Source organism: Mauremys reevesii, linkage group 10, assembly GCF_016161935.1.
Source record: "Mauremys reevesii isolate NIE-2019 linkage group 10, ASM1616193v1, whole genome shotgun sequence".
Classification (NCBI taxonomy): Eukaryota; Metazoa; Chordata; order Testudines; family Geoemydidae; genus Mauremys; species Mauremys reevesii.
In genome coordinates, this window is record NC_052632.1 from 12,008,609 (window position 1) to 12,080,008 (window position 71,400).

Below are 71,400 nucleotides of genomic sequence, written 5' to 3' on the forward strand. Positions count from 1 at the left end.
AGTTTTTGTAGCCTCTGCATTAAAGGTAAGGGTGGCTGCAAACTGGTCCACTGTTTTGAAAACTGGGCATAACGGTAAGGCTCCTGGCCCCAGGGTCCTTGGTTGAACAAAATTCGTCTGCTCTCGAGTTATGTGCATGTCCAGAAACAGAGGAGCTTCAAGACTGCCTTGCTCAACTCTCCTCTCGAATTTGCAATTGAAGCCTTCCAGACTGGTGCTTAACAGCCTCTGTAATGCTGATCACAGATGGAGCGTACATGCCACATTATTGAAGTTGAAGGGCACAGCTTAGTTTCTGGGGAATAATAGAATGAAATAATTTGAGAGAGACCAGCTAGATTTTTTTTTAAAATGTTCTGTTCCTTCAAGGGTGCTGTTGAACATATAACACCCAACCACCCCCGTAACTAATTCATTATTATGAGCCAAGCGGGTGCCTCTAAAATCAAATGGGGGTAGAAATGATGGATGTTTAGTGCCATTACTTTCAATAGTTTTATACAATATTTGGATCATTGGTATTCCTCCAAACCAAGAGGAGAGAGCCAAAGCTAGATGAATGTATTAGCATTAAAAGCCATTCATGGGGCCTGGCCAGGCCTGCCTAGCAGATGGCGGCCCTTATGTTTTGGCATCGCACCCATATGGAAGACTAATATGCAGTCCAGGAATAGAATGGGTTATTTCTTCTCTTCCTAGCAATCTCCAATCCAAAGGCTCTTTCAAGTCAAGCAAGTTCATCTGGAACTTGTACAGCAGGGTGCTATAAGACTGAGGGTCCAGGCAAAAATATATTTATTTTTTGTAGTTAAACTGGAAGCCTAAATTGCAACACTTCCTTGAAAGCAGCATGTCAGGTTTTTGACTGTGCCATTTAAAAGGCCATATAAACACACTCAAAGCCTGTCAGGGGTTCAAATCAGCCAGAGGCCACATAGGAACATGGAGTTTTACTTCAGCCTCATCTCGAGTGGGGCCTTCTCCAAACAACCCTGCAGCTGGATACAGCCCACCGTGACCAGCAAGCTTTAGTCACTGGAGACTCAGAACTGGCATAGCAGGGGGTGTTGCACTTCTGTCCATTCACTGTCTGTACCTAGCTCCAGGGCCAGCTCCAGGGGTTTTGCTGCCCCAAGCAGCGCCCCCCACCCCCCAAAAAAAGCCACGATCGCGATCTGCAGCAATTCAGCGGGAAGTCCTTCGCTACGACCGGGAGTGAGGGACCCTCCGCCGAATTGCTGCCGAATAGCTGGACCTGCCGCCCCTCTCCTGGAGTGGCCGCCCCAAGCACCTGCTTGCTAAGCTGGTGCCTGGCGCCGGCCCTGCCTAGCTCCAGCAGGCCTTCTTATTCATGACCACTTCAAATGATAGGGCCAGATCCTGAGCTGGTATAAATTCACTGGTGCTAGGTCTGGTTGCACCAGCTGAGGATCTGGTCCACACCCTGTTCTTTTTTGGTGAATGCAGTGACAATCGTGTTAGTTACTGTACGGTTCCTGGAAGAGGTGACGGTTTCTGCAGCTGAGTGCTAACCAAGGTGTACAATATTTTAATTTCAGGGCATCAAACCCCTTATGACTGTATTCAGTCAGCCAAACCCCTGCTCCCACTGACACCAAGTAAGGATTGCTGCATGTGGCCCATTAACCAGTATGCTGCACTGTACATTAGGGTCCAGGAAATGTTACTCCAAAGATGTGCCTAATAGTGAAATTGCTCCTTCATGAAACAAGGACCTAGAAACACACTGGTCTATCCAGCCCCCAGGAACCACGGTGGTGGTAAACTCCTTCCATGCTGGCTGGGTGTGTGGGCTTCGAGGGGGCGGCAGGCAGGGTTAGGGTTGGGACTGGGTAGCTCACACTCCCTGGGAGTTTCCATTCCCGGCAGGCTCACTCCCAGGGAGCACGCTCTGGATGATGTCGCCCTGTTTCCCTCCTAGAGCGCAGGTTGGTATCTCCCCGTTGCCATGGGAACCTGCTGTTTTGGAATCCTGCTTCCAGAGGTGCAGCAGCAGGAGCTGAGCAGGTAACGGCTCAGGCTGTGCCCCCGATCTGCAGCACCCTGCTGCTCCGCGCTAGGGTAGGGAGGGGGCGGCCTGCGGGTCAGGGTCACTGTAGCCCGTCTGTGGAGCAGGGTATTGTTTAGGGACGGGAGGATTTCTTGCCGTATTGTCCTTTGTTCTGTACTGCTGGGGTTACCACTAGCTGGGAAGGTGGGGGCAGTTTGGGGGTCTGGAGGGTGCTGCTGCTGTTTCCTGGCTGTCTGTGTGCTCGGGCAGGAGCTCAGTCAAAGCTCACCCTTATCTTCCACAGGGTGAGCTTTATTATGGTCACCCTTGAGAAGCACCAAGGTGGAGATGATTCGCTCAATAGAAAAAAAAAAAGATAGAAGATTAGGGTTGGAAGGGACCTCAGGAGATCATCTAGTCCAACCCCCTGCTTAAAGCAGGACCAATCCCCAAATCCCTAAATGGCCCCCTCAAGGACTGAACTCACAACCCTGGGTTCAGCAGGCCAATGCTCAAACCACTGAGCTATCCCACCCCTCCAAAATATGGAACGCTTCACGAATGTGTGTGTCATCCTTGCGCAGGGGCCATGCTAATCTTCTCTGTATCGTTCCAATTTTAGTATCTGTGCTGCCGAAGCTGTGCAGCGGCCTATGGGAAGCTGAGCGACAGGAAGGCTGTTTGGGAACGTCTCAGTGGCTACCTTCCCCTAGGTGATAAAACAAGGTTGAAAACCAACAAGATCTAATGGGGCGGGGGAAAAAATGGGGAATGAGATTACTGGGGAATCCTGCATGTTTGGCCAGAGACAAGTGCAGATGATTTACCCTTGTGCTGAACCTTCTTTGACCCTACATGGTACAAGATACTGGTACTGTGTTCTATGAGTAACAAAGCTTTGGAGCGCTGCAGTTACTAGATGGGAAAACAAACCATGGAGAAAACCCTCACTCAAAGCTGTGGCAATGCTGGAGTGAGTTTCATGAACGGTTGGGGTGGCCTGTACAGAACCTAGACTTCAGAAGCAAGATGTTCAACGTCAGCTGTAAGGATAAGCTCACTTCTGTCAGTCACACATTTATCACCACCTAGAGAAGCTCGTTGGGAATGAATGCAACCTGGCTGCTTGCTATCAGGACCTGCTGGGGACACAGTCACACAAACAGCTTTGTCACCTAACAGCAGATCAGGCAGCCAAGAACAGCCAGGAACCAAGTCCCATAGAAAATGGTTTCAAGCACTGGAGGCCACAGGATCACAGAGTATTATTGGAGCAGAATATGTGGTCACTTGGCCAAAGCCTATGAGGGTCGACAGGCAAGAAACAGGGTCAGCAACCAAATGGACCTAGAGGCTTGGTATAGCTTCCAGTGAACTGCAGCGAATATTTGGTGGAGGAAGTGAGGCTGTGCCAGGAGCACAGGGCAAATGCTGTAAGGAGCTGGTTTTGCCTTCCTTCCATGAACCCAGGGCTGTGTGCAGGCTTCCTGGGTACAGGGTCAAATCCTTGGAATGACTGAACCGTGGTGTCTTCATTGGTGGCCTGTATTATGTTGCTTCCGGCCTGAAACCTGCCATGTACAGCGCCAGTAGTGGCTGCTTTGTAGAACTGCGTGGGACACATGATTAAAGCCTACGGGAGCTGCCAGGAAGCAGGATAAATACAAGTGACTGCAAATTCAGAGAATCCTCCACAGTCCTATACTGGCTTCAAAGGGGAAGGTTTCCTCCAACGATCAACATTTCCTTCAGGCTGCTGCATCTTATTTTAGTCATTGCCCAATGGCATAAGGTTTTACACTATCAAATATTAAGGGAGGGTACCAAGGAGCAGTGCTCCAGTTCCCCCTGGCACCTTAATAAAGCTAAAGTGTTTTTGTCCCTGATAAATTACGCTAGTTTTACACTCAATCAATGCTCCAGCTGCAGCCCATGTGAGAATCATCATGGAAAGGGGCTTTCCTGGGAGCAAGCTGCTGCAGACAGCACTAGTAGCCAGTTAAGCAGCTAAAGACTAACGACAGTCTTCACCTCTTATAGCCCTGGATTTACAGTTATATTGGCATCTTATGGCTCAGCTGTTGGGTCAGGGACTGAAATAACTCTTAAAATGGGACTGATTTGACCAGGGGTTATTCTCAGGTGGAAAAGGAGCTTATTTTTGGAATCATTAAATGTCATGATTGGCGCTAGGGGAGAAAGTTCATTCTGGTCAGGGATCACATCAGTTTTTTTGGTTAAAATTTGGGGGCTCCTGAAAAAGAAGAGCTGCTTCTGACCACAGCCTGCCCCCATTGTTGGGCACTGTTGCTGGTAGCGTAGGGGTGTGACATGTGCTATAAGTTAGGAGGAGGCAGATGCAAATGGGGTTATTTGGGCTCCCCCAGCGGAATAACCCCACTCTGTGGGTGGCCCTCAGGATACACCTGTAACAGTTGTAGAGATTTCCTAAGCCCGAATCTCAAGATGTGGTGAGATCCACAGTGAAAAACTGATTGGGGACAGCTGGATACATGAGACTCTCTTGTGACCCTACTGGAATTGTGGAAGCCCAGCTCTGTTTGCTGTAAGTAAGAGATCTTCAGTGTGGTTTGGAGATGGGAACTGGAGGCCATGTAGTGACCCCTGGGCTGTACCTGAGGTAAGGGTGGCTGTAGCCTGCTCCATTATGTGTGGCAAATTGCCTATGTAGCCTGCAGCTGGGCAAAATTTAGATGCCCTTGGTGTATTGCCTGGAAAGCTAATAATTGTCATGTCCTTTTGCTTTTCCTTCAGGGGAGGTGGATCCAGTATCCTCGAGCCCCACGACCATGGACAGAATGACTAGGGAACAGCCCCTGTCCAGACAAGAGAAGGTGAAGATTGTGAGCAGTCTCTTGAAGCAGGCCCCGCCTGAAGAATTCTGCGAGGCCTTCAGCGATCTGCGCCTGCTGGTGGGTGATGACAGCCTGATGTGCCAGGAAGCTGCCTCCCTCTGTGCCCTGCACAACAAGCTCCACTTCACTCCAGTCAAGAGGAAGGAGTGTGAGGTGCTGCTGACCCGCCACAACGAGCTGGAGGAAAAACACTTCCTTGACTCCCAGAGACAGGTCTCTTTCAAATTTGACCACCTGAGGAAAGAGGCAAGTGAGTTTCAGGCTCACCCACAGGAAGATGAGAAAGGTGAGGCATGGAGAAGGGCCCTCTATGAGAGCCTGAAAGCATACGTCAGCAGCCACTATCCTGGGGGAATTTGCAGTGTCTTCATCAAGGATACAGCAATCCGGAAAATCCTCATCGCCTGCATTGCGGGTCGTCTGCACCGGCCCTCAGCCTTCTGGAATGGCCTGTGGAAATCAGAGTGGACTTTCACCTTGACTCCCACTTCCACTTCCACCCAGGTGACCGGGACCATCATGGTGCAGGCTCACTACTTTGAGGACGGCAACATACACTTGACAGTGTGCAAGGATGTGGCAGAGAGTCTGCCTGTCACCACGGAGACCCAGACCTCCCAGGACTTTGTGAAACTGCTGGAGGATGCAGACAACCAGTTCCAGGATGGGCTGATGGAAGAATACCGGAGGATGAGCGATACCCACTTGAAGGCTTTCCGAAGACAGCTGCCCATCACCCACAGCATGATCAACTGGGAGAAAATAGTGACAGCTAAGATAGTGAAGGCACCTGCTGTCCAATGAAAGGCCAGTTTGTATGGGATATCTGAATAAAGTGTTCAGGGAAGGGAGAAAGTACTAAATATCCTATAAAATAAATAGAGAAAAGAAAAATTGAAAAAAAATCAGAGAAAACGAAGGCCAGAAGAGTTCTGTGGTGTCAAGAGCCAGGGCGCTCTCCCGGGGGGTTGGGAGATCCAAGTGGAGGTGTTCTGCTGACCACAGGATAAGTGCTCACACAGATCTATAAGCAGTCACATTGTGTGTCAGCTTGTTGATAAGGTGGAGGGAGTTCTAAGAAGAGCAACCAAATTGATGAGTGGGCTTCAGAGAGAGAGTGTGATTTAATGATAGAGCACTGGACAGCACATGCCCTCTGTCTCCCCACCTCTCAGGCTCTTCAGTACACAAGACCCTAGTTACATAGTACCACCCGTTCTCAGGGACTAGTTTATTAGCATATCCTAACTTAAACAGTCTCTCTTCCCAATCCCTCAGTGAGACATGGTTCTTCCTTTCTGTGGCCTGGCTGCTTTGCCCTTTCAAGCCATCTTTCTCTCCTCAGCCTCCTACCAGACAAATACAGTTTCTCAGTCTCCCACTAGATAAACACAATTCCTCCTTCCCAAAGTCTGGTCTTCAGTCGTCTGCAGCCAAACATACAACCTCAGCCTCTCCAGCTTGTTCCCCGAATCATAGAATATCAGGGTTGGAAGGGACCTCAAGAGGTCATCTAGTCCAACCCTCTGCTTAAAGCAGGGCCAAACCCTAACTAAATAATCCCAGCCAGGGCTCTGTCAAGCCTGACCGTAAAACCTCTAAGGAAGGAGATGCCACCACCTCCCTAGGTAACCCATTCGAATGTCGAATAGAGGGGAATAATCACGTCCCTCGATCTGCTGGCAATGCCCCTACTTATACAGCCCAAAATGCTGTTAGCCTTCTTGGCAACCAGGGCACACTGTTGACTCATATCCAGCTTCTCGTCCACTGTAACCCCTAGGTCCTTTTCTGAAGAACTGCTGCCTAGTCACTCGGTCCCCAGCCAGTAACGGTGCATGGGATTCTTCTGTCCTAAGTGTAGGACTCTGCACTTGTCCTTGTTGAACCTCATCAGATTTCTTTTGGCCCAATCCTCTAATTTGTCTAGGTCCCTCATATCCTATACCTATCCTCCAGCGTATCTACCACTCCTCCCATTTAGTGTCATCTGCAAACTTGCTGAGGGTGCAGTCCACCTCATCCTCCAGATCATTAATGAAGATATTGAACAAAACCGGCTGCAGGACTGACCCTTGGGGCACTCTGCTTAATATCAGCTGCCAACTAGACATGGAGCCATTGATCACTACCCGTTGAGCCCAACGCTCTAGCCAGCTTTCTATCCATCTTATAGTCCATTCATCCAGCCCATACCTCTTTAACTTGCTAGCAAGAATACTATGGGAGACTGTATCAAAAGCTTTGCTAAAGTCAAGGAATAACACATTCACTGCTGTCCTCTCATCCACAGAACCAGTTATCACAACACAGAAGGCAATTAGGTTAGTCAGGCATGACTTGCCCTTGGTGAATCCATGCTGACTGTTCCTGATCACTTTCCTCTCCTCTAAGTGCTTCAGAATTGATTCCTTGAGGACCTGCTCCATGATTTTTCCAGGGATTGAGGTGAGGCTGACTGGCCTGTAGTTCCCCGGATCCTCCTCCTTCCGTTTTTTTAAAGATGGGCACTACATTAGCTTTTTTCCAGTCATCTGGGTCCTCCCCTGATAGCCATGAGTTTTCAAAGATAATGGCCAATGACATCTGCAATCACATCCGCCAACTCCTTTAGCACCCTCGGCTGCAGTGCATCCGGCCCCATGGACTTGTGCTCATCCAGCTTTTCTAAATAGTCCTGAACCACTTCTTTCTCCACAGAGGGCTGGTCACCTCCTCCCCATGCTGTGCTGCCCAGTGCAGTAGTCTGGGAGCTGACCTTGTTCGTGAAGACAGAGGCAAAAAAAGCATTGAGTACATTAGCTTTTTCCACATCCTCTGTCACTAGGTTGCCTCCCTCATTCAGTAAGGGGCCCACATTTTCCTTGACTTTCTTCTTGTTGCTAACATACCTGAAGAAACCCTTCTTGTTACTCTTAACATCTCTTGATATCTGCAACTCCAAGTGTGATTTGGCCTTCCTGATTTCACTCCTGCATGCCTGAGCAATATTTTTATACTCCTCCCTGGTCATTTGTCCAATCTTCCACTCTTGTAAGTTTTTGTGTGTGTGTTTAAAATCAGCAAGGATTTCACTGTTAAGCCAAGCTGGTCGCCTGCCATATTTACTATTCTTTCTGCACATCGGGATGGTTTGTTCCTACAACCTCAATAAGGTTTCTTTAAAATACAGCCAGTTCTCCTGGACTCCTTTTCCCCTCATGCTATTCTCCCAAGGGATCCTGCCCATCAGTTCCCTGAGGGAGTCAAAAAGTCTGCTTTTCTGAAGTCCAGGGTCCATATTCTGCTGCTCTCCTTTCTTCCTTGTGTCGGTTGAGTTCAGGATCCTATCTCACGATCACTGCCTCCCAGGTTCCCATCCATTTGATTCCCCTACTAATTCTTCCTGGTTTGTGAACAACAGGTCAGGAAGAGCTCTGCCCCTAGTTGGTTTCTTTAGCACTTGCACCAGGAAATTGTCCCCTACACTTCCCAAAAACTTCCTGGATTGTCTGTGAATCACTGTATCGCTCTCCCAGCAGATATCAGAGTGATTGAAGTCTCCCATGAGAACCAGGGCCTGTGATCTAGTAACTTCTGTTAGTTGCTGGAAAAAAGCCTTGTCCACCTCATCCCCCTGGTCTGGTGGTCTATAGCAGACTCCCACTACGACATCACCCTTGTTGCTCACACTTCTAAACTTAATCCGGAGACACTCAGGTTTTCCTGCAGTTTCATACCAGAGCTCTGAGCAGTCATACTGCTCTCTTACATACAATGCAACTCCCCCACCTTTTCTGCCCTGCCTGTCCCTCCTGAACAGTTTATATCCATCCATGACAATACTCCAGTCATGTGAGTTATCCCACCAAGTCTCTGTTATTCCAATCACATCATAATTCCTTGACTGTGCCAGGACTTCCAGTTCTCCCTGCTTGTTTCCCAGGCTTCTTGCATTTGTGTATAGGCACTTAGAGATAACTCGCTGATCATCCTGCTTTCTCAGTATGAGGCAGGAGTCCTCCCCTCTTGCGGTCTCCTGCTCGGGCTCTCTCCTGGTATCCCACTTCCCCACTTATCTCAGGGCTTTGGTCTCCTTCCCCTGGTGAACCTAGTTTAAAGCCCTCCTCATTAGGTTAGCCAGCCTGCTTGCCAAAATGCTCTTCCCTCTCTGTTAGGTGGAGCCCGTCTCTGCCTAGCACTCCTTCTTGGAACACCATCCCACCATCTTGTCCCTTTAGAGCAGTGTTTCTCAAACTTGGGACACTGCTTGTGTAGGGAAAGCCCCTGGCGGGCCAGTTTGTTTACCTGCCGCGTCTGCAGGTCTGGCTGATCGCGGCTCCCACTGGCCACGGTTCGCTGCTCCATAGTCCAATCCCCTGCTCAAAGCAGGACCAACCCCAACTAAATCATCCCAACCAGGGCTTTGTCAAGCTGGCCTTAAAAACCTCTAAGGATGGAGATTCCACTCAGGGCTGGCTTTACCATTTTTCCTGCCCCAAGCCAAAAGAAAAAGAAAAGAAAAGAAAAAGCCCAAACTGCTGAAGCAAAAAAAGGCACCCGGACTGTGCCACCCCAAGAATGGATGGAATGCCGCCCCTTAGCATGTGCCACTCCAGGCATGTGCTTCCTACGCTGGTGCCTGGAGCCGACCCTGATTCCACCACCTCCCTAGCTAATCCATTCCAGTGCTTCACCACCCTCCTAGTGAAAGTGTTTTCTAATATCCAGGGTCCTTTTTGGAACCCCCCCTTCAGGAATGGGAAGGCTGCTATCAAATCCCCCCTCACTCTTCTCTTCTGCAGACTAAATAACCCCAGTTCCCTCAGCCTCTCCTCATAAGTCATGTGCCCCAGCCCCCTAATCATTTTCGTTGCCCTCCGCTGGACTCTCTCCAATCCCTTCTGTAGTGGGGGGACCAAAACTGGACACAGTACTCCAGGTGTGGCCTCACCAGTGCCAAATAGAGGGGAATAATCACTTCCCTCAATCTGCTGGCAATGCTCCTACTAATACAGCCCAATATGCCGTTGGCCTTTTTCCTGGTATGATTTACTGTCGAATAACTATCGATTTTAATCTCTTCTAGCCCTTCCTTTTCACTTAACTCTTCTACCCACATTTTAACCCTAAAAGTGTAAGGGAGTTTATTGTGTCAGGCTACATTTTGTCCAATTAAATCCCAACATTCAATTGCCCAGTTACCTTGTGTGTGCTGTTTCCCTTGACTTTAGCCCAAAATGTCAGATCTAACATTTCATTCTTAAATTGATATGTGTTTCTCCGTGAGCAACATAGAGGTATCATAAGAGATATGCACTGCATGCAATTCATAGTGCTTGAGCTTGAACTAATTCTAACTTTTTAAGCTTCAACCCGGATGCAGAGCTAAAGGCTTGACAGCCACAATCTATAACTCATCTTATTATCACTCTATACAGCATCATCAGCACTGCCTTATCTGCTCCCCAATTAATCCCAGCAATACATTAAAGTAGATTAATCCTATCTTTTGTTTGTTTGTAATATTTTCTATATGGCCCTCCCAAGTTTGATGATAAACTAACAGTATATCCATAAACTTGAATGGATGTGCCTTCATAAAATATAAGTTACACTAATTTTTAATTTTTTTCCCTAGAGATGATCATTCCCTTTGTTTTAATGCTTGGGGATTTAAATTTACAATCATCTCTCCACCCTGAGACCTCCCTGAGGGCTTCATTGGTTTCTTTCTCCAGTCACTTTAATTCTCATGCGTTTAACCATATAGCACAATCATCTACAAATAAGATAACTCCCATTCCTGTCCTTACACTTTTTGGGAGATCATTTATGATAATGTTAAACAAGGTAGGATTGACAACACTCCACTGAGGAATGCCATTGACAATATTGTAGATACCTGATAAGACTTTCCTTATTCTAACCTGTATGGTCCTCTCACTCAAAAAAACCCCCAACTAACCAAAAAACAAAACAAACAAACAGCCTTATTCACCAGAACATTCTTCCTTTTATCCTTACCTTGACCAACTTATACAAACCCTCCCTTCATGACATATCACATGCTTTTTCAATGTCCACAAAACCCACACAGTTATATACTCTTTGTTCCTCATACTTTTTTGTATTTCTGTTTCTAATTTTACAATACGATCAATCATGGATCTCCTTCCCCTAAAACCACTTTGCACATTATTTAAGATGTCATTTTTTCCAACTATGCAACTAGCCTCTCATTTATCATTCTCATCTCATAACTTTACCCACACAAGATATGATAACAATTGGTCTATAAGCATCAATTCTCATAAGTAACTTGGCTGGCTTCCTTATTGGTACTATCACCAGATGCTTCCATGCTACAGGTATTACTTCTTTTCTCATACATTATTATATAATTTTAATAAAATCCTGAAACTCCCTGCAGGTCAGCATTCAAGAAAGCATTATATTACATATACTATCTTTACCTGGGGCTGTGTTTTTATTTTTGTCTAACTTTTCCGAGTTCCTGCATACTGAAGTTTTTATTCAGTATCTCATCATCATTTCCCCAACCATTTAAGATCTCAGTTTTCTTGATCAAATTTTCTCCTCCCCATCCCCTGAAAATCTGTACTTTGATTCTTCTCCATACTAACTTTCCAGAACATTTCTGCTAGGAGTTCTGCTTTTCTTTTGTTAGAATTTATAACTCCATCCTCTTCAATAAGATCAGAGCCAAAATTACCTGTTATTGCCCCGTGTTCTATTCATTTTCCTTACTTGCTTGTAAATCTCTGAAACCTTGGTATCTGTTTTTAATTTTCCCATAATACTCCTTTCAACTCTTGTTTAGTCCTCTTATTAATTTTGTGCCACTACCTCTCTTCTTTCATATTTTGTCTAGTCCTTACTGTTCACTCTGGTTTAGCTTTTCTATATGCCTTATTTCTTCTTCAATTACAATCTCGTATTCCACCACAGAACTGGGTTCCTGATTTTAGGGCAATTTGTTACCTTATGAAAAGCTACTTTGGCTGCTGCCACAATTCCCTTTATTGTGTTATCACTAAATTCCTCTATATTAATCACTTACATACTTATTACTCAGGCATTCACCACACATGCGTCTGAAGAACTCCCAATCAGCCCTTTTAAAATTCCAAGTAAGAGTACCTCCAGTGTCTTCAACATTACCCTCGCCTGGGTACATAAATGTAGGGAAATGATCACTACTCATTCCCTCTTCCTGGTAAATTTACCAGTTACATTTACCAGCTATATTGCTTGTTGCAATTCCCAGTGCCAAATAGGAAAAGGAACCCAGTAACTCAACTAAACCTTGTTGGTTTGCTGTTATTTAGTATTCCCAGATTGTGTTCATCAATAAACTTTTCCATTTGCTATCTAATTTCCCATAACTCGTTATGGCTATTCAAATCTCCACATATAATATATGGACTTTTTACTTCTCTAGTGAGCTCTCTTAATTCTGAGCACTCCAAATCTTTATAGGTCCTTAAAGTAGTGTTTTTATTCTGCATTGGAATCTCTATAGTAGTGTACTCAAAACTGAGTTTCTTTACATTTATTTCAACATTAATTTATAAAGGAAAATAAGTTCTTTCTCTATCAGAGCTGACTGTACCATATCCTGGGACTTTTAAAAGACAAACTTTTCCATTAATCACGTTTCCAGTATACGTATAACATCAGGCTCGACCTTCATTTCAAAAATAGTCTTTTTTAGTTCCTGACCATGTGCTATTAAGTGTTGCGCATTCCCACAATTTCTTTTAGCACCATATTAGTTAAACTGCAGTATTTCCCTCACACAAAATTGCATTAACATGCAAATGCTTTTCTGCAGCTTTTATTATCTGTATTTTTTCCTGTTCTTTTCTGTTTGTGAAGTGCAGTTGATTACTTCTGCCCTAAATGCTACAAATGCCACCTTGTCTACAAATAAGTCTTCCCCTACTACTCTTATATTATTTACCATATCTTTTATAGCACTGTGTTGTAGCAATGGTTCCTTCCCCTTATTGGTTTTCTCCTCCGTCCCCACCTGTCACTCTGAATGCCGTTTAGCAGCTTCTGCATAAGATATCTTGTTGGTAATCCTGGTTCTTTGCATCTCCCTAGCCTGTTTAGCTACCATGAATCCTCCATAAGCTACTGTTCTTATCCCCACAGGTTTCATATGAATGCTCCTCTACACATTTACCATATCTTGTGTTTCCCTTTATACATATTTGTCACATGGCCAAATTTTTGGCACTTGTAACATCTACAAATGCTGAGGAATGTATGGGTTAGTCCAAAATATAGGCTATCCTAGCTTTACCCCATCAGGTAAAACCCTTCCTCCAAGTGTCACTTGCACACCTATTGATGGTTTGTTCTCTCCCACCTCCTACTAATTAATTGCTTGATGAATAGCACCTGGACCCACCTATACCTTTTTAAATTTTATCCTCCATCATTTCCATATATTACCCCAGTTGTTTGTCAGAAATTTTTGGGGCTGGCAATCCATTTTTATTTTCCCAAGAATTTTAGTTTTAAGCAGTTTCTCAGCCTGTTCCTCACCAGTACACTCCACTAATAAACCTCCACCCTGTAATATTCTAGCTCTTGATATAGTCCTAACATTTTCCTAATCCATTTAGCTATTTGCGAAGGATTAATGTCACCTATCTCCACTTCCTTACCCAGCAATTTGACAATTGCAATATTTTGGCATTCTGCCCTACTCTTTGTTCCCCATTCCCTGCTACTGCTGCTTCTGATATTTCTCATCTTTTTCCTACTTTGCACCTATTCTTCATTCCTAGCTTCTTCTTCCTCATTTTCTAGAGTGACTTCTGTACTATTCAGGCTATTTTTTTCTTCAGCCCTCCAAAACTCATGTCTCCCCAACCCTTCTCCCACTTGGCAGGGGCAGACCTTTAGCACAACCTTCTGCTAAGGCTTACAAACTTTTCCCACCAGAGCAGTTAATCCTTAGCTCTGTTTATATAGTCCTTCCTTAACTCCTTCCCCTGAAACCTCCCTAACACCAGCTAGGGTCAATTATCACTTGGTTGCTAGGTCACAGGCCAGGTTGAGCCCAGCTTGCCTTAAAGGGCCAGGCAGTCTGTGATAGAGACCAACAGGCTTGAGAGAAAGACAAATATATGGAGAGGGCAAAGATCTTTGGGGTACTGCTTCCAAATCCCGCAGTCCTTGTCTGAGTCACAGATGACAGAGGCAATGGGAGCCACGAAGTATGGAACAAGAGGAAAAATCAGCAAGACACACAATAATGTTCATGATACAACACCCATTCACATGGCTTTGGCTGATGACACACTATCACACCATGAAATGGGCTGGCTGCACAGTCTCACTTGTAGACCAGTGCATATTCCACCACTCCCCCATCTTGCAGTGACTAGCATGGGGCGCAGTGTTAGCTGGAAGCCTGCACAGCTGGCATGCCAGAGTCTGCTTTAAAGGGTGCCTGGATAACGCAAGTGAGTAGTTAAATGATATGGAGCCTTTCACCTCTGTATCACAAGTTCAAATCCAGCCTAGGTCAGTAGCACCCAAAACTTGTTACCCTGTGCTGGACTTTTGGCAGTCTATGTAAAAGCATTTTGACGGTGTGAGTTCAATTCCTAGTACCGAAAGATCAAGATCAGAAAACCACCAGCACAGCTGGCTTTGATTGGCTGTCTTGTGGGGCATCAACTCAGACACCAAGGACTGGAACGATTGTAGAGAACTAAGTCCCCTTTCATTGCTAGAGGTCAGGGCTGGGATAGCTTTGGCCTTGTGCTGCTGCACTCTCGTGGTCACTGAGAACTTCCTGCTCCAGCACTATGAGACTGGCACCATTCACTAATACCATGTGAGAATATCTCTTCTGTACCATTAAGGCCCTGCTCCATCTACACTGGGAGACTGGCTCATTACTAAGAGTTGATCTCAGCAATTAACCCCGCACCTGAGAAATGATGTCACTTCTAGTGTAGGTGGAACCAACACTCAACTGAGCTTTCTGTAACAGTGCTGAAAATGGTTTAGTCCTGGCTACACAAGCAGTGTGTTAAATTGCTTTTATATGCTATGATAGAGGTCTATAAAATCATAACTAGTGTAGAAAGTAAATAAGGAAGTGTTATTTACTCCTTCTCATAACACTAGAACTTGGGGCCACCAAATGAAATTAATAGGCAGCAGGTTTAAAACAAACAAAAGGAACTATTCTTTCACACAACGCAAAGACAAACCTGTGGAACTCCTTGCCAGAGGATGTTGTGAAGGCCAAGACTATAACAGGGTTCAAAAAAGAACTAGATACATTCAGGGAGGATAGGTCCATCAATGACTATTAGCCAGGATGGGCGGGGATGGTGTCCCTAGCCTCTGTTTGCCAGAAGCTGGGAATGGGCGACAGGGGATGGATCACTTGATGAGTACCTGTTCTGTTCATTCCCTCTGGGGCACCTGGCATTGTCCATTGTCGGAAGACAGGATACTGGGCTAGATAGACCTTTGGTCTGACTCAGTATGGCCGTTCTTATGTTCTAATGCAGTGTTTCCCAAACTTGGGATGCCGCTTGTGTAGGGAAAGCCCCTGGTGGGCCGGGTCGGTTTGTTTACCTGCCACGTCCGCAGGTGCGGCCGATTGCGGCTCCCACTGGCCGCGGTTCGCCGCTTCAGGACAATGGGAGCTGCTGGAAGCGGCGCGGGCTGAGGGACATACTGGCCGCCACTTCCAGCATCTCCCATTGGCCTGGACCATCGAACCGCAGCCAGTGGGAGCCGCGATCGTCCGCACCTGCGGATGTGGCAGGTAAACAAACTGGCCCGGCCCACCAGGGGCTTTCCCTACACAAGCGGCGTCCCAAGTTTGGGAAACACCAGTTCAAAGCGAGCCACTGGTTCCATTTCCTAGCACAGAGACATGTAACAAACCCTTCACTCTGCACATGCCACTTCTGTTCCGTTTTAACAGCTGTTCCGGGTTTTTTATTTTGGTCCGTAGAAAGCATGGTCAGTTTTACACTAGCCATAGTAAAAAACCCACTCCAGGTTACTACAGGAAATGCTTGTACAAGCTCCAGTGAGGTTTGAAATGTCCCTTTTTCATGGTGGGGTGGGAGGGGAGATAAAAGGGGGCCAGACCCACATACAGAACCAGACAGAGATGGAGAGCAAGAGAGAAAAAGAGAAAAGACCGCCAGGAGTAGAATGCGAGCGCATGCCAGCCTGTGTGGGAAGCTGCTGCTGCTGTCATTTGGGAGGTTATTAAGGACATTCATCGTGCAACACACGTGCCTGGATTCCCATCTGAGCAGCATCAATAAACTTTTTGTTTCATTCTCTTTGGAAGAGGAGCCTTAATTAGGCATGAAGAAATTTATCAAGCAGCAGCCTCCTGGAGCAGGTTGGTCCCAGTGACATCTGGTGTGATGGCTTCCTGCACAGTTCCAAGCAGCAGCAAGAATTTATTAAGACCCAGGTTGCCCCCCACCCCCATTTAACTGAGAAATCCAAACTGCATCCGTCTAATAACAGCCATTGCAGAGGGGAAGGCAAATGTGAAACTCAGCCGCTCCCGTATCCTCTAACAAAAAGCCAACCCGCTGTATTGGCTTGTCTAGGCTCAGATGCTGGGGTGTATTGTGCCAGTTGGCCTAGCCCTTTAGGTAAAGCAGGGATGGTAATGGAGGTTTTCAGTGAGTTTTTCAACTCATTGGCTACCGCTGTCCATTGGAGCTGGCCTGGCAGCTGTTCAGATGTCATGTGAGAGCTGCCTAGAGGGGCAACATCCTGAGTAATGTTTCCCAGGATGGGGCTTTAGGGCCAAACCTAGTGAAGCCAATGGGAGTCTTTCCAGATCCTTTTCTGCACACAAATAACTGATAACTGGCAGAACCGAAATATGACTGTTGCAGGTGATTATTGTGTAAAGCAGAGTCATTGTTTTAAACCACCAAACCTGATCCCACTGAAGAGAATGGGGAGATTTACCATGGAGTAAATACGAGCAGAATTTCACCCCTGGTTTAATGCATTTTGTTTCAAGAGTGAATGGCTGGGATCCGTTCCAGGAGCAGCAGCGTCACTGGGCTACTCTGCCTGATGAGTCGCTTTGTGTACAACTGGCATGTGCTTTGATTCAACCAAACAGCAAGCCCAGGAGCTGTTACATGGGGACCAGGAAAACAAAAATGCATTTTGTTTTTTTTAAAAAGCCCCCTGTTACGTGATGCCCTTGGCTAGCCCTCATGAGGCTTTGCAGGTGTTTTAAAATATCTCGCAGGAAGACCTTTAAGTAATAGCCACACCTCCCTTTTAGCAAGGCAAGCAATCACTTTCCCTTCCAAGACCCCCATCTCCACTGCAAGGAAACCAGGCTGCGCTACTGCCACAGACATGGCACAGGCAAGGGTGCCAGCTATGGCACTGCAGTAGCTTTTTATTTTCTAATCGGTTTCAAAATAAAAATCACACCATTTATTTTATTTCTGAAAAAAGTGATGGTAACAGCAATCGGTACCTGGCCTCAGGCCACTCGCTGAAGGTAAGGAGCTGAAGTTCAGAATCCGTGGCTTCACCTTTAGCCACCACGGCCTCCTCGCCGGGCATAAATGGCGGAGGAGATGGTCTGTCTTGAATGACCATTCATTACTCAGTTGGGTAAAGCCTCTCATGGTCATAAAACAGATTTGGTTTTTGATGCTTCTTTCTTTTTAATCTCTTCCCATCTCTCAAAAAATACAAGTAATTATGTTAAGGTACAAGGTAGGATGTATACTGAGAATATCAAGATGAATTTAAAAATCTGGGCCTAAAAATAAAATAAGGGATATAATTTCCTTGGGTTAGGAAGGAACTTCTCCTACAGGCAGGTTAATCCAGAATGGTTACCTGCTCCTTAATGTGAATCAGGTCGAACACTAATTAGTAGACTAGACGGTCTTACAGGCATGGCAATTTTTTGTTCATAAACATGACATATATTTTTATCTTTTAAAAGTTATGGAGGCCGGCACTCAGATTTCAAAGGGACAATATCAAGTAGTGTAACCCCACAATATAGGCATGTAGATAACAAAAAAACCTAATACAAACAGGAACTCTTTCACCATTAAAGACAAAATTCTGTAGTGCCATTTGTTGCTGTTGTAGTTTAAATTAAACCTTCTGTATTCTTTGTAACCCAAACCAGCTGCTTTCTGCTGACAAACAAGAGTTAGGAAAGGAAACTGGAAGAGAAACGGGAAGTGAAATTGACTAACCAGATCAATCTAGTCTCACTGACAAACAAAGAATCAAAAAAAGTGGAAAGCAAATTTGTTTTTTTAAGAACAACGTCACTCATTTTACTGTAAGTAGTAATAGTAATGCAGGGAAGGGACTGATTTATTTAAACTATGGGTGAAATTCACCCGTGTGCGGAGGGCCAGCTTGATAGCTATATACATTACCACTTAAGTCCTACCTAAGTCTTCAAAATAAAGATTAGCTGGGTCTTAAGTAGTCCACAGGCCTCATGGTGGTTCTCTGCTCAGACGTGAATGTCACCTGTATGATTTAATCTTGACAGGGTCCTTTTAAACCCTCACTTTTGAGCTTTCTACTTAGATGAGACTTAGGCCCATTCTGAATTTTGGAGTAGGAAGGAGAAACGGCTGTTTAACAGGTAGTGATTGGGAACCAAGAGTTACAATGTGCTTGTGGTTTTCATGAGCTCTGGCAGATGCTGGGTCCCTTTGACTCCGGCACAGTGTAAGACTTAGCACTGACTGCACTGGTTTGCCCACTTGGTACGTTCCAGGGGTTTTGCTTTTCCTATTACTTCTGTAGGAGAGGAGTTAAAAAACAAACACAGCGTCCTTCTGAGACCGTCAGCCCAGTTTGATCTTCACTAGCCCCCGTGTTGTCTCCTGCTCCTGGAACTCCTTTGACAGCAAACCTCATTCAAATCAGCCTGCCTTTGAGACCCCACTCCGGTGTCTCCTGGAGTTAGTCACTAGGGTGAGTCTCATGCTGCATCTCAAGGGCTCTGTCCAGAGTCCAGTGGCCTTTCCAAACAGGCTGCTCTGACTGTGGCATCCTTCTCACCAAACCACGTGGGATTGATCTGAACTGGTGACCATCTGGACGATGTCGTGGGCCATTCACTGGAGGCAGTAAGGTAGCTCCGCTGCAGAGAAGGGACCACGGTGCTCTGCTGCATGTCTCAGTTCCTGTCCAGTCACTCAGGCAACCTCTCAGCTGTTTAGCCACAAACAAAGGTTCCCTCCCCGCTCCCCCCACAACCCCATTATTAGCACTAAGCCAAGAATACTGAGAAGTGCCAGCACCTGGGTTCTTGGCCAAATAGGCCCTAACTACCCACCTTGGACCAGTCACACACATGGCCTAACGTTTACCCATCACCCTCAAGCACTCTGAAAAACCAAGGTGACCTTCAAGCATTTTTGACATCGTAGAACTAACTTCTTTCTGAGCCTAACCAGCCCCAGGCAAAGCCTCGAGCCCGGGCAGCAGCTTCCGACTCTCCTGTAACTTGTCTGTCACCGAACACCAAACAGTTATAATACTCAGGTCAATATATATAGGCACCACGTATATATATTTTTGTCACTGTTCTGCACGTTAACAAAGAAAACCAACCCCACTAGCCACTGCTCAGGCTTTTCTCCTGCTCCCCGTTTCTCCCAGGGTGTATAGCCTGCAGGAACGTGGGCCACAGAAGCCTGTCTTACGTGGCCCCACCGCACTCTCCGACAGTCAGTTTCAAGGCTCCTTGCTGGTGCAGCGTCTTTAGGGCTTTGAACTCCAAGGGCATGGTGTGCGGGCTGGCCTGGGAGGTGTAGCCGTACTTCAGGCTGTCATAGTAGTGGTATTTGACGGGGTTCTGGTTCTGATCCCGGGGAAAAGGCCAGAAGCCATAGAGATAGATCCTGTTGCAGAAGCGGGTGGCCAGGGTGTACATGAGCAGGCCAGTGGTTGGTCGTTTTATGTGCACTTTGTTTGTTAGCCAGTACCTGGAAAGGGAGAGAAAACCAAATCCTGTTATTCAAGCCATAGCGAGACTCACTGTGCGCAGCCTACCTGTCACATACTCTCCCCTTCCCTTCCTCTGCCCAAGCTACATCAAAGACAGATTCAGTAGTGAGAGATGGCTGATTGATGTAGCAGTTCTGCTGGCCAAGAAATAACTACAGCTGGATTTTCTTCCTGACTGAGCAGCTGTCTCTCTGTCTAGGAACTGACAACACACTTGTCACTGTGGTATCTGAGTACTTTACCTCTCTTCAATCCCTTATAAAAAAAAAATCTCTTACAGTAGTGGCCCACAATATTTCAGTCCATAATCATCTTCCTTACAGCAGAGAAGACCAATACTATAGAGAGGTCAAGTAGTCTCTGTCAACCTCTCGGAACACACACTCACACGTAGATTATACAGACAGCTCATCGTTATCACTGATGCACGATGTCTTGACTCTCCAGTAACTGTAATGGGGTTGTGAACATTTTTTAATTTGAATAAGGGGTCGCCACGGTGAAAAGCTGGAGAAACACTGAACTGTAGACTATTAAAGCCAGTGCTCACCTCTGTGGTCCCTTGTCAGAACATCCCACAGCGTTTTGGAGTAACCGTGCATACAGCAGGAGCATGCACTAGTGTTACAGCCGTGCTTTGGGGCCAGCACTGTTGAATACTATGTTATTTTTCATGAAGGATGACAGAGAAGATGGGTGGAAGTTGCATCCTGTTGCAATGGGTCAAGTTACAACAGAAGCCCTGTTGAAAGTGGTAGCGTTTTGGGCTGTGACTAGAAAATACTGCAGAAATATTGTATTTTCACAATGGATATTGCTTGCTCCTGGAGTTTGGCAGCACGGAGCATCTGCCTGCTTTCCTGAGCAGTGAGCACTGTGAAAGGAATGTCATCAAAAGGATGGGGGGGTGGTGGTGGAAAGTCTCCCCAAAGTGTATCCCTTCCCTACCGAATCACACATGTTCTATAGCTGACATCCCTGGCTGCAGACAGAACGGCCTGTAGTGCCCACAGATGCTGCTCTCCTGTGATCATGCTTGGCTTTCACTTCCCCAGCCTGTTCAAACACCCGCCATGGGGTATGTTCACTTTAGATGCCCATGGATTATGTGTAATTGGGATTTCAAAGAGCCTAGTTTCAGGCGAGTCCCTCTGCAAGGCTGATGGGGCTTTTGATAGGAGATGCAGAGCAGGGTTTGGCAGCTCTGTGCAGCATTTCTGGGAGGTCGCCCAGCATTCTGAACTTCGATTTGGCCCTCTCCGGTCCCGCTCCATCGTGCAGGCCTTTACACTTGTGTGCATTCCCACTGACTTCTGTGGGACTCCTTGCAGGTGTCCACTCAGCTGGATCCCTGTGCAGGATCTGAGCCTCACCCCTGCAAATTAGCTTTGCGGAGGAGCCATGAACATTTAGCAGCCCAGGTATAAAACCTACTTGTCTGCCTTCTACTAGATGGGAAAAAAAATGACACTCTCCGAGTGAGCTGGTTAGTAGAATTTTGTAAGTGTAGCTAATATGGCGTAGAACCCTCAGGGCATGCTGGGAACACAGTCCTGCTTTCCTGTAGGTTAGCGGTGGTGACTGCTGGCGGCTAAGCATTCACATCACCTGCTATCTGAGTGCCTGTGGCTATGGCAAAGCACTCTGCTGCGACCTTTCTGGAAGGAAGGCCTTGGTAAGATGGTGCTCCTTGGAATGGCTCGTCTGCGCACCAGACAGCATCTGAGAGGGGTGCTGCTTCCAGGGTCTGACAGGGAAAGAAACATGGCCATGGGCATTGTGCGGCTGCCTCTGAATAGCCCTGCTCAGAGGCGCCGTCCCTGCAGCTTCGGCCTGGCCCCATATGTCGTAGTAAGAGAAAAGCAAACGTTGCTATTGTAAAGCAGCACAGGGTCATTCTACAGGTGGCCATGAAACAGCTGTGCCTGTGTATTTTACACGGCAGCCCATAGGGCAGCCATTAGACTGATACAGCCAACGAGAGAAATGGTCTGTTATTACAGCCATTTAATACTGAGAAGCCGGGGAAAGTCATTCAGCAGGGAAGTTACTGTATTCCAGCTACACTGGAGATACCCATAAAGCCAAATTCATCTGTTCACACTGGTGGAGTTACACCATGAAGTTATGCCATGAAGTTTAACAGCCTCAAAATTCCCTCTACTACCGCTGCTGGACTAGCACTGGCATCTTAACAGTATCTTATACTGTGCCACACCTGGGGCTGTCATACGACCCCACAAAGCAGAATACTGGCTGCATCACAACCTATCAGAGGTTTTTTTCCCAGGGGTTGTTTGTTTATAGATCCCAAGAAACCTATGAATGGACCACAGCCTTGGTAAAGTTCCACTGCAAAGGATGGGACACCTGAAATTACACCCAATGTCCCAGTCATAGGGACAGCTGATTCTTGAAGGGTATAGCTACCCTGCAGTCAGAGATGTGACTGCAATACATGGAGATGTAGCTGAGCTTGCTTTGATCCAGGTAGCTCGAATGACAACAGCAGTGAAGCCATGGCAGGACCCTGGGTATGTCCTCCAACAGCTAGTCAGTGCGGCCATGCCTTCACTGCTGTTATCAGGCAAGCTAGCTAGATCCATGCTAGCTCAGGAAAATCAACACGTGCGGAAGTCCCACTTCTGACTGCAGTGTAGACAGACTCGCTCTGTCTCCACTGCAAAACAAACCCAACGGCAGCACATCTGAGCGCCCAGGTCAACTGACTCGGGTCTGTGGGGCTCGTGCTACTGGGCTAAAATTAGCAGTGTGGATATTCTCACACAGGCTGGAGCCTGGGGTCTGAGACCTTCCCCCTTGCTGGGTTTCGGAGCCCGGGCCCAAGCCCGAGCGGGAACGTCTACGCTCTATTTTCAGCCCTATAGCTTGAGCTCCACAAGCTGGAGCTAGTTGACCCCAGGCTCGGAGACTTGCTGCTGTGAGGTTCTTTTTGCATTGTGGCTATACCATAAGGCAGTGTTGCCCAAACTTGGGATGCCGCTTGTGTAGGGAAAGCCCCTGGAGGCCGGGCCAGTTTGTTTACCTGCCACGTCTGCAGGTTTGGCTAATTGCGGCTCCCACTGGCTGTGGTTCGCTGTCCCAGGCCAATGGGAGCTGCTGGAAGTGGCACGGGCCAAGGGATGTACTGGATTGCAGATAGGAAATTCTGACCCCGAACACTGAGCCTGACACTCTGGCTCCAACCCCCTCATGGTCTCAGCCAGAACCAGATCGTTCCAGCCCTTTTACTACTTTACAATTATCGGGTGGCGATTGGAAGCAGCAGTGCCCAGCCTCTGAAGTACTTCTGGGCGGCACATGGGAAAAATATTTCCCCTTCTCAATGCCCAGGGACCTGCTGGTGCCAGGAGGCAAAGGTGCCTGCTGCCTTAGTGCTGAAGAGTTGGGATGAGGTGGGAGGGAGGGAGGCTCCAACTTGGGGCCCCTTCTGGAGACAGAGAAGAAGATGGATGTGCTAAAAAGAACGAGCTCAAGGATTGAAAAGCGCTCAAGCTACGACGCCGGCTGGACTGTGGTGAATGCGTCTTGTCCTCGCTTTGCGGGCACTGAGAGCTCCTCCGGTGATGTCTGGAAAGGACACAAGGGTGCTGTTTAATGAGCAGCTTGTAACAGCAGCCGCATGAGTTATGCAGGAACAAATCACTCTCTTATCTCTTTCGCTGCTCTGGTCAATTTAGACAGCATCCACATTGCTGGTGCATGTGCTGTCCCCAGTTTGGGAGAACAGCTGGGGACTGAAACAAACACTAATTAATTTTGCAAACCCAAATGAGCTTGTCTGGGCGCACATGGGATGCTGTGTCAATAGTACACCTTTAATATGCGAGGGCCGGGATTTTAATTAGGAGGCGAGGTAATCTTGAGGAAGGCAGTAATTATTTTTCAAATTGGCTACTCCAATCACCATAACTATTAAGTGTAATGTTTTATGGAAGCAGATAGCAATTAAAGGAGACAGTTAAGAGCAAAGTCTGCAACTTGAGACCTCCCTTCCCTGAGCTACTCTGGCAGCCTGGACTTTCTTCAGAAGGTGGCTGGATGGCATTTCTGTAAATAAATCATCAGAGGCTGAAGCAGCCACATAGAGACGGGCTGACGTCGAGGTGGGCCTGGGTGAGTAATAGAAACTGTAACGCCATCAGGCAAAATCTGCCTGAAACAATTCTTGTCCAGGATGCACAATAGTTACCGATGAAAAACCCTGTTAGATCATCATGTCTGTCCCCGGTAAGGACAGGATGCAGCCCCTTATGGCGGATCTGTTCACTATTAAACGGATACTTGATTGTAATAAAAAAGGCAACAGCTTCAAGAAATAAAGCCCCAGCAGTCTTGTGCTGTAGGGAGTGATGCTGGTTGGGATCAATTGTTCCTGTGTGGCATTGCTAGGCCAGGGCCAGCTTTAGGAAGTGCGGGGCCCAATTCGAACAGTTTCGACGGGGCCCCGGCAGGGATGACTAAAAAAAACCACAAAAACAAACAAAAAAAACATGTAAAAAAACACGTGGGGCTTGTACTCACCGGGCGGTGCTCCGAGTCTTCGGCGGCACTTTGGCGGCGGGTCCTTCACTCGCTCCAGGTCTTCAGTGGCACTGAAGGACCCGCCGCCTAAGTGCCGCTGAAGACCCGGAGCAAGCGAAGGACCTGCCGCTAAAGTGCCGCCAAAGACTCGGAGCAAGTGAAGGACCCGCCGCCAAAGTGCCGCTGAAGACCCGAAGCGCCGCCAGGTGAGTAAAAATTAAAAAGGCGCCTCTAGCCAGCGAAGGGATTCTCACTGGGCGCAGGGCCCTCTTAGGCATGGGGCCCGATTCGGGGGAATTGGTGGAATAAGCCTAAAGCCGGCCCTAGCTAGAGGGACTATCTTTCATAGGCGACTTAAAACAGAGATCCTGAGCCCTGCAGTCACTGGAAGGTCCCATGGCACTGGTTTTTCCCCAAAAGCAGACCAACTATAACTGCCCCAGTTAGAAGCTGACCAGGACACTGGGCTGATGTCAATTTCCAATTCAATTTCCAGTGCCCGCAGAATTCCATTTCACCTTGTCTCGTAAAATGTTGCATAGCACTGTTAGTGGTTTCAGGCACTTTACTGGTTTGCCAAAATCTCCCCGTACAGCATTACTGTGTGCTGTTCAACTATTGGTATGTTCCACTCCAGAAATGATTGTATCCCAGCCCTGGAGGAAGTGATCTCTGTGCAGTGCCTCTGTATTGTAAAGTAAGTCTTGTGAACTTTCAGGATGGGAAACACTCTGTCATTCTTCTTCATGAAACTGTAGCCTCCACCCTGCACATCAATAGGATTCACAAGTCTCCCTTACACTCATCTCTGCTTAGCATCACTCTGCATAGAGCCTGCCCGTAATTTGTGTGGAAAAGTTCTGCACAGCCAGACAACACTGTGGGACTGCCAGCTGTTTGTTTCAATAACAGAGAGAGCTGATTTGCAGCTAAACAGCACGTCTGATCCCCATGCTGATGGGTCCTACAAAGGCCTGGGTTGGATTGCATGTATCCTTTCAGTTGAACAGAAAAATCCTGTGATAGGAGAATGCCACTGGAGCGGGTAAAAGGAACCCAGGTCAGCCAAGAAATCAGGTTCAGTGATGAAAGTCACAATAAATAAATAAACAAATGTAACCCCAGGCCTTTTAAAACCAACTTATTCAGAAACGTGAGAAAAAAATATCAAACACACTGTTCTGGAGAAGCTGGTCCCTGACTGGTAGAAACATTCTATAGGTGTGCCCTATATACACCAGTCAGATCATTGGGTCAAATTCTATTCTCAGTTACATTGGTATAAACCTGGAGTAAATCTATTGAATTACTCCAGATTGATGTTGGTGTAGCTGAGAACAGAATCTGGCCCATTATCTGCCTAGCACGCTGTGGCTGCTATACATAATCAGAATGCACCTAAAATATAGGAACAATCATCTTTCCACCAGGCTACCATCTGGCAGACCTATTCCGTCTGTCAATCTAGGTTCCTAATCTACCACCCTTAACTATGTAATAACTGAACGCCACATAAAACAATCAAACTTGCATTGGTCACTGTAGAAATGGGACCAGATCCCCTTAACGCCCCTTTAACTTTGGCAGGAATTTGGATTCCAAAGCTGGATCAGGATCTCAATTTTACAGTTGGCTCTAACTGTATAACAAGCCAGATCAAACCCCCCCACTGTGCAGAGTTTGGAATCCACAACCACATTCAGTGTGTGGCTTAGGCCCATCTCTAATGATCAGACATAAAATCAAGTTGAGGGGAGAGAAGCCATCACACAGCGTTTCTTGCTTTGAAAGTAAACAGCTCGGCATTTACTGTATGCAACAGCTGTTCCGTGCCATTCAGCCGCTCTCTCCTCATTCAGAATTCAGATCCTTCCTTACAACTCACTCCTTGTGGTCTAACTCCTCCTTTGAAGCTCACCTCAGTCCTTTGCAGTGACAACTGTACATTTCACAACGTAAAGAGGAGAGCGAGGGAAAGTGACTCTCAAGAGAGCTATACACCTGCCTGCCGTTCCCTCGCACTCCACGTGGGGAGACATCCCCCTCCTATTACTTTCCTTTACCTCTCCACTCCCCCACCCAGTCTGTTTCTTTTGTCATGTCTTGGCTTTAACTCCACCTTGTAAGCTGGGACCTCATCTGTAAAGCCCCAGGCTACAGGTGGGACACTGCAAACCGTAGGCCCCACTTCAATCCCACTTTAAGTCTTATTTTGAGAACGTCTGCGGTGCACAGACTTTGCGTAGGTGCAGCCCCTCTGCACAGGGATGAATGTCACCCTCATTATTATTAATTATTATTTGTGCCGCTGTAGTGCCGAGCAGCCCCAGCCATGGGCCAGGCCCCCTTTGTGCTAGGTCTGTACAAAAGCAGAACACAAGGAGGGTCCCAGCCCCAGAGAGCTCACATGACTCGTATTCATTATTCTGAGGCTGGACCTAAAAGGAGACTCCTCCAGTAGGTTCGGGCTAATATTGATTTATCTATTTTTTAACAGAGGGTGTTAATAAAAAGCCAATACAATTAGAAATGCTCCAGCACCTGGAGGTCATGGTGATGGGTATAGTGAAAATGCCAGAACAGACAATGAAATGTGTCCATCAACCTCCTATAAAAATAGTTACACTCAAACCTCCACATACACAGCCAGTTAAATCCCACCACCCTGCTCTTTTCGCAAATGTACGTCTCTAACACAAGCTGCTTGGCAATGAGATTATAGGGCTCCTAGGAGCCCCTCACAGCTGACTTGTCAGGCGGCCTGCTTGCTTTCCAGCCTGCGAGAGAACCCCTCAATTCCACATGCCCCTTGCCAGCTTGGCGTTTTTCAGAATCACTCTGAAGTGCTTGTGCATTCCAGGAACCTCATGGCCCCAGGGCTGCCCTGGAGTGCTGGCTGCAGGTGTGATGAAAGATTGAGCCCCATGCTTCTAGGTGGGGCTATTCTTACTCCTAGGTAGAAATGCCATTTCAGAACTGTGACAGTCTCCTTCCCTGTGCCCCTCAGGGCAAGAGGTTCCTGCTCCGTTGGCCTCCTGCCTTAGAACCCCATCCAAACCCTAGGGATGCGCAGCTTGTCATGTCTGACTGCATAAAGACGCCCCCTTTGCCTGCTCCGCAAATCATCTGGAATTCCCGAGACCCTGCTCCACAGCACGGCCCTCAGGGTGCTCATTTAAAGCGCACTCCTAGCCAGAGAAGTGATGTTTCGGCTGCCATCGCGGAGGATGATAATAATCAATATTTTACATTTACAACAGTGCCTTTCCTTCCAATTATCAGAGGGGTAGCCGTGTTAGTCTGGATCTGTAAAAAGCGACAAAGAGTCCTGTGGCAGCTTACAGACTAACAGAAGCGTTGGAGCATGAGCTTTCGTGGGTGAATACCCACTTCGTCAGATGCATGTGGGTATTCACATTTCCTTCCAAAGGATTCCAACGTGCTTTCTGCGCGAACGGGCGAGATCTTGTTCCAGCCACCACTGAAATGCAGCCTTCTCTGGGTGGAAGGCAGAAGCTGGTTAGCCGGGCACAGGGAGTGAGGAACTGTAATGTATCTGGTGGAACCGGAGGAGGAATTTATTTACCATCGCTGGAATGTGCTTAAGACACAACTGTCTCTCTCCAAAGAGTGCTAATGGAATCTTTAGGAACTCTAAGCGTCAGGGTTGCTTGGCTGGCAAACAGTCCACAGCTCTTTCTCCCCCGCCCTGTCTTGGTGACATTCAGCTCAAGCTGGCTCAAAGCTCACAAATCCCAAGATGTTCTACCCTCACAGCCAGTTCTGAACATTCCTCAGGAACGGTCACTGCATTCCTGTTATCCTGTGCAGACCCCGGCCCTGCGAGGGTTTAATAACAAACGGTCCCACTGGAAATTCACCTGCCAGCCGCTCTCCAAGCCAGCGAGTGGCTAACCCTCCGCGGTGCCTGTATCCAGCCCTGTGTCCCTGAGGGTGACCTGGAGTCAGGATTGCAATGATGCAGCATTAGTCATTCATTAGCTCTCAGTTTGCAGGCTTGTTCTCCCGCTGCTGGGCTGACAGGTACAAGAGCCAGAGTGGGAGGGCAGGTCAGTCTGTTGCCTTCATGGCTGCAGGGCTGATCCTCTTGGTGGGGTTGAGCTGACTCTGTGGCTGTAATTGAATTAGCTCTGTTCAGTACCAGCTGCCAACTCTCCTCATTTCCTCTGATCTCTGCCATCTCATTACAGATGTGACTAGTTTCGGGAAGAGCCAGCGATTCTGCCCTTCTGCTGCTCACTTCATTGGCTGCGGGTCCTGGCCCCTGAAGCCTTTAAGTAGCCCAGTGGCCTCTGCTGTAGCTCTGACCAGTCATGCCACCTGCGCCTGCCTGAAACTGGGAAGGGAGAAAAGACTGGCAGCCCAGAACCCAGACTGGCAGCCCAGAGCCTCAGTGAATGGGAGGCCAATGTGGTACTTAGGATCAGCAGTCTATGCCCGGTCAATATATATCCAGCTTCCCTTTGCAAGCCTCCTGTGCACCAATGCTCTGGTCTTCTTGGGCACCTGTCCTAGCACTGGGCAGTGCACCAGTGCCATGGCCTTTCTGGGCACCCATCCTAACACCAGGCAGTGCACGGCCTTACTGGGCACCCATCCTAGCACTGGGCAGTGCACCAGTGCCATGGTCTTACTGGGCACCCATCCTAGCACCAGGCAGTGCACGGCCTTACTGGGCACCCATCCTAGCACTGGGCAGTGCACAGTTTTACTGGGCACCCATCCTTGTACTGGGCAGTGCACCAGTGCCATGGCCTTACTAGGCACCCATCCTTGTACTGGGCATTGCATCTGCCTCCTGGTTTGACTGGTGCTGTCTGGCTGGGCACCCGCGCTCACAGGAAGCATTGTCAGAAGGCTGAGAGAAGGATGTCCTTTCCTAGCGTCCCGGTGCGGTTCCCCCTTGCCAACAGATCCCACCAGATTCCTTACACTGTCACTTTCTGTATCCTGAATAGTCACCAAGATCTGCTGGCAGGGAACTCAATCCCAGAGCAAGGGAGCATGCGCAGAAAGAGGCCCTGGGAACGCATCCCCAATTGCACCGAGAGACGCCACCGAAGCACTGCTGAGCCTGGCACTTCCACGGCCCCAGGGTTCTAGGGTGTTCATGCTTTGTGGCTCCGCCACCCCGTCGTTCACTTAGGATCGCCAGCCCCTCTTCTCTAGCAGCTGCACCGTGCAGGCCGAGTGCAGCTCCTCTTGCCAGCCTTGCATCTGGTTTATTTCAGGAGACACACGGGAGAGCACAATATCCATCAGCTCCCCGTCAAGCCCTGACAGGCCTCCGTTTGGCTTGCTTTGTGTGCCAGAGGCCTCCAGGCCAGCTTGATGGGTTGCTGCTGCAAGGAGCCGTTCTGCAGGGCCAGGCCAACCAGCGAATGAGCTGCAGCATCAGTAGGTGAGATCCAGTACCAGGCCCAGGAGCGACTCCTATGCTCTGCTCTCCTCCCAGCCGGAGACACCACAAGGCCCTTGCCAATATCTCACGCAGCATCTCCTGTGGGGAGTTTCTGGCACAGGGATGCGCTGCAATCATAGGATTAGCAGCCTGTTGATTTAAAGGGCTTATTACAGAAGCTTAATTTTATTTTGACAGATGAAAGTAAGTCAATTACAGCTGGAAATAGCTCAAGGTTTGGGTTATATTTTGTGCCTCCTGTGTCCTGTGGGATCTTTCCCCCTCTTCCTTGGATAGTGACTCTCCTGCCTGAGAGTCCTCTGAGCCCAAGGAAACCACCGCCCTGCCAGGCGAAAGCAGGAATTCATTTTGATCCCCATTTGTGGTTAATCCAGACAGCAGGATCCTCCTCTCCCTGTTGTCAGGCCAAAGGGCCCCATGGAGGCTGCTGTCTGCTCAGGTGGCAGTGCTCTGAGTCACACACACCTGTGCAAACATGCGATCAATAGTCCTTTGGGTTTGTTTCTGCTGAAAACCAGCCCCTGCTCCCTTCATACACACGCCGGCCCTCAGGTGTGTTCCCAGGAGCTACCCTGAGTGCACGCTCGGTGCTGACTGTTCTGCGCCCCCAGGCTGGGATAAGGCTCTACGAAGCGCAGATCAACGGATCAAACGTACGGAAACAGATGCCACCACTCTGGGAGGAAACACACCACTCGTGGGGGAGGCAAAGCCACAAAGCGGCGGTGGGAGGGGAGTGCACGTGCAGACAGGTGTGTGCAGAAATTCACACCCCAGGAGAGGGGAAAAAACATCTGGAAGGAAGGGGCTGCTGCTGACCCCCCTTCAGAGAGCAAAGCTTGGATCACCGCTAATAGTCCACACTGACGGATCATGGTCCAGCTGCCCAGTACCCTGTGGATTCTCCTTTTCTCCCTCTTTGGTTTACATGGAAGCCTCACTCCTGCATTAATAAACCCCTTTGTCTTGGTGCCTAAACTGCTGCTCATCTGATCTGAACGACACATACATGTCATGGCTAACTCCCACCCACTCACCTGAGGCTCCACTGACAAAGCGGGCGACAACTTCTCCTCTATTCCATTCCATCCATCCATCATTAATCTAATCTATTCACCTGGCCCATAGCACCACATCACCAGAGCACCTTGTACAAACAACGTGACTGACCACCTCAGCCTTCTCTTTGGCTCTCTCTGCCAGAGCAGTAGGGCCAACACCAAGTCCACACAACAGTGCTGCACTTCATAGCCGAGCCCACGTCCGACCACCCCATCCCAGCCTGCAGGACAATTACCAATTGCTCAGCGTTGCCACAACCTGATGATGTTGCATCTCCATGCAGTGTTGCAATGGTAGATGAGGACAGTCCTTAACTGTTATGCCAGCTCCCCCCTGGCTCTGTGAAGAAGAAAGCCTGTTCTAGGGAAGTTCTTGTTTATCTCCGGAGAGCCTGTGATCTCAGGAGGCTTTAGTAGGAACCCTCAGACCTTCAACTTCAGTTTTGGATCTGATGCCATTAAAACAGGGAGCAGAAGAACTTCATCGCATCCTCACCACTACTAAGCCTGCAATGTTTCCAGGGGAAGGGGGATGTAATAGGGAGAGTCAGAAATGAAAAGGGAGAAGGAGTCTGTATTGTTAACACTGGGGAGAAGAACCAGCCTGACAGCCTGCGAGTCCCTCTATTCACAGAGAAGGTAGACCAGAAGGTCCCCTCACATTGCTTCCCCTAGACTTAACCTCCTGAGGCGTAAAAGGAAATTAAAGCCCATCCAATCCTTGGCCTCTCACCTGAGACTGGCAATGAAGTTGCCACTCACAGTGATGGGTTTTATGAGGTGAATGCATATCCACCAAGAAGGGGGCTGAAACCAACAAAGTAATTTCGCACGGGCTACTCTGGAATAGCCATCAGATGGTAGCAACTTCCCTTCACTCCTGACCCAGGCTAGACTGGAATCAATGAAAGGTTCTGTAGCCCATTCCCAATCTCCTGATCCAGCTAGCTCTGTGAGGACCATGCCTGTGACCGAGACAGAAGAATGGGAAAGGAGCAAGAAGATTAATCACTAGCTAAGCTGACCACAGCACAAATTCCTCACAGGGAAACAACAAATACGCCAGTCAAACTGCAGGTCTGAAAGTTACACTGATCAGAAATTCAGGCTTAGAGTCAACAAAGCATTCACAGTCTGAGGGACCAGGGACACGGGTGTAAGGTTTGCTATCACCCCAAATCCCAGGGCTATAAACAAACACTTTGTGCAATGGGACCAGAGCTGTGAGCCTCAGCTTGCAACTTATCTAAAGCAAGGGTTCTCCAGCTCTGGTCTATGGACCATCCATTGCACACCGAGCCCTTCCTGGTGGTCTGCAGAATAAAACACAGAGATTTGTAGTGGGTTTGGCTCAAGCCAGCTCCAGCACAAAGCACTCTCACTCGAGAGGTTCATGAGACACCAGCTACTAAAAAATATCAGGAACGCACTGCTTTGTTGGGTCTGCAGCACATGTGTGTCCAATTGCCGAAAACTGGTAATAGATCAGACAAAAAAAGCCGCAGGTCCCCATAACCCATCCTTGTCATTAAAGACGCGACAGTGTCTCGGCTCAGCAAGAGGGACGGGGAGCCAGGCAGTTCTCACCCTCGGACGGCGTGTAGCAGGCGCAGCGAGGGGTAGGCGGTGCGGACGTTGATGCGGTGCTTGAGGATGAGCTCGTTGACCCACTCCACGCGCTCCTTGCCCCCTTTGGCCATGAATGCGGGGATCCAGAGGATGCTGCCGTTGAGACTGTGGAGGCGCTGCAGCAGCTTCTCCCGCCAGGTCTCGTTCACCAGGTCCTCGAAGGCACGCTGGATGACAGAGGGATTCATAGTCACAAGGTCTGCCTTCATCCCCACGTCCCAGGCATATTCCTGAACAGGGGCCAGATTACACCTGCAACACAAGAGAGAGCGTCACGGTGTGCTTCAGGGAAGGGGAAGGACGAACGTTAGTCGCCTGATTGCCAGTCCTGGGGTTGCACAGGCACAGCCCAGGCAGCATCAGGGCAAGCTTCCTTGCAACTCCCCGTGGCAGCGTGCTGCGATCCTGCCCTGGAAGGATGAGAGCGGAGCTCATTCTCCAGGGCTCTGTCAGTCTTTGCCCTCTCTTCGCAGAGACCACCACCAAAGGGGCCAAATGGTGCCCGAGGAGAGTGGTGGTGACGAGGCAGTCTGGGGTGGTGGCTGAGCACAGTTCCAGGGACCAGGAATGCCTCATTTTGACTCCTGCCTCTGCCACTGACTTCCTGTGTGACTCGGGGCAAAGCCCATAGACGGTGACCTCTGCCTGAACACAGAGATAACAACACCAGAGGGATGTTATGAGGATTGGTTAATGTTTTATAAAGAGCAGGGGAGCATTATTGTGATGAAGGCACTTGCCTATTGGTGGAGTCTGCGATTGACATGTAATGCCTTTCAGTCACTACAACCCCAGGTCAGACTCATGGCAGATACTCTGAGGAAAGACCTTCTGCATCCCATTACCAATTCCCTAGAACATGACCTATCAGTCACTGATATTCCTAGCAGGCTCTTAACTGACGACCCCTGGGCATCTGGCTATGTTGCTAATGAGGTTTCAGAGCACACAGTATTGGAATGTTATAGTAGCCATTCAGGTCAAGGCGACGGTTTTAATACAGAAAAACCACTATGGGCAGAGCACACTCAGAAAGCGTGTGTGTACCAGGCAAGAACGTGGGGAAGGTGTGTGCCTGTGCATGTGTGCATCTGTGTGCACAGGTCTATGTATGCACGCATGTCTGCACAGCTGGTGAATGGCTACATCTCTGCTTATACAGGCCCACATTGGCTTCTGAAAGTGATAACGTGTGTGTGTGTGTGTGTGTGTGTGTGTCTCTGTGTGGATGTTCATAAATGTCCCAGGGCATGAATTTTTGGTGCACGTGTGTGCTTGTACCGACATGTATCTTTTCATGTGCACAGCTAACAAACACAAGGTAACAAAATACCTATGTTTACTGCTATGACAAATTTGAAGTGATTTTTCCAGAGCAGGGAAACCCGCTCTGCAATAGAGGTCTTGTGTGTCTTATTGCATCAGTATCACAACATCCAATTCTGAATGTCAAGTGGTGTGAGGGGTGCAGAGTCCACTGTTACCTCTGAGGATGATACGTGCACCAGGAGAAACGGGAGACTCACAAAGCCAGCAGCTCACAGGAGCAGCACCCACCACTGGGAGGAGAGAACAGCTGGTCGTGTAGCCCCAGGAAAGCCGCAGTGGCTGAGGAGCAGAGTGGGCCAAGGCTGGCTCGTTCCAGTGGGCCCTCCTGCTGGAGCTGAACCTGACCGAAAACAGAGGGGACACCAGGGGGCTGTGCATGCTTGTGAGTGTGTGCACTGAGACACCCATCTCTCGTGACTCGGCAAGGCACTCCAAGGAACGTACAGCACCGGAGCATGCAGAGAGCTGCTCTAATTGGAAGAGCTAGTGATATCCTGTGAGAGTGTTTCCATCTCGCCCGGAATGACAGTGTGACACCTGTGGTCCTTAGTTCTAGCCTGGCTGGAGTAATATTATCCCGAGTCCCCTCTTCCCTGCCTGGCTACTGTGCTAAACAGCAGATCCCATGGCACCAGCTATGATAGGGATACCAGCAGGAGGTGGAGGCCTGGGATATCAGTGATTGTGGGCTCCAGAGGGCCAGGCTGCTTAGGGGCTGTGATCTTGAGAAACCTTTGTGCAATGTAAGAATGGACGCACGCACACATGCATGCGCACAAAAGGAATTCACTCCTGCTGCTCTGGAAACTCCTCACACTTATTCTGTCTGTGATTCCAGCCCACATGCAAGGGCAAGGAAAGCCGTGAGGCACTGAGACTGAGGGCTGCATTTGCCTCGAGCTGGGACAAGATCACCCCCTTTCCCTGTTGCTCCTGACTGTGGAATCCAAGTCCCTTATTTCTGTCATTTTGAGTGCTGGACAGATGACTCTACTGACATATTACTATGCACCAGAGCCTGGTGCTGGCAGAATGGAGTGTGTGAGCAGCTGATGTGGCCTCTCAGGGCCCTGAAAGGTTGCTATGCTTCTGGCAATGTGCTGAAAACCCCAGATCACCCCCATGCTGCCTATCACATGCAGAGGAGGAGAAAGACCTGGATGCAGTTCTAGTCTATGTTGAATTCAAAGAAAGATGAATTCAAACTGGAACAGGTGCAGAGAAGGGCTATTAGGATGATCTGAGGAATCGGAAACCTACCTTCTGATAGGAGACTCAACGAGCTTGGCTTGTTTAGCCTAACCAAAAGAAGGCTGAGGGCAGATATGATTGCTCTCTATAAATACGTCAGAGGGATAAATACATGGGAGGGAGAGGAGTTATTTAAGTTAAGTGCCAATGTGGACACAAGAACAAATACATATAAACTGGCCATCAACAAGTTTAGGCTTGAAAATAGGTGAAGGTTTATAACCATCAGAGGAGTGAAGTTCTGGAACAGCCTTCCAAGGGGAGCAGTGGGGTGAAAAACTTAACTGTCTTTAAGACTGAGCTTGATAAATTCATGGAGAGGCTGGAATGATGGGACTGCCTACAATGGCATGTGGCCCATCAGCAACTACCAGCAGCAAAAATCCCCAATAGCTGGAGACAGGACACTAGATGGAGAAGGATCTGAGTTACTACAGAGAATTCTTTCCCAGGTATCTGCCTGGTGGGTCTTACTCATGTGTAACTGATCGCCAGATTTGGGGTCGGGAAGGAATTTTCATGTGGGTCAGATTGGCAGAAACCCTGGGTTTTTGTTGCCTTCCTCTGCAGCATGGGGCACGGGTCACCTGCAGTTTAAACTAGTTTAAGTGGTGAATTCTCTGTAACTTATGGTCTTTAAACCATGATTTGAAGACTTCAGTATCTCAGCAAGAGGTTAGGGTCTATTACAGGAGTGGGTGAGCGAGAGTCTGTGGCCTGCAATGTGCAGGAGGTCAGACTAGATGATCACAATGGTCCCTTCTGATCTTAAAGTCTATCAGTCTAAGTGACTTACTCAAGGGTACGCACAGTGAGAAATAGGCTACAAGGTTCCTGATTCCTAGGTCCTTGCTCTAACCATTAGGACAAGCTGCCTTAATGGCTAATAAACTCAAAGGAAATATAGGAACTGAAAGCCAAAGACATGGCAGTCTGTGTGCCCAGGAACGCAGGCCCCAGCTATCCCTGCTGGAGCCTAGTCTGCACTAGAAAAGGCTGGCTGGCATGGCTATGCAGGTTTAGTTGTACCGGCAAACCCTCCTGGTGTATACTCAGTTTGTACCAGCAAAAAGTGCTTTTGCCAGTATAGCTTATTCTTGTTCCCTGAGCAAAATAAGTTACACGGCAAAAGCACTTTTATGTAACTGTGTCTGCACTAGGACTTTAGTCACAGAAATGTTGCAAAAAAATCAGCCCATCAGTCGACCTTACTATACTCCAGGGGTCGGCAACCTTTGGCATGCGGCTCGCCGGGGTAAGTTTGTTTACCTGCCGCGTCCACAGGTTCGGCCGATCGCGGCTCCCACTGGCTGCAGTTCGCCACTCTGGGCCAATGGGGGCGGCGGGAAGCGACGCGGGCTGAGGGATGTGCTGGCTGCTGCCTCCTGCCGTCCCCATTGGCCTGGGACGGCGAACTGCAGCCAGTGGGAGCCGTGATCGTCCGAACCTGCGGACGCAGCAGGTAAACAAACCAGCCCGGTTCTCCAGGGTGCTTCCCTGGTGAGCCGCATGCCAAAGGTTGCCAACCCCTGCTATACTCATTCCTAGTGTAGACCTTGCCTAGGGACAGTTCTCACTGTCACTGCCATAAGACCACTGGCCTAACCCTTGCTGTGACCACGACAGCCTTTGTTTTCTAGGCTGGCTTTTGTTCCATTTCAAGCTGCCGAGCAAACTCTCCAGAGCACATTCCCCAAAGATCAGAGAGAGGCCTTGGGTTCCACTCTGACACACAGGACGGCTGGGTTGGCTGTGTTCGTCCAGAGGGCAGAGGTGGCATTATCTTCATTCTCATGTCACACACAGGACTGCCTTTATAAGCCACTGATAGATTGGGCTGTCTCCATAATAGACTTGCCAGGAAGCAAATGTCTGCACAGACATAAATCACCAGCAGACATGCAGAGCTCTCAGCTAACACATCTGCATGGGCTTAAGGGATAAAGAGGCAGGCTCTGCTCCTTCTCTCTCTTTGCTACTGCAAAGTACTATTTTGACAATTTACTGTGTGTGTGTGTGCATGTGTGTGAGAGGCGAGGGTATGGTACATGTTTGGCTTGTGTAGGGATTGTATGTGTTTCTGGAGGGGCAGAGGGAGTGGTACGTCTGTGTGTGCATGGTGGCTTGTGTACGTGTGAGTGTGTTTATGTGAAAGAACAGAGAGTGTATTCGGGTGGAGGTGGTGCACGTGAGGGAGGATTGAGTTGGGGTGTGTGTGGGTGACAGTGGGAGAAGGTAGAGGGTGTTTGTGTAGGAATGATGTATTTGTCTGTAGGGGTGTGTAGGATAGGGTTTGCTTGCATCTGGGGGGGTTGCCTGATGCGTGTCATCAGTGTTGGAGTACTTCTCTGCCACGGTGTGGGAGCGGAGCGTGTTCTAGAAAGGGAGTGGTGTATATGAGAAGATGTGTGTGTTTGTAAGGTGGGCGGGGCGCAGTGTGTGTTAGGGTGTGAGTGGCGGGTATGTGAGAAGGACGTGTGTGTCTGTGAGGGTATGGGTGATGGTGGAGGTGTTCATGACTTGAGGGGTGTTTGTGTGGATGGAGTGCATGTGTGACGGTGTGCGGTTGTGGAGTGCGTCAGGTTGTGGCGGGCAGGCTTGTGATGTTGTGCAAGGCCCACTTCTGAGGCACTCTGGGTACATCACAGCCCTGGCTCCTTTGCTGACTGTTTCCATCTCTTTGAATTCATATTAAACACTCCCCTGCTGGGTTTTGTTTGGTGCCCATCCTTCCCGCCCTGACAAGGGGGCTCCCTGCACTATTTAGTGCACACCGTGGGAAGGGGGAGCGTGGGCGGAGGCAGGGGGGCTGGGATATGCAGCACTCTGTCAGTCCCCCACTGACAGGAAAGGCTCTGGCCCAGTCGCCTGGCTTGGAGCCTGGGGGTCCCATCCCTGGATCCCGTGTGTTTTGTGGGAGTGAGTAGGAGCCCTGCTGTAGGGGAGGCATGGCCTCTCTGACCCCTCACTACCTGATGACGAAGCTGTGAGCGTCAATCTCTCTCCCGCAGCCACTGTTCAGCAGGATCCCCGAGTTGCCAACAATGGCGCAGGTCCGGAAGTGTTTGCCCTTCAGGGGCGAGGTCCTTGGCAGCAGCTCATAGAGGTTCTGGGAGACGTTCATGGTGCTGTCCCTGTCAAAGACGTAGTGGATGACGTCCCCGGGCTTCAGGGTCCCCTTCAGCACCGAGATGTCCTTCTCCGCATCCAGGAACTTCAAGATCTGTTTCCTTCGGGAAGGAAATAAAACAGATATAGGGAAAGCTTGCGGCACGGCCTATGACTGCAAAGCACCCTCATCCTGCTTGTCAATGCTCCACAGCCTGGCTGCAGAGAGACTGACAGCCTTCAGGAGCCACTCAGACTTTAGCATTCCACTTGCTACCCCATGTGTGCTATAAAATGGCTCCCCACCTTAATGTATGCATCTCCCATGCCCCCTTTTCCACCGGAGCAGGTCCTTAACAAGCCCATCACTGCCGCTCTGCTTTCCGCCAGCAGGGGGCACTGTATTTACTCACAAGGTGGCAGATTTCCTTCCCCCCAGGAGTGGCTGATCATGGTGAATCTGCAGCGCACTCTGGCCTCTGCTTGTCTCCAAGAGTGGAGGCTCAAGCGTGTGTTGCTCTGTTAATGCGAAGCCACCCAGCTGAGCTGGGAATTCATTTCCAAGCGATCGCTTACAGATATGAAGGCTAGCCCAGCAGGAGATAAACATTTTATTTCTTTCTTGACTTCTTTAGATGATATACTGAGGCAATTTGCCAGCTTGCACTGGAGAGGACCAAATCTGTCTCTTGTCCTATAGGTAATTACCAGTACCTGATCTTCAAAGAGAGTGTCTGGTTGTGTCTCCATCTGAATGAAGCTGGTTTAATGTGCTTAATGCTTTCATTACTTCTGTCAACAACAGCTGGAGATGAAGAGCCATTTATTACTACTTCGGCTCTAGAGAAAAGAGAGACAGAGAGAGGAGAGACATGATCCGTTAGCTTCCCAATGGCATCTCTAATCATGCTGAGGTGGCTGGGATTCAAACTTCTTTAGAAAAGCAAAATTGCAGTTATTACCTGAGTAGGGAAGGAAAGCCTATTTATTCTCTACTACTACACACACACACAAACTCAAACACAGACACAGACACACACAAATACACACAGATTTACAGACAGACACACAAACACATGCATATACAGACTGATACACACACAGACTCAGCAGGCAGACACACAGATATACAGACACTCACACAAACAAAAACCAAACAGAGATTCTCACAGAGACTTAGACAGACACGGGGACAGATTCACACGCAGAGATTCTATACACAGACAGCAAACACAGTTCTGCTCACAGACGATGATACAAACAGATACCCCCCACCACCACACATGTGCCCTTCTCACAAATGACAAATCAGATCCACCTGTTGTGGTGGGTTAAATCAGAAAAATCTGCTCTTTACTTCACCCCAGCAAGAGAAATGAATTTAGCTGAGATGCTGGGGCACTGGTACTACCGGCAAATGCTCCATTATGAACAGCAGGGATCTTTGATAACTTTTCTTCCCTTCAGAGGAGAACAATGAGATTTCATGGCATCCACTCTGCGCTAGGGCGCCAGACCCTGGCGAATGACTGGGCGGGGGGAGCCCAGAGAGCGGTCAGGTACCCAGGTGTTGCAGCTCTGGAGATGATCATTGTGAGATCCCAAACTTAATCACTGAATCAGCAAAACAATCGAGGCCCCAACATTTCAATTCAATTTGCATCAAATGGCATAAATGATGGGAACCGCTGCATGCTTTATGTCTGCGAGCCTCCCTCCAAAAAGAATAACCGAGAGGCTCATCAGGAAGCAGGGCATGTGTGTGCAGCCCAGAAAAACCCTTCACACTCCAGAGTACACTGAAAAATTCACAGCCAGAGTGTTTGCTACCAGCTAAGCAGAATGTCCCTCCTCATTGCAAGAGGCCACGCTCAGGCGGGCGAGAGTTGGCAAATGAAGAGATCCATACCCAGCAGGTAAACACCTCAGAGGGAGAGGAATTACCTCTAGAGAGCCCCCCAGGAGACATGGGGTGAGAGTAGAAAGGGATGCTTTTGAATGTACCAGGTAAAACTGTCCTGACAATGAGCTACAGTAGCTAGGGGCAGCGTGACATAAGGCTGTGTCCATTCACAACGATGCAATGTGGGGTGCAGCAGTGCCATGTTGAGGCCATGCCTCCTGGAACGCTGGCTGCCTTATGTAGGCCACCTTGGCAATTTACCCCCAGTTGGGAGGAGGGACAGCTCAGTAGTTTAAGCATTGGCCTGCTAAACCCAAAGTTGTGAGCCCAATCCTTAAGGGGGCCACTTAGGGATCTGCAGCAAAATAAATAGTTGGTCCTGCTAGTGAAGGCAAGGGGCTGGACTCAATGACCTTTCAGGGTCCCTTCCAGCTCTGTGAGATAGGTATATCTCCATCTATTATTTACTTATTAGGCGGCTTGATTGCTTCAGGTACACATGGGGAATGATTGACAGGAGATCTCAGGCACATGTGAGGATATTTTGGGATTCCTGCTACTTAATATTTAGAGAGGCAAGCTGAATATATTTCTAGATGCTAGTTGTCACTGCGTGTGTATATACAAACTAGCAAAGTATGATCTGCAGAGACTGCCAATAAGGCTAGCTACCAATCTTACACTTCACCACATAATCTGATCTCCTGCAAGGCAAATTTAGAAAATGCAAAAAAATGCCAAAGTTAATTGGGCGGAGAAAACCTTCCTAGCAATAACTGTGATGTTTTTGTGCTTGATGCTTTTTGTATTTTGATGACGTGTGTGGCATCACCGTGTCACAATGCAGTGCGATGACACAAAGTGTCATCGAGTGTTGTCACTAAGCTACCCAATTATAGCATATAACAATGTTGTGATGATATGGGATCTTGCAAATGACCTTGAAGGATGTCCCACTACCACTGAATGCCTGTAGTGCCACAGAATGACTTTGTGATGGAGTGAGGTCTCCGTGTCACTGAGTGGCATTATGATGCAACAGAATGACAGTCTGATGTCATAGAAAGAAATCCCTTTTGTAATACCACGGTGGAAAATTGCAAAGGTGGCAACTTTCCCAACTCTCTTCCATATTCTCAATCACTGCAACTTGCAGATCCTTGGTCATTTGCAAATAATTATTGCACTGAAGTAGAGGGGGGAGAATGATTAAGAAAATGTAAAGCAGAAGGGAAAAGAAACAGATACATTTGCTAAATAAGAAGAGTACCATCCAGCAAAGAAGAAGAAGAAGATTAATAGCTGCCTTAGAGCAAAAACAAATGAACACAAAATCTAATTTACAAACCTATTAGATTTGCTATGTAAGCTGTTCACAGATGATCTGATTGTACCTCTGCCTCCAGAATTCCTGCAAGACAAAGGAAATGCATTATTTATAAACCCAGCTCCTCTTTGCAAAGCGTTGTTCAACAGTCAAGAGATCCTCAAAGCTGCAACAACACTCACACTTCACACCATCCAAAATGGCAACATCCGGGGCGGGGTCTCACTCCCTTCTTCAAAGTGGTGCCCCATTGTGACTGAACCAAAATTGGGGAGCCACCCCCGTCTGGTAGTCCAAAGAATAGGTTAAAAGTAATTTGCATTAACCATTTTAGAGTGCCACAGGCTTCAAGTAAAGGGCCTGATCTTCTCATCCTGACAAGCTGCACTTGGAGCAAGACGGGGGTGAGCATCATGGTATCTTTAAACCACCTTTATGCTACCCTGATCCTAAGGTAGGCCACGGGTCTGTCCAGCCCAGTCCCCAGCGTGCCCCTCTAACTTACACGTGACTGCCCCAATGTGACAGCCATGTGCGGATCAGAGGGGAGCACGGATTCCCTGGCCACACCCTTTTTTGCCTGGCCATGCTCATATAACAGGGACTAGAAGTGGGAGTCGCATAGGAGCTAAATTTTCAGCCCATGGTCATGTGTAGTAACAAAAAAAACCTCCAGATGGGCTGGAACCCCAGACCCAAACAGCTTCATAGAGAGGAAATTTGGATCCGAATCCTGATCTGAATATCACGGCTTGGGCCCATCTCCGAATAGAACTGTGCGTCTGTAGATGCCCCTTTCACCTGAGGATCTCATAGTACTTCATGTTAGCCCAGTTTTACAGGTGAGATCCAGAGGCTGAGAATGTACACTGGAGTCCTCATTTTCCTGAAACCCCATCCCATCCTGTCCTGTACCTAGAATATTGTCAGCGTGGGTGAGGGGAAGGATTTAGTTTAATGGAGGAGGTGCTTTTTAGGTTATTTGTTTCTGTGGGTTCATATTCTGAGTTTCAAACTAACATCAAAACAGCCCAGAGCGCTAGGTTTTTGCATGATGTCTGCCACCGCCACAAATAACTCACAGAAATAGCTTTGGTCCCCCTGATGGACGACCGTCACATGGCAATGGATACAGGCCAAATCTCAGCCTTTGACAGTGGATCCCAAGGGCCCATTTACAAGCCCTAGTTGGGGTGGACAGCATGGCTCCAACCTGGTCCTGATCATTTCTCTCCAGCAGATTCCAGTGAGTGGTGAGTAACTGCTCTTTATCCTCCCCAGCCCTGAGAGGTTCAGTGCCTCAGCGGTCAGCCCTGACCCCCATCCGTTACAAGATACAGAAGCGCACGTCAGCAGAAATGATCAGATTCCATGGCCTGCCCTGCTACCAGCATGTTGACAAGACCCCTGGCTAGACTACACCTCCCATCATGCACCTACAATGTGCCACACAGCTTAGTCAGAGGGAGGACTGCACTGCATCATGGAAGTTGTAGTCTGGCCAGAGAGCCCAGCCCATCGGACAGAATGGTGTTATCAGGCAATCCAAATTTCAGCTCCCATGAGGCAGCACGCCACAATAAAGAAACGCAGTTTAACGTTAAACTGACTCGAAATAAATGTTTTGGGTCAGTACAGGAATCCAAAATATTACATTACCATTTGAACTGACCTGAAAGGAAATAGTTCATGTCAGTTTTCCCAATGGAAAATCAAAAATTTGCAGTAAAATCAAAATTTTTCCCCATAAAATTTTGATTTTTCCAAAACTGCATTTTCCATCAGAAAAATTCCCAACCAGCTCTGTTAATAATAACCTCCCCTGCTATCACAGGTGAGAATGTACACTGGCTCCCAGATCATCAAAGTAGTGCACAGCCTAAGGGTCACACTAAATACATCTCTGCTTCTCAAGAAAAAAGCAGCAGCAGTGGCTAGGAATGCCTTCCTCTACCTCTAGGTCACCAGGAGACTTCATGCTTCTCTCTCAGAGGAGGACGTGGCAAACAAGATCCACTTCTAGACTGGACTCCTGGAACTGCGTTTATCTTGGGCTGTCAGTTAAGGCCAACCAAACATCTCCATCCTGTCCAACAGACAGCAGCCCACCTCCTGGGTGAGTCATGGGGAACACATCACGCCAGTACAGTCTCCACTAGCTTCCTGTGCCCAAGACTGGCTCCAATTCAAGGTCCTGGAATTAGTCTATGAAAACCTTCGGGTCAGACTGCGATACCTTACCACAAATAGTCTCAATGAAATCAGGGGGACTATTTGGTACAGCCTATTATGGGCTGGACTAGATTACCCAAACGAAGCCTTGTCATTCACGAGCCTGAGACCACTGCACTCACCAGAGACACAGAAACTAGATCTTCCCAAAGTCAGACTCTTGGGAGCCAGAGGTAAGACATTTCTAGTGCTGGCTCCCAGGCTGATGCACCATTCTACCAGGGGAGAGGGGGAAAATACCAGACAAGCGTCCAATCTGCTGACTGCAGAGCTCACTCCTTCTTTAGCCTGGCAAGCTCAGGGATTTGGCCGCCAGTTCCTACTGATGCTCAATAGGAGTTGGGCATGTAATTCTCTTAGACCAACTGGAAAATAACAGCTTTAAGAGGATAAGCAAAAGAAAAGAGTCCTGTATCTCCAGAAAGAATTTGAGTCTGGAGTGAAAACTCAGGGAGCTGGGAGACAGGTTCCCCTCTTAATACCAAATCCCCTGAGCATCTTATCTGGGACATGTTGCTTTGGAGCATGCCATCATATGCAGTTTCCTGCTTCCCACAGGACACTGTATATTATCAGACTGGAGGGATCCCTCCTGTAACAGCTTTTTCATTCCTTTGACAAGTCTGAGAATCAATTGCTATTTCATCTCCTCAAGGGGGTGGCAGGGCTGATTTCTTCAGAGAGCATTTATCAAGCATCCATTTTAATAGGGTTCACCGCAGGGTGGGAGAGCAGTCTAGATTAGTGTGCAATCTATGCATCCTTTTCAAACCCTTGTCCTTTGAAGAAGCCGCCCAAATGGGATTCACGCTCCCTCACAATCTCTGTAAAACAGATAGGGACTGGATTAAGGGCTTAGAAAGGGAAACATATTTCCCAAGTGCCTGAATAAGTGGTTGCCCAAAATCTCTGCGACACGCAGGAAAGGGGAATCCATAGAAATTAGGAGATGGAGAAGACCCTGGTGGCTGGGGCTGTGTCAAGCTGAGAAGATGGTTAATCAGCGGGAATGATGTCAGTGGAAAGACCCAGGTACCTAAGGACAAAGCTGTATTGACCCCACAGTCATGTGACAAGAGGGAATGTGAAATGTGATCCATGGCTGATGATCACCCTGAGCCACTTGCGCAGAGGTCTATTTCCAGTGCTCGCTGGTTAATGACCTGATAGGAGAATAACTTCAGGAGAAAAACAAACAATGGCTCTGCTTGCAAATATTTCTTGTATGTGCTTTCCCCTTTTCTCATCAGCGTTTGCCAAGCTTTCCTCCCGAGGGTGGATTTAAAGCTCGCAGTCCGGAGGGCATGTGAAATGCCAGTCATGGAGAGCGCTGCAGGCATCCGAGCCCATCCAGGATTGGAGAGGTATCCTCCCATTTACATCTCTAGCCTGAGGGCATCTAAACTAAATCTGGTGATGGCTCTCACATAAGGGAATCGCAGAAGAACTCTATGCCTTATGTCTCCAACCTGGTGGCATCTCAAATGCGGGACAAGGTGTGGCCTGATGGAAGGAGTTCAGGCAAATGTTTCATTTCCCCAGCTGAAACATGCAGCAGATACCCAATGTGAGGACATCTGCAATGCTAGTCATGGTCACTGCAGCAGGCACACAGCTGGCATAAAGGATTCTGGGCGGCACTCTCTTGAACTAGGTGGGCGGATGAAATGCTGCTCATGGTGACTGCGCCAGGTCCTTAGCTGATTTCATTTATTCTTCACCATCACCTGAAGCCTCAGGTGTTGACCACTGGTTTGGCATGACATCAGGCTTGATGGACCAATGGTGTGAGCTGGGGAATCTTGTTTCCCTCCAGTGAATAAATACTAAAAATATGGTTGAACTCTGCACCTTTCCTCTTTGCAGTCTAACATTTGGATACTTTCCCCACATCTCCTCTCTGTACAGTTAAAGTCATCATGCAGCATGAACATGGTCTACAGGGCTGCTTGTCTCTTCCCAGCTGGGTCACTGGGCAGCTCTCCAATGGTGACTGTCCAAGCAAATCTATTGTTTAGACACCGTGATCCTGACAGGGAAAAGATTTTCCCAGGTTTCTCATGCTCACAGACAACACATGAAGGGCAATACCCCTGGGTCACTCCACTTCACTGGCCAGCAGAGAGGAAAATACTAAAAGGTAGGCGGTGCTAATTAAAAGAAACAAACGAAAAAAGTCAGCCCATTTTACTCTAGCTCAGTTGATCCAGATTTAAATCTCTCAGCCTCACGTGGTAAAGACCAGCCACTATTAAAGTTATACAGACAGACGATGTAAAAAGCTTCCTAATGCTGCATGGCTGTAGTCACTTATTAGTCTAAGCGTTATCAGTTTGATCTTGCAGTCAGCCCCACAGCATACTAACCTGCTTCACAATTCCATCCACATAGCTCAGGTCCTTTGACTTCTGTTTGGAGCTGTTTTCCAGTGACCAAGCAGCATAGATGTATGGTAGTTCTATATCATGGCTGAGTATCCTGGGCTCTTTTATTTTCACTTTGAGGTGGTGGGGCTGAATTTGGGCTATGAAAGGTGTTATGCTGGCCAAGAAGCGCTGTATACAAATGTAAGGAGACAGGATTTATAAATCACAGGATGGGGAGGAAAGATTGTCCCATAGTTCAGACTCTAGAGTCGAATGAATCATTTACGATGAATAATTTATTTGAAGAATTTTCTATTCACAACTTGTTTGTGATCAGCCTGCGATTTTTCTCAAAGGCACTTTTTTTTCTGAAATGATTTGCTCACTCTTCCTTGGGAACCCGTTCTTAGTCTGTAGCTTATTCACAAGCCGTGTGTTGTGAGTTTTCGATATGCAAGTTCCAATCTGCCTTGATTGGACAAGTACGGCACATTGCACATTTGGATGAGTGGAACTCTGGAGGCAGTTTTCTGGTCCAAATTCTCAGGATTACGAATTTGAAATATACTCCCATAGCCCCTTAAAATGCACAGTTGCCATTAACATCCTTGCCAGTCAGCTCATGCACTGGAATATTCATGGAAAATGAACCCAAAAAAGGGCACAGTAAAAGTGAACTGGCTGAAAAATTACAAACAAAGCTCAATGATCATTTTTGCAATATTCACCTTGTTTTAGTGTATCTATAGCTAGTTCTGCCACAGACTTCCTGAGAGACCTCAGGCAAAGCCATTTTAGCTCTGTGCCTCAGTTTCTTCCCTTTGGAAAATGGAGACAATCATAGCTACATAGTCCATGGGGGTGGGGACTATTAAACTAAATTCAGGCCCTTTGATATTCCCAGAAAACAGGTTCTATTGAGGTACAATGTATCATGGTTATAACCGATGATCTCAAATACTGATTCATTAAGTTCTACCACTCTCCTTTGAGCCAAGTACATTTGATCATCTCCCTGTTACAGATAGGGCAGAGAAGGTAAGTGACTTGGCCATGGTCACCCAAGCAGACAGTGTCAGAACAGAAACTGCAGGAACAGAAACTCACTTATACACACAACCACTCAGGCACAAATTGACACAGAGACATAAACTCATAGACAGACACACAGCCTTACAGACAGACATACAAACACAGGCACAGACACACACACAGACACACACACACAGACACATAGCTCTACACACAGACACAAACAGAAAACGCACGTTCTGACAGATACAGAGATTCTATTACAGACAGCAAACACAGTCCTGCTCACAGATGCTAACACACCCAGATACCATCCCTCCCCGCCCCCCGACATACCCCATCACAAATGACAAATCAGATCCACCTGTTGGAATGGGTTGAAGCCACATCAGAAAAAAAAAATGACCTTTCTGTTACCCCAGCAAACAAAATGAATTTAGCTGAGATGCTGGGCATTGCATGCAGGATTTGGTACTAGTGGTAAATGCCCCATTATGAACAGCAGGGCTCTTTGATAACTTTTCGCTGAAATCAAACCATCTTTGCAAAGCCTTTTGATATTGGTGAATTGGCAAATTCCCACCAAAAATGTTTCACTGATGTTTTTCTGACTAGCTGTAGATCTGGAGTTTTGGCTTGGCTCTTTACAGAGATAGGAGCCAACTGTAAGATTTGGTTTGGAATGATGAAATCCTCCTCTGCACCCCAAAATGTATAGGTGCTTGGAGCTGCGATTTTGCTTTGGGACAATGCCCAGGTGTGATGCTGTCTGGTGAAGGTTCGGTCTGAGTCCAGCAAGCTTGACTGTGAAGCTGGGCTTCAGTTTATACATGAACCTTTCACCTGGACATATGAGTCTGTCTTGAAAATGAATTTGGTTTGTCTTACCCGGTTCTCCATTTGAGCATATCACAATACAGCACATCTGGCTCAAGACAAGCTGTGGAACTGCATGGGTGCTGTACATGAGGAGTGAACCTAATTGACGGAACAATGTGAGACCCAGGAATGGACTAGCAGCAGGCATCAGAAGTGAAGTGAGGTGCACTGGCGGAGTTGCGTAGGGCCTAGGACTGGGACAACAGCAGTTCTGCAGGTCAGGCTGGCTAAGGCGATTTGCAGAGCTGTGCATGTGAAACTTGTTGGGTGCTGGCCTGCAGTATGCCTGGCTCTCACCACCCGTCAAGTACTAACCTGACTCACAAGTCAGAAATAAAATCCAAAGTCAGTAGAGAACTGAGGGGATCAGAGAAATATTTTTGACGCTTAAGGTCAGATACTTAAAGGCCCCCTCTGATGCCACTCCTCCCAAAGCCCAGATTTGTCACTACCATAGACATCTTGCTGAAACATATCACATTTCACAACCCGCTGTAAGGAGTCAGGACATTTGATAGTGGCAGATTGTCCGTCGTCGTCCTCCCCCGCCCGACTTTTCAGCAGTGGCCTTTACACTTGTCACTGCAGGGTATGAAAAAGACCAAGATTGAGAGGACATTGGAGTAGGGGCCAGTAGCGAGACCTGTCAACTCCCACTCTCCTGGCAAGTGAGGTTCCCTCTTTTGGGATTAGGAAATTGTGAATGCGTTTCTCTGCTGGGACGAAGGACCTGGCAATGTGTCTCAATGAGACATTTGAAATCTCACTTACAAATATTTGAAATCTCACTTGTTCGCGTTGTCACAGCTTGGCAGCCTTGGTGTTAAAACCTTCCTAAATATCAGATGCTATTTTTAGAGCTGTGAGCTTAATTCCTCCTAATGTCATGAGACTGAATTCTAGAGACTGCGTCCATGCTGAGCGTTTCAGGGAAATTCCCACATCCTTGCTGTAGGGCTGATGCAGCTCCACCAGGACTAGCAACAAGGGGAGTGCTGGTGGAGACAAGCCACTGGGAGGTCTAGAGCAGAGCTAGAAGACACACTGACTTCTGAACTATGTTACAACTCCCAACTTTGCTTGCACCAGTGGAGATGCACTGGTGCTAGACCAGTGGTGGGAGAATGCCCTACAACTCTCCGTGTAGACATGGCTATGCCATTCTGATACTGACTTCAGTGTAGCCACTCTGGGTCTACAGAAGTGTAAACGAGAGCAGAATTTGGCCCTCAGTTTTCTGCCTTGTCACAAATAAGTGTTTGTCTCATTGCAAGTGTAACCTGAAGACACAGGAACCGAGACCCCATGCATAGTGCCTGAGAGAGGAAAAGCTGATTACATTGAAGTGCTGACATGGAGAAATCAGTGAAGAATCAGCATGAAAGGAACAAATCTAAACATGGAAGTGCAGCTGAGGTAGCCTAGAATGAGGCAATGGGAGGGAATCCTCAAACTGCCTTTCACAAGGACGTGACACTGGGATCCATTTTCATTGATGGTGATGGGAGTGACGCAGCGAAGCCCCTTTTCCATTGCTTTCAAACATGCAACCCAAAGAACCAACAGATGGGAAAATGGCACTTGGTGCAACCAGAGCAGCACTTGTTATGGGTTATCTCAATCTCCTTTGGTAGCTGTCTTGGCCTTTATTGAGCACCCAGCCCCAAGCGATCTTGGTTCTAGGTTCTTGACTCTTTCTCTTCCTACAACTATCTTACTGTCTCTTGAACTTGTTTTAAAACAAACAATGAGCTAGATGGATAAAAAAGGAGGCATCTCTGAAGTGTCAGGTTTCAGATCCATGCACAGGCCCAATATAACGGCAATGGGACATGACTTACCAGTCATTCTTACTCTTGTTTTATCACTGTTCTACAGTAAAAGCAGTAGCAGGCTTCAGGAAGAGGGATTAGCCACACATTTCACATCACCATGCATCTATGCATACAGCCACCGTGTTATTCCTCATCTATCCCACAGCAGCTCTTTCAATAGTAGCGTTGGCTCTTTTTGGAGCAAAACACCTCTGCCTGATCCCCCCGTTTGCTCTTCCTTAATCACAGCTGAATTTACACTAATGAAACACCCAGCAAAAGAAGACAAGAAGCAGCCACACAGAGTTCAGAGAGACACTCGGGTTATTTTGTTTTTTTTAGTTTACTTGAGTAAAAAATCCCCTGAAAACCCTGAGAGAGACTTGGACAGGACTAGAGGAAACATCACTCTAAGAGTGACAGGTGCTTCACCTCTGAGACAGAAGCTGCAGATCAGAGTGCCTGGAAGACCTAAGCAGACCATGAGTGCTCCATGGACCACGGTGAGAGATCCTCTGGGCCAGAAGTGTTATAAATTCAACACATCAAGTTGTCACTCCAGACTTGTCAACACAATCAAGTTAAAGCATACAAACATTCAGCCATCATAACTGACCCCGGAAGCCCCTGCTGTTGTTTCTTCTGCCCTACAACCGCAAACAGAAAACAAAAGCAAAAGCAATGGCAGAGCACCAGTTAATGCTCAGTGAGCTTTCAGAAGCCAGACAGTCCTGCGGTGGGATCTGAAGCTGGCCAGGCTGAGGATCTGTTGCACTGTGAGGGGAACTCTCAACTGAGAACCCTCTGCTACTGAACCGGGAAAGCTGAGTTCCAGACAGTGGTAGCAGACACACGTCTGCATATAAGGAGGCAGTAACGGGGTCCCAGGGTTTAAACATTTTCACCAGCAACACTTCCAACTGAAGAAGTAGCCAAAAGAGAGTACAGACCTGGTAAGTAAGCGTAGAAACCCACACCACTCAAAGGGTGAGGTGCCACTGCGTTCTGCAGCGGCTACAGCTTCCAGAAGCTGGATCAAGGGCAGGGTTACAATAATCCAGCCAGGAGGCATGGCTGGGAGAGGCCAGCTTTATGCCTGAGAGGAAAAGCCACAATGTCCTGGAAATGGGCACTACAGGCTGCTGTTACTCTGTGCACATCCAGATGAAGTGAGGGATTCAACGGGACTTTTAAGTCACACTAACAAAGGGTAGCGTGCCAGCCTCAATTTTCCAAGCTGGCCAAAAATCACTGGCAACACCATTCATTTGAAAGAGCAGGATATATTTTCTCTAGAACAGAGGTTGAGAGGCATGTAGTCTGGTCCAGCAGAGAAAGTGTTAATATGTATTAAGCATGACTCAGGGTCAAGGGTGCACCAGGATGGCTTATTGATGAAGTCACCTGGTGTCAGCAAGGGCATGGGCTCTCTTAATGGCTGTGACGGATAATCAGGGATCTCTGCAGAACTGGCTGGGGGGCACTGTCCCTTTAAACTTCACAAAGGGAACCACGTTTTTTACTCTCAGTAACTGACAATAATTATTCTACCAGCCTTTGTCTCTCCCTGCAGTGAGAGGCACAGGGGCAGGGCAATGATTTCCCACCACGCCACACTGGCTAAGGTGAATCAGAAAACAGCCACGCTCACATCACGGCTTCCCCAAGGTGTGTTCTAGAGGGACGCCTTACAAGAGAACTTTGCCCTGAGTATTTCAGGGGAAACAAAGGGCACAGCACAGAGGGACTACAGGAAGGAAGTCTCCACAAGATTCAAGTTCCAGTAGCCTGGAATGAGGCACATCTTTGAAAACTAAGTACCAAGTCGAAATGCCAATGCTTCATAAGGGCACCATACCAGAGAGAGGTGAATGGACTTGCCTACCCACAAAAGTTTACTATGCCCGTATAGCCAAGTGGAACAACCCATCTAATGTGGACACAGGTCTACCACTATAAAGGCACAGCTTATCCACATACAAGGAGGGAAACTATTATTTCACGAAATAAATGATCCGGGGGCCACGGTAGGGGGTTGAACCAATATAACTTGTTGGTACAAATCCCACCCCTAGTGGACATAGTGATACTGCTACAAAAACAGCGCACAGGCCACGCGGAAGAGAAAGAGAGGGATGGGCCGAGCACAGCGCTGGCAGCGAGTAGTTCTTGAATTCTAAACCTGGCACTGACGCCCTCCGTTTTAATTCTTTGCCTCAGTTTGTCCCCATCTGCAGGAAGGTGGGGCGGCTAATAATATGTGGCGCAGCGAGAAGGACTGCTGGAGAAACAAACCAACCTAGTGACTGGCTTGCCCTGAAACAGCTGTCACGCTTCAGCAGCTCCAGCCACCCCTGCTCCTTAGCTCTCACTCTGCAGACTGTGATGCCGAGGACTTCTTGTCCTTGGAAACAGCCTGATTTTTTTGTCACCTGGCCAATTATCTTCACACCCTTCACTTTACATTTAATGAGCATTTTATCCATTCGTTCTTTTCCTGGGATGCTTCAGACGTCCCAGTGTTTGAGGGCGGGACAAGCCGGTAGTTCCCCTCCCACCCAACCCCGTTCCCATATGAGCCATCTTCTTCTGGACAGGATGCATGGCCCCAGGGCATGTGTAAAAGCGGACAAGCTGTTCTGCTCCTTAAAATAATCAAGGAGCATGTCTAAGCCAAGGAAAGACAGGAGGGGAATAGAGACAGCCCCGATTTGGTAACTTGGTCCTTCCAGAGGACACGTGTCAGACCTGTGCTTTCATTTCAATAGGCCAAGAAAGCTGAACAAAGAGAAAGGAGTGGACTGAGGGCAGAGGAGCGGGGCTGAAACACAACCTGGGGGTTGAAACGTGGGGAGCTGAAATGCAGATCTGGATGCAAATCCAGCTTCCTGTCATCTCGAATTTAGAGCAACTTTGCTCTCAAAGATGCACTAAGAACTGTTGGAAAACTTTGAAACATTCTGTTTCTCTGTGCTGTCCCCCTTCTATTTTGCACATTTGCAGCTAATCTCTCCTCTTCGAATGCATTTAGGGTATGTCTACACTGCAGTGAAACACCTGGAGCTGGCTCATGTCAGCTGACTCGGGCTTGTGGGGCTCGGGCTCTGGGGCTGTTTAATTGGTTTGTAGACAGTCAAGCTCAGGCTGGAGCTTGGGCTCTGGGATCCTCCCTCCTCAAGGGAGCCTCCTCCCAAGCCCGAATGTTTACACCAGTGGTTCTCAAACTTTTGTACTGGGGACCCCTTTCACACAGCAAGCCCCTGAGCATGACCCCGCTTCTAAATTAAAAACACATTTTTAACTATTTAACACTATTGTAAATGCTGGAGGCAAAGCGAGGTTTGGGGGTGGAGGCTGACAGCCCGCCACCCCCATGTAATAACCTTGTGACCCCCACCGAGGGGTCGCGACTCCCAGTTGAGACCCCCGGTCTACACCATAATTCAACAGCCCCGTAGCCCAAGCCCTGCGAGCCTGGGCCAGGTGACATGGCCAGCCGTGGGTGTTTAATTGACATGTAGACATACCCATCGTGTCTCCAAAAGATGCTGGAGTCACACAGCCCTGAGTCTGAAAGCCAAGATTATATCCCCAGAACAGGTGCAGAAAAGACAGTAGCAACTTCCCTATAGTGGGAATTGTGGTAGCATCTCGGGGCTCCAATCAGGGATTGGGACCTCTTAGCGCAAGGCCCTGTACAAACATGTAACAAAGAGCTGGTTCCTGCCCTTTAGCATTTACAGTCTAAGGACAACTGTTCAGAGGACCATTCAGTCCTTGGCCGCCTTGCAGGAGCCACCAACAAGGGGGCAGGCAGAGTGTCTGTTTAGATGATGTGTTTAGCAGTATATGAACAACTGGGCGGAGACCAGCAAACACATTTCAGAGTGTCCACCACCTGATAACAACTTTCAGTCACTGCCAACCTGTCTGGGATTTGAACTTGGAGGTGTAAGGCTCCATTTTCCATTACAACGTCCCTGATCTCTTCTTATCATCTATAAACAGTTGTGTTCCAGCAGGCTGGTTGTTATTCTGGACCCTGCTGCCTCTTCCGCACCTGGATTCATATGTAATCCCACCTTTCAGGGCCCATCCTTCTCTCCACAGCAACAAACTCAGATGCCACAGACTGGGGATACGGATCCTTCAGTAACAAGTGTCCAGTTTTCATCCAAATGTACAAAAGAATGAGGTCTGTGTTTGGGGGGGATGAGGATGGAGGGGCACAGGGAATCCCTAATGAAAACTATGACTGATCGGTAATTCCATAAGATGGTTTTCTGCAGAGGTGCCTGCAAGTGTGAACAAGACAGACCCCCAAGGGGGTAGAACAGGGATCCACAACCTTTGGCATGTGGCTCACCAGGATAAGCACCCTGGCGGGCCGGGCCGGTTTGTTTACCTGCCGCGTCTGCAGGTTTGGCGGATGGTGGCTCCCGCTGGCCGCGGTTCACCGCTCCAGGCCAATGGGGGGGCGGCAGGAAGCGGCAGCCAGCACATCCTTGGTCCTGCGCTGCTTCTCACCGCCCCCATTGGCCTGGAGCAGCGAACCGCGGCCAGTGGGAGCTGCAATTGGCTGAACCTGCGGACGTGGCAGGGAAACAAACCAGCCCGGGCCACCAGGGTGCTGACCCTGGCGAGCCGCTTGCCAAAGGTTGCCAACCTCTGGGGTAGAAGCTGGGAGAGAGGGAAGAGGAGAGGTGGAGAAAGACAAAGGGAGAGGAAAACGTGGAGGGGGGATTAGAGCTGACTGATGGGAAGAGAAGCCACCTTTTAAATACATTGCAACAGCTGCCAAACCAGACCAGAGCAATGGTCCACCTTGGTCAATATCCCTGTCTCTTGGTGACTCAAAGGAAAGTTATTGCCCTCTGTATCCCCTCCTGCCCTAGCACCAGGAAATGCACCCAGTATAATGTAGTAATAAAACCATCAAAGAGTCTTGTGGCACCTTATAGACTAACAGACGTTTTGGAGCATGAGCTTTCGTGCATCCGACCAAGTGGGTATTCACCCATGAAAGCTCATGCTCCAATACGTCTATTAGTCTATAAGGTGCCACAAGACTCTTTGCTGCTTTTACAGATCCAGACTAACACGGCTCCCCCTCTGATACTAATAAAACCATGAAGGGGAATAATGAATTTATTTTTATGCTGCCAGCAGTGTGCTAGGCACTCTTTGTGCTGGGAAGGGGGAGGGGAAATCTTTCCCTGCTCCTAACAGGAATGAGGGGACCCTTGTAGTTTCAGCCTGGATAGTGTTAGTGGGACTCTGATGCATAGAAACCTCAGATCTTTTGCCGCCATGCTGCCTGCAGCAGTGAGTTCCGCAGGTTAGCAGAAATCCGGCGCTATTTATAAGGTGCCCCCTCCATCCCCACTCTGTGCCCCCCCTAGAATGCTTGGCCTTTTCATGGTTATTATGGGATGGAGTCACACCCAGCGGTCACCTGGCAGAGTCCCCAGGCCAGCAGCTACCAGAGACCCACCCTGCTCACCGCAGGCAGCTGCTAGCCTGGGGCTGGAGTGGAGGAGGGAGAAGCCTTCGGAGCAAGACACAGACGGGTCCAGGGCAGGAGGGAGGGATGGGGGGCGGCGCACAGGGAGTTAATCAGAGAACCCCAGCCCCACCGCGAAACCCCTGCACATTTCACACTGGGCTCTCTCCGCTCCCCTCCCATCCGGACCGGTACCGGCTCCCCGTCTCCATCCGGACCAGAACCTGTTCCCCCTGCCCCATCCGGACCGGCACCGGCTCCTCCCATCACATCGGGATCCTACCCGCTCCCCATCCGGACCGGAACCGGCTCCCCCTATCCCCATCCTGACAGGTACCGGCTCCCCCGGCTCCATCCGGACCAGAACCTGTTCCCCCCATCCCCATCCGGACCAGTACCTGTCCCCATCCGGACCGGTACCTGCTCCCCAGTCCCCATCCGGACCAGAACCTGCTCCTCCCATCACATCGGGATGCTACCCGCTCCCCATCCCGCCGGTACCGATGCCGGCTTCCCCCATGGCTAGTCGGGCCGCTCCCTGCTCCCCGCACCCCCTGTTCGCCTCTCAGAGACCCTCGTTCCCCACTTGCTCAGTCCCCGAGAACAGAGAGCGAAACACGCCCCCTTCCCACCTCGGCAAAGGCAAGAGACCCGGAGAGCCAGACAAAGAAACTCTCCTGAACCCCCGCCCCTCCTTCCTCTCTCCTCAGTCATCTCCTCCCCCCAGCACCCACCCCGGCACCCCTCTCCTCCCCCAGCACCCACCCCGGCACCCCTCTCCTCTCTTCCCTAGCACCCACCCAGGCACCTCTTTCCTCCCCTCAGCACCCACCCCGGCACCCCTCTCCTCCCCAGCACCCACCCAGGCACCTCTCTCCACCCTCAGCACCCACCTCTCCTCCCCCAGCACCCAACCCGGCACCCCTCTCCTCCCCTAGCACCCCTCTCCCCTCAGCACCCACCCCGGTACCTCTCTCCACCCTCAGCACCCACCCCTCTCCTCCCCAGCACCCACCCCGGCACCCCTCTCCTCCCCTGTACCCACCTCTCCACCCCAGCACCCACCCCTCTCCTCCCCAGCACCCACCCTAGCACTCCTCTCCTCCCCCAGCACCCACCAGCACTCCTCTCCTCCCCAGCACCCACCTCTCTCCTCCTAGCACCCACCCCAGCACCTCTCCTCCCCAGCACCCACCTCTCCTCCCCTAGGACCCACCCCAGCACCCACCAGCACTCCTCTCCTCCCCCCAGCACCCACCCCAGCACTCCTCTCATCCCCCCAAGGACCCACCCCAGGACCCCTCAGCAGTCCACTCCTCCCCAGCACCCACCCCGGCACCCTCTCCTCCCCCCTGTACCCACCTCTCTCCACCCCCAGCACCCACCCCACTACACCCCCAGCACCCACCCCTGCACCCTGTCCCCTCCAGCACGGAGCATCCCCTTTCCTCCGGGCAGTGGACGCCCCTGCAGACCACCCGAGCGCCCGTCCCGGAGCCGGCTCCCCGGCGGGGCAGGGCGCGGGGCCGCTTACCCGGTCTCCTCCTCCTCCAGCTCCGAGATGTCCACGAAGATGAGGAAGCCCACGAGCAGGGTGAGCAGCGCCAGCGCCCAGCTCCGGCCCGGCAGCTGCATGGCTCCTGGCCGGGGGCGGGGGGCGGCCGGCTGGGGTCCTGGGCGGAACCCCCCGGGAGTGGCAGCAGCTCGGGGGCTCGCCCGAGAAACGCCCCCACCCCCTGCCCGACTCGCCGGCTTCGCCCTTCCCCGCAGCCCTGGGGTGGGCAGGGGCTGCTGGCAGAGCCCGGTCCCCTCTTTGCAAAGGAGCAGGAGAGCGCTTTTCCCACCCTCCCTGCCACTGAGAGAGAGAGGGAAGGAGACAGAGACTGGGAAATGTATCCCCCTCCTCCCTCCCTCCCTCCATCCCTCCCCCCCCCTCAAAGTTTGTCTGACACACAGACCAGCACCTGGGGACAGCACTGAGCTCCTGCCTGCACTCCCCTGACACAGACAAGGGCAGGTGGGCAGCGCAAATGCTTTGTAACATCCCCCCCTTCTCAAGTGTGGGACAGATTCACCCACCTCTCATGGCATTGGGGGTGCTGTAGCCTGGCATAGCAGAACCTCTGGCCTCTCCTTATGGACCCATGTGAGATCTGCTCTGTACCGAAGATGGACTAACTTACCCCTGCCCGGGGGTGCGATGAGCCTTCATTCATTAATGTCTGCTAAGTGGTAGGAGATCTTCAGATGAAAGGCACTCGATTACTTATTATTTGTACTACCCTATCACCTATCACGGACCAGCACCCCATTGCACAGGGGTCCAAATTTTATAGCCAAGCCCTCTAGATGTGTACTGGCAAAAATGCCCATGGAAGTATTTTGCACCTACAAAATGATGTATGCACCAGCCTTCCTGTGTACACAATCTGCACACGTAAATATAGGTGTTGGAGGAAATTTTGCAGGACAATTGCTTATGCATGTATTGGAGGGAGTGCCAACTGGTGGCAGGTTTCGGACAAAATATACTATTAATAATGATGATTATTATAATCACATTTATTACAGTCGTGACTGTACCTTTCCCCTTCTTGTATAATGTATACACTAAATGGAGTCCTTTGGGATAAAGAGCACTATATAAACATAAAATAGCTGATTAATTATTAACATTCCTTCTTAGTATTAATATATAACATGGGGGAAATAAGTATTTGAAAAGTGTGATGCTGCTTTCGTAATAATACATTATTGTCCTGGTGTGACTCAATCTCACTAGAGTTACATCAGGGATTAATTGGGCCCATTGTGTTTACCAGCAAAGGAACACAATAGTTTTACTTCCCAGAGACCTAGAGGTGCCTGTCACACAACCAGCCCCAGTAACCTGCTGCAAACTACAGCCAGAATCTTTAGTTTCTATGCTGGAGAGAAATGGCTGCTGGGGTTAGAGCTGCAATGTCTTTCACAGGCAGAGTTGTGATGGTGTGTGTGTGTGAGGGGGGTGGGAGGAGGGAAAGAGGAGGAGGGGTTGGACCAGAGAATAACCCAGGAGGTCCTTGCCTTCCAGCCCTGTTATCTATGAGGCTCTGTTTCCAGGATGGATCCTGCCATGGAGGTAAAGGGCCAGTAATGCAATGGGGTTAGCCAAGGCCAAGCTGGCCTGCTGTGTCCAAACCCAGGCTTGTTGCACTTGATCTAAAGGTTGCTGGACAGAACAGTGAACTATTTGGTGTTACACATGTCACCACACTGGAGAGGTTATGCAGTGGATTATAATGCAGCAGAGATGAGAGGCACAGATGGGGGTGGGTGGGGAAATAAGGGGGAGAGCGAGAGAGACTAATTACATATTTAAACAGCAGCTTTAGCCTGAATAGGACGACAATGAAGCAAAACAGGGCTATTAAATGGGGCCACTTGGAGAACTGCCATTTTCTGTTCTACACTCAGTTGTGTACTGGTATAGCTATGTCGAGTAGGGGTGTGAGTTTTTTTATTAATAGAGAGATTCTGGTACAAATCCTGATGTGGATGCAGTTATATGGGACTAAGGGACACTGATAAAACATGGCATGCACTATAACTGCCCCCACTCTGAGTGCAAGTGGAGGGCTGTACCAACATAACTACACCCGTATAGCTAAAGTGGCACAATTTTTTGTGTGTAGCCAGGGGAATATGGGGTGTTCCCCTAGGACTAGATGCCGATATTAAAGAGGCAGCGGAGAGGGGGGGATCTTTTTGTACCTGATGCCCTTTCATAGCCTCCTGTGGGAGCTGGGTTTTTGAAATTGAATATAATTGTAAATAGGGGAAACAAACCATCAGGTACTATGCATTTATAAGTTAAAATACAGCACAGGCCAGTCCAGTGCAATTACACTGTGCCTCTGTATATACAGAGCATATCCAGTAGATTTAGACTCTGTAAACAGTATTCATAATGGAGCCTAGCAAGACCTTTGGGTTTAATAAGACTTTGTGGTAGTGGAAATAGCTCCATAATTTCCCCTCTGCAGCAATCCAGAAAAAAAAGTCTCGTTTTCCTTTCAATTTCCATTTCCTCGGCTTCTCCGCCCACTGCATCTTGAGGCTCCACAGGAAATGGGCAGCGTGGCCAGCCTCACAAATGGGCCGTAGCGCATGCGGTGAAGAGGGGCTTTGAGAGGGAGGCTGGATAGTATGATGGCTGCCATCTGGGATTCCGAAGAGGAACAGGAGTGCAGCTATCATCCTGTGAGTCTTAGGAACACCACTTTCCCCGGCTATGCAAATCTCCAGCGGTACAGAAGCTCTGCTCCTTGGGGTTCCCGCCTGCTCTACCCCAGATGGTGCTTCAGTCCCTTCTGTCTGATCCTTCTGTTTAGTGTGTGCCAGCCACATTGGCTAAATACCAGAACAGCCTCAGAGTGGTCTGAGTAGGAGGGCAGGATTCTACGCTCTGCTTATGGCAGGAGTCATACGCCATAGGCTGTCTGTCTGTCTGGGTGAGGACTTCATTAGGGAATGGGGCTTGTTGGCTGGAGAATCATCCCTTCCGCTAAGGAGAGGCTTGTGTAAATAGATGCCTGCTCTGGGTCTTGGTCAGCTGCCACTCAGTCAGTCAATGGGAGCCCTGCTATTGACTGCAATGGAAACAAAAACAAGGCAAGGGATAGCTCAGTGGTTTGAGCATTGGCCTGCTAAACCCAGGGTTGTGAGTTCAATCCTTGAGGGGGGCACTTAGGGATCTGGGGCAAAAATCAGTACTTGGTCCTGCCTAGTGAAGGCAGGGGGCTGGACTCAATGACCTTTCAAGGTCCCTTCCCATTCTATAAGATAGGTATATCTCCATATATTAGAGGCACACTGTGAGTTGAGTTTGATGCCCTATACCAGGGAGCTCCATAGTTAGGTACTTTCACAGAGAACTCTGCAGAATCTTGTTCTTGGTGCCATCGGCTACCTTGTGCCTATTGATGGAGTGTTCTTGGAGCCCTGCAGAGGGAAAGACCATTCTGTAGGTGGGCAGGCATTGGCTATGAGGACCAGGACATTGAATTGGATCCAGTATTGGAGAGGGAGCTAATATCCTGGGTGAAGGATGGTGTCTGGATTCCCATGGGTTCAGGAGCCAGCCAATTTACTGACTTGTTTTGTAACTGATTAACATAGTCACATAATGTCACATAACTCCATGTAGTTGGATCTGGGGAACTTACTGCATCAGTTAGATGTAAGTACAGCAGCCTTGAATATAGGCACAAAATCAGTAGAACAGATGCAGACCATAGTACAATATATTTCAGCCTGCACACAGTCCTTCTGGAGGAGTCTGAGACTCTCCCATAAAGGATGTTGCAAGATTTGGGTTTAACACGCCCTATGTTGAAGATATGCTATTTATCCCAAAGTGTGTCACAAACAATGGGCCTGATTCTGCAGCTCTTAGTCACACTGTATATTGAAGCCACTGGGACTACTCGCCCACTTAAAATTAAGCAGGTGCACAAATGTGGCAGGATTGGAATCCATAAACTGTCAGGGCCTCAATTTTATATCTCCTCTACAAGACAGGTTGCAGAAAGATTAGCACAAACTGTGGAAAACAGTCTGTAAAGGAAGAGTAATATGTTCTGAAATAGAATAAAAGACTATTATATCATCTTGCCTCTTGTAATTTGGAGAATAATTCTCCACTCCTAGAATTCTGCACTAAATAAAATTGGGTGTACTAAAAAAAATACAATCTTTGCATAGTGGCAAAAGCAACTTCTTTATTCAATGTTTCATTTGCTGCTTTGAAGGCAAGGAAAAGGAAGGAAAGACACTTTTACATTTCCTTTTGACCTTTTATAAATATCAGTTTGCATTAACCAAATTCCCATACAATAGCTCCAAGGATTCAAGAAATAACAGTTAACTCTCTAGGGACCTTAACCGGCAACTTGAGGAGAGATGTTGGTTTTAAATATGTAGAACTTCTGCTCTCTCTACACAGCTGTGTCTTTCACATCTGCATTCTAAATCCAAGTCTTTAACCTGAGCAGGAGTCACCAAGCAGTGGCATCCTGAACTGGCAGGGGAGGGACAGACAAAATGATCTAATAGTGTCTTCTGCAATATGATGAATGATAAGTCCTTGTGCAGTGAGACCTTTCTCCTTCAAATTTGCAAAGCTGTAAAATGCACATAACCTTTATCATAGCTGTCAACCCCAAATGAACAAAGTTTACAGTCCATTTTATACAGCTAAACAGTGTGGTGACGTGACAAACAGGCATGACAAATGGAAGCCTATATTAACCAGGGCCACAACCTTTCATAGCCTCATTATCAACACTATAACCTGCCTCCAGGCGCTTCCTCCAGTGAAAGCCTCAGGCCTTCTGAATAAGCGAAACATCTCCCACAGGGCAGGAAGTGTCTGTTCCTCCCCAACAAGTTCATTAGCAGGAAGCAGCAGTGCAGATTTGGCAGGGTTCAGTGTCCCCAATCTTCTCCCGAAGGCTCTTGTCATATATAGCAGAGCCCACTTCTGCATAAAGCCCGCTCTTGCGGAAAGAATCCATTGAATCTTTGGTTGGTGAATGGATCCACACCTAACCATGCCTAAGCAGCCTTCCAGTGAGCAGGGCAAGGCACCGGGAACCAGGAGACCTAGGTTCTTTTCCCAGAACTGTTTGACTTTGGACAAAGTCACTCAAACTGTGCCTCAGTTTAACTATATGCAAAACAACACTTACCCACCTCACAGAGATACTGTGCTGCTTGCAAAGTGCTTTGAGATCATTGGATGACTTGGCTCATGGGTCTAGAAGTAGGTTCTTCACTTAAGAGACAAGACATATCGAGCCAGATTCTCAGTTGGGGTAATCTGATGCAGGTTAAAATAAAGGGAACTGGGTTGATTTATTCCAGATTAGGATCTGGCCCTCTACATTCCATTTTTGGATGAACCACCCAAGAGAGGAATATTTATACCTGGTTCAGTGGGCTGGAGCAAATGATCCTCACTGTCTTGGGATGGAGAGTGTAAAATATCAACACACTACTCTTCCCAGTGTTTATTGTCCTCAGGAGTCGACCTCTGCCATATTCTCTACACCTAGAGCTGTGCAACAGCAGAGAAGATCCTCATTGGCACAAAATAAATGGAGAGCGCAGAATTAAATTGTATTAATTTCAAGCTCTATTAGGATTTTCTGGAAGTAAAAATCAATAGCAAAGGACGGAATCAGTAGGGAACGTGACCTGATTTTCCCAGCCTCTGAGAGGGAATTGTAAACAATGAAGAGACAACAAAATACACAACTATAAAAATGTACTAATTTCTCTGATGGGGAAAAAGAGAAAATAAAAAGCCTGCATAAACAGCCACTTGACTGTTGTTTGGCATGAATGTCCAAAACAGATAATTGTCCATTATCCTCCTTTGTTTTTTCTCTCCTATAGGAAATTGCAAAATGGGGTGATCCATCCCAACATTTCGTCATGTACAACTCACTGTTGTCAGAGCAAAATGTTTGATATAAAACAAGAATAATCTTTCTTTTCATTATTTTGTTTCTTTTCGGCCAGCTAAACTGTTTTAGATGAATAAAAACACTATGTTGCAATGATATTGATAATTTGCATGTGAAAAGCTTTCCACCTGGTAACAAAAACAATTGTTTCAGTTGTGCCACCACTAGTCACAAGAGATAAGGTCCGTCCTCCTCCCCCTCAATTAGGCACACACAAAAAACTGAAAAGGTAGAAAACGTGTGACAATTATACCTTCTGTTATCTGAGACTGATGCTAATGTAGTGATATTTCCAAATGCATCTGCACAGCTGGCACTGTACCCAATCCATTATAGTCTGGCAGTTTATGCGTCTCTAATAGGGCACCTCCAATTTGGGAAGGTGGAACATATTTGAGTACTGTCGGATGTCAAGTTTTTAAATGCAGTGTTAATGGCATTTGGCTGAAATCCCCAGATTTGCATTGCCCCTCTTTGTTGCTATCATGCTTTGGTGGATTATCCATTATAACCACCAGGTGGCAGTGTGTGTGTGTAGTGGGTGGGGAGCATTCTCTCAGGGGGGCCATGAACTTGGGAATGTTTTGATCATGCTTGATGAGCACAGGGTCACAGAGGTGCCCAAGGCAGTGAGAAAGAGAAGGAAACAAGTGGGAGGAGGCTTTAACTTTAAAGAATGTTGGTTCTTGCTGCGTTTTCATCGACCCTTGTAAACCTCCACAGCCAAAGGGAGCAAATCCACTAAGTTCAAACCCAGTGTCAGCTCTGTTCCTCCCCAACAAGTTCATTAGCAGGAAGCAGCAGTGCAGATTTGGCAGGGTTCAGTGTCCCCAATCTTCTCCCGAAGGCTCTTGTCATATATAGCAGAGCCCACTTCTGCATAAAGCCCGCTCTTGCGGAAAGAATCCATTGAATCTTTGGTTGGTGAATGGATCCACACCTAACCATGCCTAAGCAGCCTTCCAGTGAGCAGGGCAAGGCACCGGGAACCAGGAGACCTAGGTTCTTTTCCAAGAACTGTTTGACTTTGGACAAAGTCACTCAAACTGTGCCTCAGTTTAACTATATGCAAAACAACACTTACCCACCTCACAGAGATACTGTGCTGCTTGCAAAGTGCTTTGAGATCATTGGATGACTTGGCTCATGGGTCTAGAAGTAGGTTCTTCACTTAAGAGACAAGACATATCGAGCCAGATTCTCAGTTGGGGTAATCTGATGCAGGTTAAAATAAAGGGAACTGGGTTGATTTATTCCAGATTAGGATCTGGCCCTCTACATTCCATTTTTGGATGAACCACCCAAGAGAGGAATATTTATACCTGGTTCAGTGGGCTGGAGCAAATGATCCTCACTGTCTTGGGATGGAGAGTGTAAAATATCAACACACTCCTCTTCCCAGTGTTTATTGTCCTCAGGAGTCGACCTCTGCCATATTCTCTACACCTAGAGCTGTGCAACAGCAGAGAAGATCCTCATTGGCACAAAATAAATGGAGAGCGCAGAATTAAATTGTATTAATTTCAAGCTCTATTAGGATTTTCTGGAAGTAAAAATCAATAGCAAAGGACGGAATCAGTAGGGAACGTGACCTGATTTTCCCAGCCTCTGAGAGGGAATTGTAAACAATGAAGAGACAACAAAATACACAACTATAAAAATGTACTAATTTCTCTGATGGGGAAAAAGAGAAAATAAAAAGCCTGCATAAACAGCCACTTGACTGTTGTTTGGCATGAATGTCCAAAACAGATAATTGTCCATTATCCTCCTTTGTTTTTTCTCTCCTATAGGAAATTGCAAAATGGGGTGATCCATCCCAACATTTCGTCATGTACAACTCACTGTTGTCAGAGCAAAATGTTTGATATAAAACAAGAATAATCTTTCTTTTCATTATTTTGTTTCTTTTCGGCCAGCTAAACTGTTTTAGATGAATAAAAACACTATGTTGCAATGATATTGATAATTTGCATGTGAAAAGCTTTCCACCTGGTAACAAAAACAATTGTTTCAGTTGTGCCACCACTAGTCACAAGAGATAAGGTCCGTCCTCCTCCCCCTCAATTAGGCACACACAAAAAACTGAAAAGGTAGAAAACGTGTGACAATTATACCTTCTGTTATCTGAGACTGATGCTAATGTAGTGATATTTCCAAATGCATCTGCACAGCTGGCACTGTACCCAATCCATTATAGTCTGGCAGTTTATGCGTCTCTAATAGGGCACCTCCAATTTGGGAAGGTGGAACATATTTGAGTACTGTCGGATGTCAAGTTTTTAAATGCAGTGTTAATGGCATTTGGCTGAAATCCCCAGATTTGCATTGCCCCTCTTTGTTGCTATCATGCTTTGGTGGATTATCCATTATAACCACCAGGTGGCAGTGTGTGTGTGTAGTGGGTGGGGAGCATTCTCTCAGGGGGGCCATGAACTTGGGAATGTTTTGATCATGCTTGATGAGCACAGGGTCACAGAGGTGCCCAAGGCAGTGAGAAAGAGAAGGAAACAAGTGGGAGGAGGCTTTAACTTTAAAGAATGTTGGTTCTTGCTGCGTTTTCATCGACCCTTGTAAACCTCCACAGCCAAAGGGAGCAAATCCACTAAGTTCAAACCCAGTGTCAGCTCCACAGGCTCACGGAAGCAGTCAAAGAGTTCCCTAGAAATTTGCATTTGCAAATTTTCCTTCCATAGAGCTAAAACAAAGGAGCCTTTCATCGATCATGTTGCTGTAGAAAAAGCACAAGAGTTACCTGTTCTGTTCCCTGCTTACCCTGAGCCTACACACTTCAGCCTTATTCTTGGCTATGGCTTTGTCTACACTACAGAGTTTTGTGGCCAAAAACTGCCTTTTGGCGACAAAACAGTGAGAGCGTACACACTGCAATGCGCCTTTTGTCCGGAAAAATGCCCGGTTTCAGCCACAAAAAACCTCCACCCCAATGAGAGACTTGTTTCTTTTCCCCTGCCTTTATGGTCGACAAAGAGCCAGTGTAGACACTGCTGTTTGTTTTGTCGACAGAATTGGCTTGTGCCAGTATCCCACAATGCCTGCCCCGATCGCTCTGCTCAGAGTTTTGATCTCTGCAGGCACGCGCCTCTCCCCTTTCAAAGCTGCGGGAAGTATCTGACAGCTGAGGGTGCTGCTCCGTTTGGGGAACAAAGAGAAAATCATTGGAATGCTCTTGTTCTGCCCTGCACAGTGGCAAGCAGATTGCTGTCATAGGGCTGGGCTGGGCTGCTTTGACATTCCTCAGCACGGAGAGCTCCCAGAGCTACTCATGGTGCTGCTCCTGGCAGCTGAGGAGGCTGTGGGAGAACTTGGAAGGAATCCTCCCAAGATGCACAGGGATCAGCTCTGCCTTCCCACAACACTGCACCGTGGGATACATACCCACCATGCATTGCTCACACTGCTGATGATGGTGCCCTCAATGCGGACATGATCTGTCCACAGAGGGAGCAAGTGTGAACCCCCTTTGGCGATTTTTGTTTTGTCGCCTTTTGGGTGTCAACATTAAGTTTTGTCGACAAAACTTGGTAGTGTAGACAAAGCCTATCTTACAACTGGAGGTGTGACTGTCCCTCCTGTAGGCGCAGAGTTGTACACATTGAGTAGGCTAGCCTGCTGATTTAGAAGTAAAACTCATTCATAAGAGCAATAACATATTGGCAACTTGCACGATAATGAAATCGGGCTAAACAAGACCATATTTTCAATTAATCGGACTGGACTGCGTGTATGCGTGTGTGTGTATAACACTTATATTTTCTATAGACAACCTACAGTGATTCAAATTTAACAACACTTTGCACAAAATAAGCCCCAACTGGTTATTATTTCTCCTTTACACTGATAGCTTTAAAGTGACTAACATAGAAGGGCTTCAGATATAAAATTCAGCCCTGGATTTCGTCCTCATCCCAGTTCAGAGCTGTTGTGATATTCCTCTTTGGCTTGATACTGTAATAAACCCTAATCTTGATGTTTATGTCTGAGTTTCAGGGGCATTTTGGGATTTGAAGTTCTGATTCTGGCCTTTCTCTGCTAGAAAGATTACAGTAGTTCCTGAACTTGGCAGAAACTCAGTCACTCTTTACAGCTGTGTTGAAAACCAGGTCAGAAAACCTGACCTATAAGGAAAGATTTAAAAAACCTGAACATGTTTAGTCTTGAGAAAGACTAAGGGGCAGACCTCAGAACAATCACTTATGGCCAGATTTTCAAAAGAGTTTAGTATGTTGGATGCACGTAAGTCACAAAGGGAGCGGTCGGGGCCAGGTGCTTTTGAAAATCCTACTGTCATTCAGGTGCCTAAATGGGAGCTGAGATAATTTTGAATATCTGGCTCCGCCGTGGTACTGAGCCCCTGAAAACCTACTCCTTTGAACACCTGGTCTGTAGGTGTAGATGTCTACATTACCAGAGAATCAAACTTAAATTCAGGTAATATCTAAATCTGATTGTACTATGGTATTAGATCATTAGGGTCCTTTGTGGTCAGAAGTATGAATGATCGATCTTCTGCTGGATTAAGCCTCGTACACAGAGATACCATCAGAAGGGAGCAATCGAAAGTAACATTCATGGCAGGTTTAAGTGATCTGTACAAATACAGAGGGGAGGGTGTGAGAGGGAGAAAGAAGGAGACTTCCTGACCTAGTGATTTATTTATGAAATTCCTAGAGCAGAGAAGCTCTTGAGGCTGCATAGTGAAGTAAACAGTGTGCCACAATATATTTAGCAAACAATAACACAAGCCGCAGAGTACTCTATGGAGGGTGGAGATATACATCTCCTGCTTGGGAGGTTTGTGAATGACTAAAGCCAGGGAACGGAGAGCTTTAGTATGGGGAAGCGGAAAGATTTCCCTTCCTTCTTCCTATGAATAAATCACAGCTGGGAGTCTGCTAAGAAATCCCGATCCTTGTCACGTACAGTACTTCCTAAAAAGCCCTGGCATCTCCCCTCTCCTGGTGCACACATCATCTCATGCCCTTTTTGTGTTCTGTCCTACCCACTCATGGGCCTCCGTGTGGAATTTTGGACACTGATGCTCATCGACGTTATAGACATCACTAAACTATCAGGAGAAAAGGCTCTCTTAGGCGCAAGAGCCCCGGCAGAGGCATTTCACAATGAATTTCAGTCTCTGGAGCATGGGCTGGGGGTCCAGTGAAGGAAGAATTACAGAGTAGGACCCACTAAATCGACCGGCGGTGGATCGATCTCAGAGTGTCGATCCTGGCTGTAGTGTAGATGTTGTCTAAGACACCGTACAAGAAAAGCATGAATCAATGTTTAATGGCATCAATGGCAGGGAAGACTTCTTTAGCCTGGAAATTTGTACTGAAGCTGGATGGAGAAGCACATTGAACTAACTGCACAGATATATTCATCAAGAAGCTAAGGGACCAATCCTGTGAGGTGGCAGTAGAGAACAAATGGGAGAGGTGGTCTGTTTGCCTCACCTCTTTATGCCCTTGGTTTGAAACATGAGGAGGAGAAGAACACAGGCCAGACCAATGGACATTGCTAGCAAGAATCCTATGGTCTCAGATGCAAGGAGCTCATGCATACTCCACAGTGGTACACACATAAAAATCAGCACTTGAAGAACAACTAGGGAATCCACCCATTACAATTACTTTGACTTCAACTATAAACAGTACATCCTTATCTAAGGGCCTGACCCTGCTTTCCCTGTGCACCCAAAACTCCCACTGAAGTCAACTATGGCATTTTTGAAATAAAAACTCCTTTACTTTTTAGAATTTCAGGACATGGGAACCCACATAATACCAGACTAACAAAAAAGCTTGGATGAAACAAACCACTAGATCTCACGTAGGCCTTCTCACCAGATCTCCAGCCCAGTTTTGCAAACTTGATGTCCCAATAACTTGACAAGTACTCAGAAAAATCATTGTAAATGTCTTGACCCCAGCAAGTTTACACCAGAGCTGGATTTGATGCCTGGACTTTGCATTCAGCAAACTCATGAACCTTATGAGGTTCATTCATTCCTACTGGAAAAAAAAATCTCCATTTATACATGGAAATATAGTGATCAATCAACTTTTATCGCTCCAGCTTTCATTATAGCATCTTAGAACAACAGAATAAAAGCACGTAATGAAAACATTGTAAAAATGTAATAAAAACACACAATACTTGACTGTGCAAGCATTGCTGTTTTAGCACATCTTGGGGAACTGCACAGGAGAGCAGGCCAGTCTTCTGGTGTGCTGCCAGAAACCTCCATAACATACATCACACTCTTTCCACTCCGGGAATTGTGCCGATTTAAACCACAGAAGTTATAGGAGACCTTCAAAATGTTTAGATTCAGCAAATACCTGAAAGGTCTCTGGATGGGTTTTGTCGTCTTGGCTATGGAAAAGTTGGGTGGGAAAATCGCTTGAGAACAGCCTCTCTTGTTGTACCACGGATCTTCCTGGAAATAGCAAGGAGAGAAAATACAGGTTCAGTTTGGGATTTGGAGGAAAGTTAGGGGATGTGTGGGTGGGCATGATGGTCTTAAACAATTTGACCTGCCCAGACCCATCTCTAACTTAAACTTTTTGGACCAGATTCAGCCTAGATATAAATAGACTCAACTCCCAAAGTACCTGCCAAGGCTGGATTTGTCTCTTCGTGGCTGGCTAGTATCACAAAGGTGCCACCCTCTTTGCTTTCAAGAGATTATTTCATCTAATCTAATCCAGTCCATGAAGCACTATGGTATATGAGCACCTAACCATCCCTTCCCCAGCTCTCATTGTTATAATATTCTGGCTCCAGAATTTAATCCTTTCCCTCAAACATTTTCAGTTTGAAAAAAAAAAAAAGTGGAAAATATCTCCCAGGATGGGAAGATCTCATTAGTTTTCCCCGCCCCCGTGTGGTATGATCATGCCCATGTTTCTTTTCACAGTGATAAATAAATCTATGCAGCAATTTTACTGTCAGTTCCAAGAGTCCCAGAGAGTTTGCCTTTTGTTTTAATAATTAACACTTAATTGATTTTTTCACCTTCAAAATGTTTCACAAACATTAAAGAGACATTGCGAACGTCATAGTCACTCTCTGATTGAATATTTTTTACCTGTTATTACAAGTAACACCTAAAATGACTGGACTGTAAGAGGTTAAAGAAAATATTATTCTTGATTTTGTTTGCTTTTGACAACAGTTTGAGCATAAACATTTCCACTGCTTCTGTGGAACAGTCAGTCACCCCCCCCCCCCCAACCTCCTCCCTTGTTTGTGTGGAGCTTTTTTATGGACAAAGAGGAGAGAGGGACATTTAAAACAAGTTGAAGTCACTGGAGCTGCCCCATTTACCCCAGCTCTGAATTTGGCCCGATGGGATTTTATTGTTCCTTTATCTACTGGAAAGAATGTTTAAAAGTTTAATTGGCATATAACGAGATAACTATAACAAGTTAATTAGTTCTCAATTACATTGCATTTACCACACATTCTGAGTGTGCTCTTAGCAATTAAGGACACCTAATGAACTTGCTATAGTGACTGGGTTTACCATGTTAAGAAAACTGAAATAAAACACAGATATAAAAAATAATGCGCAGACATATTTTTATAGCACATTTGAAGCAAAGCACAGTCTAGTGTGTATGGACTTACACCTCCAGGGCTGCTGCAGATTCTATAAGGGATATGGCCCGTAAATTTACTCTGGCAAACCTAGTCAAATCTGCTATGAACCAGCTGGCTTTCAAGATGGGCCTCACTGGAAAAAGTTTTCCTGGGAGCATTATGAGAATTTCAAAGGAAGAAGAGAGAAAAGGAATCAAAGTTGTGTGATGTCAATCGGTCATTCACCATAGCTTTAGAATAACATAGTTCAGATCATTAAGGTGATTGAATGTGTTGGGGTGAACTGGAGACCTACTGTGTGACAACAGAAGCTGCAGCGGGTGAAGAAAAAGGGTTAAACTCCCTTCAAAGATCATTTAGCCAGGTGAGTACATGGAGATCAATTTCTCTCTGTTCCTAGAGTCCCACTCTTCTTAACGCTCTGTGCAATTAAAGTACCACACTGAGTAGGCATCGGAAGAAAAAAAAATTCCAAACTAATTTACATTTTAATGAATTTTTAATTGAACCAAAATCTGTTGTTTCTGTTTAAAGATGCAGTGTTGACTTTGTGGTCTGTGCTGCTGTGAGCCAAGTGGGATCTTAATGTGATAAAAACAATGATAATGCTAAGCTTAATTAGGTTTGAGAGCCTGTCTGGTAAAGCAGCATGGAGTATGGGAATAAAAGCGTTACCCTCCGATGATACTGACTTTAGAAAGTGGGAGGCTGGGGCAGGATCTGCACTGCTGGGCCTAGCTGGGATTAGATGTGAAACGATAGCCAGTGTTGTTCGTTGGGATCAACAGATCTCCAGATCTGGAGCTGCACAGAAACCTGGCCCAGAGTGTTAGGACTTTTCTGTTGTGCTTTGATCAGAGATCATTCATTAGGATCAAGTGGGTTTATCCCATGTGATCAGTTTCCTTTGACTGC

At 47.8% G+C, this 71,400-nt stretch overlaps 2 protein-coding genes, 1 long non-coding RNA gene and 1 other non-coding gene across 4 annotated transcripts; 2 read left to right on the forward strand and 2 right to left on the reverse strand.

The window, feature by feature from the left end:
• Positions 1-1,988: 1,988 nt before the first annotated feature.
• Positions 1,989-5,734, forward strand: LOC120373738 (F-actin-capping protein subunit alpha-2-like). The gene is made up of 2 exons (XM_039492549.1): positions 1,989-2,028; positions 4,787-5,734. The coding sequence occupies exon 2, from the start codon at positions 4,822-4,824 to the stop codon at positions 5,689-5,691; it is 870 nt and encodes a 289-aa protein (XP_039348483.1). The 5' UTR covers positions 1,989-2,028; positions 4,787-4,821; the 3' UTR covers positions 5,692-5,734.
• LOC120374174 lies at positions 2,551-2,659 on the reverse strand. The gene has a single exon (XR_005585912.1). It is a non-coding gene; the product is annotated as a U6 spliceosomal RNA (small nuclear RNA).
• Positions 5,735-19,255: 13,521 nt separating the features above from the next.
• Positions 19,256-56,983, reverse strand: ST8SIA2 (ST8 alpha-N-acetyl-neuraminide alpha-2,8-sialyltransferase 2). Its single transcript, XM_039492246.1, has 6 exons — positions 56,883-56,983; positions 41,544-41,606; positions 39,007-39,132; positions 38,157-38,414; positions 32,563-32,856; positions 19,256-19,904 (listed from the first exon to the last, which is right to left on the reverse strand). The coding sequence occupies exons 1-6, from the start codon at positions 56,981-56,983 to the stop codon at positions 19,619-19,621; spliced, it is 1,128 nt and encodes a 375-aa protein (XP_039348180.1). The 3' UTR covers positions 19,256-19,618.
• LOC120373600 lies at positions 41,148-45,459 on the forward strand. Its single transcript, XR_005585603.1, has 3 exons — positions 41,148-41,926; positions 43,483-43,638; positions 45,005-45,459. It is a non-coding gene; the product is annotated as an uncharacterized LOC120373600 (long non-coding RNA).
• Positions 56,984-71,400: the final 14,417 nt, after the last annotated feature.

Coding starts and splice junctions, on each gene's coding strand:
- ST8SIA2 (XM_039492246.1), bottom strand. CDS start 56,983: ATGCAGCTGCCGGGCCGGAGCTGGGCGCTGGCGCTGCTCACCCTGCTC. Junction 38,415..39,006: donor ACACTCTCTTTGAAGATCAG/GTACTGGTAATT, acceptor TCCTTCCCGAAG/GAAACAGATCTTGAAGTTCC. Junction 32,857..38,156: donor GCTCACAGCTTCGTCATCAG/GTAGTGAGGGGT, acceptor CTTGTGTTGCAG/GTGTAATCTGGCCCCTGTTC.
- LOC120373738 (XM_039492549.1), top strand. CDS start 4,822: ATGGACAGAATGACTAGGGAACAGCCCCTGTCCAGACAAGAGAAGGTG.